The 71,072-nt window shown below is 48.1% G+C and overlaps 1 protein-coding gene and 1 long non-coding RNA gene across 3 annotated transcripts; both read left to right on the top strand.

Annotated features, from left to right (window-relative positions):
• The first annotated feature begins 30,037 nt into the window (after positions 1-30,037).
• On the top strand, positions 30,038-65,707 carry LOC309797803 (BCL-6 corepressor-like). The gene is given in 20 exon segments (XM_082646212.1): positions 30,038-30,186; positions 42,487-42,620; positions 43,941-44,019; positions 44,967-45,026; positions 45,028-45,597; positions 45,600-47,150; positions 47,152-47,172; positions 47,176-47,793; positions 48,432-48,485; positions 48,952-49,138; positions 54,508-54,753; positions 55,194-55,436; positions 56,018-56,199; positions 56,544-56,681; positions 61,569-61,735; positions 62,886-62,968; positions 62,971-63,012; positions 63,441-63,518; positions 63,677-63,833; positions 65,258-65,707. Coding segments are annotated over 20 exon segments (5,016 nt in total). The 5' UTR covers positions 30,038-30,072; the 3' UTR covers positions 65,550-65,707.
• LOC309797804 lies at positions 39,239-40,638 on the top strand. 2 transcript variants are annotated; one of them, XR_014292797.1, is made up of 3 exons: positions 39,239-39,459; positions 39,875-40,009; positions 40,283-40,638. It is a non-coding gene; the product is annotated as an uncharacterized lncRNA (long non-coding RNA). The 2 variants fall into 2 exon arrangements; XR_014292798.1 differs by having other exon boundaries at positions 39,242-39,408.
• Positions 65,708-71,072: the final 5,365 nt, after the last annotated feature.

Genomic DNA, 71,072 nt, shown 5'->3' with positions numbered 1-71,072 from the left:
TCTCCACTTTCTTGTTTGACTTACATTAATGGACTACTAACTCATCCTTCTATATCCGGGACTGCCGTCACCCTTCTCCAAAAATCTAGTCACAGTATTTCCAGAGTGATCTTTCTGAAAATGAAACCAATTTTTCTTATAAAAATACCTGATTGTGTTATGAAACTTTTCTCTCTTCTAAGTTACCAGTTAAAATCCTTCAATGGATTCCCATCTTTCTTGGAGTAAAATCTCACATCCAAACTCTCTTTGTCCTTTTGGGCTGCTGTAAGATTATACTGCAGGCTGGGTGGCTCATAAACAACAGGATTTTTTTTCTCACAGTTCTGGAGGCTGCAAGTTCAAGAATAGGGTGCCAGTATGGTCAGATGAGGGCCCTCTTCTGAGTCACAGACTTCTCATTGTAACCTCACATGGCAGAAGAGCTTAGGGAGCTCTGTGGGGTCTCTTTTATAAGAGCACTAATACCTTTATCATTTCCCAAAGGCCCCACCTACTACTACTATGACCTCCGGAAATTAAGATTTCAACGTATAAATTTGGAGGGGAACACAAAGACTAGACCATAGCACTTAGTATACATACATGGACCATTCATGGTCTGGCTTCTACCACCCTCTCCATTGTCTTCTTTTCTTACACTCCAGTGAGCATTTCTTTTTTTTTTTTTTCTGCGGTACGCGGGCCTCTCACTGCTGTGGCCTCTCCCGTTGCGGAGCACAGGCTCCGGACGCGCAGGCTCAGTGTCCATGGCTCACGGGCCCAGCCGCTCCGCGGCATGTGGGATCTTCCCGGACCAGGGCACGAACCTGTGTCCCCAGCATCGGCAGGCGGACTCTCAACCACCGCGCCACCAGGGAGGCCCCAGTGACATTTCTTATACTGATTATGAATGGAACTCCTTTCTGGACTGATCCTTAACCATTCATTTTCTGGCAAACATGAATTTATCTTCTCTTTTCCTCAAAAATTCACCCTTCCTTCATGTTACATATCCATTTCAATTGCCTTCTACAGGAAGCCCTGCTGATATCCCCCATATACTACTGTCCACAGCATGAATTAAGGTCTTACCGTGTGTTCCTACATCACTCTGTAATAATTTTTACGGTAACTATGGATTTTCTTATTTGAGTGTCACAATACATTGACTTCTAGGTGGCACGATAATGATTTTAGTAACAGTAACACTGGTGCCTAGTTTAACCCATGGCATACTTTAGGTGTTCAATAAATGCTTGTTGAATGAGTGAATGAATGAATGAATGGATGGTCAGTTTGAAATCTTAATCATGTTACTTTTCAAAAATCTGTTAAAAAGATACCCACAGTTTTCCAGAAGATTAGGGACTTAGGATCTTCAACTTGATTTAATAGAGGAAATTTTTACTCATACATCATGCTTAAATACCTCAAAGTAAAACCATTAACCCAGGAATTTAAGGTTACCCATTTGGACTTGCAAGCCAATAATTAATATCTCCTGCCCCGACTGTATTAGATGGTTTCAATGCTCCACTCATATCTCCCCAGCGCTCATCATTCCAGTATATGCTGATAGACTCATGCTACCACCTGCAATTATCCACCTTAGGGCAGGCCAGAAATGTACAGGAGTTAATGTATCTGGGTGTAGCTTTCAACCAAGGACAGAGGGGACTGGAAGATAAGTACTTCAAGTTTCTCACCAATTCTTGGGATAACTCTGAGACATGTTCTATAGAGTTTCACAGAACTCCCCTGAAGTACTGGCAGCAGTTCCCTGCAGGAGTAATTTATTCAGTAATGCACCTCTGTTGGCTTCCTTCCATGCCTCCATTCTCAATTCCCACTCCACTTCTGAGTTTTCTGGAAGCACCTCCCACATGAACAGTTTGCATTCAAATTATTGCCTCAGGTTCTGCTTCTAGGGGAATTCAATTTATAGCCTCCTAACAATCCAGTGCTCCTTACAGAGCCATCACTGGTACAAGTACCAAGGCATGGCACATTATGTATCACTCCTCCTAAATCCTAATATTTTTAAACAGATAGGAAAGAGCATGACCTCAAAGAGAAAAATCATTTATATGAGAATGGCCAATGGATAAAGGGAAGGAGAGACAGTGCCATTTGTTTTCCATTAATGATAGTGTGAAATTTATGGGCAGATGGTCTAACAGGTGTGACTGTAATTTGAGGAGCCTGTCCCTTGGTTACAGAAGACTGCTATTGTAATTATTATGGAAGCACAACCTCATGACTTTATTGCTTCACTTGATGTAGCCTTTTCCTTTACCCTTAAATCTTTCTACATCGCTGAATTGCAGCCAATAGATTTATTTTCTCCCTATGGCTCCATCACAAAAAAAGACACACATGTGCACACACACACAGAGTTTTGTGTATGCCAGTGCTAGAAAAGACAAGCTCATGGTGCATGTATGCAATGGATATTGTACATTACAGGTCTCTGTGAAATAGTCTTCTGCAGGTTCCTATGTTTATTTTATGAATAATTAACTTTAGTAAAGTTAATTTCCTGGAGATCTTGATGAAGGCTGAAGAAAGGAAGTGAATTTTAAAGAAAAAGACTTAGAAACTTGCCCTTTTTGCCCTCTCTTTGTGTCTTTTTTTTTATTAGTTTCTTCTTTATAACAAAGTGAATCAGTCATACATATACATCTGTTCCCACATCCCTTCCCTCTTGCGTCTCCCTCCCTCCCACCCTCCCTATCCCATCCCTCCAGGCGGTCACAAAGCACCGAGCTGATCTCCCTGTGCTCTGCGGCTGCTTCCCACTATCTATCTACCTTACATTTGGTAGTGTATATATGTCCATGCCTCTCTTTCGCTTTGTCACAGCTTACCCCTCCCCCTCCCCATATCCTCAAGTCCATTCTCAGTAGGTTTGTGTCTTTATTCCTGTTTTACCCCTAGGTTCTTCATGACATTTTTTTTTCTTAAATTCCATATATATGTGTTAGCATACGGTATTTGTCTTTCTCTTTCTGATTTACTTCACTATGTATGACAGACTCTAGGTCTCTCCACCTCATTACAGATAGCTCAGTTTCGTTTCTTTTTATGGCTGAGTAATATTCCATTGTATATATGTACCACATCTTCTTTATCCATTCATCCGATGATGGACACTTAGGTTGTTTCCATCTCCGGGCTATTGTGAATAGAGCTGCAATGAACATTTTGGTACATGTCTCTTTTTGAATAATGGTTTTCTCAGGGTATATGCCCAGTAGTGGGATTGCTGGGTCATATGGTAGTTCTATTTTTAGTTTTTTAAGGAACCTCCATACTGTTCTCCATAGAGGCTGTACCAATTCACATTCCCACCAGCAGTGCAAGAGTGTTCCCTTTTCTCCACACCCTCTCCAGCACTTATTGTTTCTAGATTTCTTGATGATGGCCATTCTGACTGGTGTGAGATGATATCTCATTGTAGTTTTGATTTGCATTTCTCTAATGATTAATGATGTTGAGCATTCTTTCATGTGTTTGTTGGCTGTCTGTATATCTTCTTTGGAGAAATGCCTATTTAAGTCTTCTGCCCATTTTTGGATTGGGTTGTTTGTTTTTTTGCTATTGAGCTGCATGAGCTGCTTATAAATTTTGGAGATTAATCCTCTGTCAGTTGCTTCATTTGCAAATATTTTCTCCCATTCTGAGGGTTCTCTTTTGGTCTTGTTTATGGTTTCCTTTGCTGTGCAAAAGCTTTGAAGTTTCATTAGGTCCCATTTGTTTATTTTTGTTTTCATTTCCATTTCTCTAGGAGGTGGGTCCAAAAGGATCTGGCTGTGATTTATGTCATAGGGTGTTCTGCCTATGTTTTCCTCTAAGAGTTTGATAGTTTCTGGCCTTACATTTAGGTCTTTAATCCATTTTGAGCTTATTTTTGTGTATGGTGTTAGGGAGTGATCGAATCTCATACTTTTACATGTCCCTGTTCAGTTTTCCCAGCACCACTTATTGAAGAGGCTGTCCTTTCTCCACTGTACATTCCTGCGTCCTTTATCAAAGATAAGGTGACCATATGTGCGTGGGTTTATCTCTGGGCTTTCTATCCTGTTCCATTGATCTATCTTTCTGTTTTTGTGCCAGTACAATACTGTCTTGATTACTGTAGCTTTGTAGTATAATCTGAAGTCACGGAGCCTGATTCCTCCAGCTCTGTTTTACGTTCTCAAGATTGCTTTGGCTATTCGGGGTCTTTTGTTTTTCCAAACAAATTTTGAAATTTTTTGTTCTAGTTCTGTGAAAAATGCCAGTGGTAGTTTGATAGGGATTGCATTGAATCTGTAGATTGCTTTGGGTAGTAGAGTCATTTTCACAATATTGATTCTTCCAATCCAGGAGCATGGTATATCTCTCCATCTGTTTGTATCATCTTTAATTTCTTTCATCAGTGTCTTATAATTTTCTGCATACAGGTCTTTTGTCTCCTTAGGTAGGTTTATTCCTAGATATTTTATTCTTTTTGTTGCAATTGTAAATGGGAGTGTTTTCTTGATTTCACTTTCAGATTTTTCATCATTAGTGTACAGGAATGCCAGAGATTTCTGTGCATTAATTTTGTATCCTGCTACTTTACCAAATTCATTGATTAGCTCTAGTAATTTTCTGGTAGCCTCTTTAGGATTCTCTATGTATAGCATCATGTCATCTGCAAACAGTGACAGCTTTACCTCTTCTTTTCCAATTTAGATTCCTTTTATTTCCTTTTCTTCTCTGATTGCTGTGGCTAAAACTTCCAAAACTAAGTTGAATAAGAGTGGTGAGAGTGGGCAGCCTTGTCTTGTTCCTGATCTTAGTGGAAATGGTTTCAGTTTTTCACCATTGAGGACGAGGTTGGCTGTGGGTTTGTCATATATGGCCTTTATTATGTTGAGGAAAGTTCCCTCTATGCCTACTTTCTGCAGGGTTTTTATCATAAATCGTTGTTGAATTTTGTCAAAAGCTTTCTCTGCATCTATTGAGATGATCATATGGTTTTTCTCCTTCCATTTGTTAATATGGTGTATCACGTTGATTGATTTGCGTATATTGAAGAATCCTTGCATCCCTGGAATAAACCCCACTTGATCATGGTGTATGATCCTTTTAATGTGCTGTTGGATTCTGTTTGCTAGTATTTTGTTGAGGATTTTTGCATCTATGTTCATCAGTGATATTGGCCTGTAGTTTTCTTTCTTTATGACATCCTTGTCTGGTTTTGGTATCAAGGTGATGGTGGCCTCGTAGAATGAGTTTGGGAGTGCTCCTCCCTCTGCTATATTTTGGAAGAGTTTGAGAAGAATAGGTGTTAGCTCTTCTCTAAATGTTTGATAGAATTCGCCTGTGAAGCCATCTGGTCCTGGGCTTTTGTTTGTTGGAAGATTTTTAATCACAGTTTCAATTTCAGTGCTTGTGATTGTTCTATTCATATTTTCTATTTCTTCCTGATTCAGTCTTGGCAGGTTGTGCATTTCTAAGAATTTGTCCATTTCTTCCATTTTATTAGCATAGAGTTGCTTGTAGTAATCTCTCATGACCTTTTGTATTTCTGCAGTGTCAGTGGTTACTTTTCCTTTTTTATTTCTAATTCTATTGATTTGAGTCTTCTCCCTTTTTTTCTTGATGAGTCTGGCTAATGGTTTATCAATTTTGTTTATCTTCTCAAAGAACCAGCTTTTAGTTTTATTGATCTTTGCTATCATTTCCTTCATTTCTTTTTCATTTATTTCTGATCTGATCTTTATGATTTCTTTCCTTCTGCTAACTTTGGGGGTTGTTTATTCTTCTTTCTCTAATTGCTTTAGGTGCAGGGTCAGGTTGTTTACTCGAGATGTTTCCTGTTTCTTAAGGTGGTATTGTATTGCTATAAACTTCCCCCTTAGAACTGCTTTTGCTGCGTCCCATAGGTTTTGGGTCGTCGTGTCTCCATTGTCATTTGTTTCTAGGTATTTTTTAATTTCCTCTTTGATTTCTTCAGTGATCACTTCGTTATTGAGTAGTGTATTGTTTAGCCTCCATGTGTTTGTATTTTTTACAGATCTTTTCCTGTAATTGTTGTCTAGTCTCATAGCATTGTGGTCGGAAAAGATACCTGATACAATTTCAATTTTCTTAAATTTACCAGGGCTTGATTTGCGACCCAAGATATGATCTATCCTGGAGAATGTTCCATGAGCACTTGAGAAAAATGTGTATTCTGTTGTTTTTGGATGGAATGTCCTATAAATATCAATTAAGTCCATCTTGTTTAATGTATCATTTAAAGCTTGTGTTTCCTTATTTATTTTCATTTTGGATGATCTGTCCATTGGTGAAAGTGGGGTGTTAAAGTCCCCTACTATGAGTGTGTTACTGTCAATTTCCCCTTTTATGGCTGTTAGTATTTGCCTTATGTATTGAGGTGCTCCTATGTTGGGTGCATAAATATTTACAATTGTTATATCTTCTTCTTCTTGGTTCAATCCCTTTATCATTATGTAGTGTCCTTCTTTGTCTCTTCTAATAGTCTTTATTTTAAAGTCTATTTTGTCTGATATAAGAATTGCTACTCCAGCTTTCTTTTGATTTCCATTTGCATGGAATATCTTTTTCCATCCCCTTACTTTCAATCTGTATGTGTCTCTAGGTCTGAAGTGGGTCTCTTGTAGACAGCATATATATGGGTCTTGTTTTTGTATCCATTCAGCCAATCTGTGTCTTTTGGTGAGAGCATTTAGTCCATTTTCATTCAAGGTAATTATTGATATGTATGTTCCTATTCCCATTTCCTTAATTGCTTTGGATTCGTTATTGTAGGTATATTCCTTCTGTTGTGTTTCTTGCCTAGAGAAGTTCCTTTAGCATTTGTTGTAAAGCTGGTTTGGTGGTGCTGAACTCTCTCAGCTTTTGCTTGTCTGTAAAGGTTTTAATTTCTCCATCAAATCTGATTGCGATCCTTGCTGGGTAGAGTAATCTTGGTTGCAGGTTTCTCTCCTTCATCACTTTAATTATGTCCTGCCACTCCCTTCTGGCTTGTAGAGTTTCTGCTGAGAGATCAGCTGTTAACCTGATGGGGATTCCCTTGTGTGTTATTTGTTGTTTTTCCCTTGCTGCTTTTAATATGATTTCTTTGTGTTTAATTTTTGACAGTTTGATTAATATGTGTCTTGGCGTATTTCTCCTTGGATTTATTCTGTATGGGACTCTCTGTGCCCCCTGGACTTGATGAACTATTTCCTTTCCCATATTAGGGAAGTTTTCAACTATAATCTCTTCAAATATTTTCTCAGTCCCTTTCTTTTTCTCTTCTTCTTCTGGAACCCCTATAATTCGAATGTTGGTGCGTTTAATGTTGTCCCAGAGGTCTCTGAGACTGTCCTCTGTTCTTTTCATTCGTTTTTCTTTATTTTGCTCTGCATCAGTTATTTCCACTATTTTATCTTCCACCTCACTTATCCGTTCTTCTGCCTCAGTTATTCTGCTATTGATCCCATCTAGAGTATTTTTCATTTCATTTACTGTGTTTTTAATCGATGCTTGATTCATCTTTAGTTCTTCTAGGTCCTTGTTAACTTTTTCTTTCATTTTGTCTATTCTATTTCCAAGATTTTGGATCTTGGAAATAGAATCTTGGATCAGCTTTACTATCATTATTCTGAATTCTTTTTCAGGTAGACTGCCTATTACCTCTTCATTTGTTAGGTCTGGTAGGTTTTTATCTTACTCCTTCACCTGCTGTGTGTTTTTCTGTTTTCTCATTTTGCTTATCTTACTGTGTTTGGGGTCTCCTTTTTGCAGGCTGCAGATTTGTCGTTCCCGTTGTTTTTGGTGTCTGTCCCCAGTGGCTAAGGTTGTTTCAGTAGGTTGTGTAGGCTTCCTGGTGGGGGGGACTAGTGCCTGTGTTCTGGTGGTTGAGGCTCGATCTTGTCTTTCTGGTGGACAGGTCCACGTCTGGTGGTGTGTTTTGGGGTGCCTGTGGCCTTATTATGTTTTTAGGCAGCCTCTCTGCTAATGGGTGGGGTTGTGTTCCTGTCTTGCTAGTTGCTTGGCATAGGGTGACCAGCACTGTAGCCTGCTGGTCGTTGACTGAAGCTGGGTGCTGGTGTTGAGATGGAGATCTCTGGGAGATTTTCGCCGCTTGATATTATGTGGAGCTGGGAGGTCTCTTGTGGACCCGTGTCCTGAAGTTGGCTCTCCCACTTCACAGGCACAGCACTGACTCCTGGCTGCAGCACCAAGAGCTTTTCATAATGTAGAGAACATATCATGGGGAGCACAAAGACAGTTGTTAAGCTACTCCACTGTATGATAAAATTCTTGAATTATTACATTGTAAACCGGTCCGGGGAGGAAGGCGCCATCCGGGAGCGCGTAAGGGCTGCGCGGCGCAGGCGGCGGGCAGGGCCGAGCGGTGGCGGCGGCGCTGTCCTAGGAGAGGTACTGGAGCCAGGGGACGCTGAGGCGGCGACAGTGGCGGCGGGGGCGCGGGGCCCTCTCTTTGTGTCTTAATGAACAAAGGATAACTGGGCCTTTTTTGAAGTCTTTGCTTGAGTTGAATACACAAAATGCAACCTGTACTCTTATAATATGTTCAGTTTATCAGTACACAAACTTATAAACCGTGAATTTCCCTAAAGTTATTATGCCATTTAGGAGATGTTTGCTTGGACGTTTACTTAAAACCAAACAATTGAGGTCTATATGTCCAAATAACTTCCTTCTCTCTTGCTGTCTCCATTTCAGTTTCCTGAGTTTCTGGGAAGGCCTGGTTTCCCCAAAGGAACGATTTCTGGTAGAAGTCTGAAGGTCTGACCCAAGAAAAATAATCCAGTATAGCCAATGAATTGAGGACAAGAAGTTTTCCAATCAGGTAGGAACATTTAATCTCATACATTACAATCACCTTAAGTAAGGTGTGCTGATAGCTGGATATGATTTAACTTCTTGGAAAAAGATGCATATATAACCTACCCCACAAGGAAGCTGTTCTCAATTCCTTTAGTGGTTGTGGTGTTTATCAGAGAGTGCCTTGGGGGAAGATGAATACAATAACAGTATGATGCTTTTCTTTTCATTTTTAGCTCATTGTTGCCACGTACACTTGGTGATCTTGGTGCCTGTGGTTTAATCCCAGGAGGTTAGACATGTGGAACAGCACATTAACCCTTTTCAGTATTTTCTCCCAAGACAAATCATTTTTATAGGTTGTCTCCATGGTCTTCTAGTTGCTTATCAAAATTAAGCATCAAGTCTTCTAAGTGAGCAATAGCCCCAGTCAGTGTGAAGAAATCAGCTTGGTTCTTATTGGGGCACAAATTCTTGGTCTTGGCACAAAGTGAGTTCACATAGGGAGTTAGAAGGAGAAGAATGGGGCATGCGAAAGGGGAGTTCTCTGTTCTCATTTACCTATGCATGTTGAAACTCCACTAACAGTTTTATTTTCATTAGCAATTTGTGATAAAAACTTAGGGTAAAGGGAATAATGAAGCCGTCCCATTATATGGCAGGACAAAAGATAGTAGTGACATCAAAATCAGGGCCTATCCATCTCATTTGCAGTTATATACTCAGTGTTTAGCATAGCATTTGACCCCTCATCAGTATTCAATAAGAAGATGCGTGTTGAATGACTTAGGGATGAATTAATGAATGAAAAAAGTTAATATGGTAGAAAATGTGTTTTATCCTTGTATTTTCGTGTGTTGACTTCTGTATTTCAAGACCCAGCACTGTAACTGACACATAGAATATAAGCAGTAAAATTTGCTGAAAGAATGAATGAGTCCCCACAATTCTAAGAAGAATTTTAAGACCAACACAGACCCCATATCTGCCAAGGTCTATGACAGAAGTATCCAGAGAAGAAAGCCTGATCTCAGCTAGTGGTAGAGCTGACAGAATTTATCTAGTTTTAATAATTTACAGGTCATCCCATTACATCTAGGCATAGTACCTACGTGAGTCATACAATTAAATGTTGACTGAAAAAAAATGCACAACCTAAAAGTTGAGAATTCTGCTTTATTTGGAGGACATACTGAGGACTTAAATCAGGAGACAGCCTCTCAGATAGCTCTGAGGGACTGTTCTGAAGAGGTAAGGGAGGGCACAGGATATTTAGGGGTTTTTGCAAAAAAAACCCCAGGTAGTTGGAACATCAAAAGATTACTGTTAATTAAAGAAACTAGACATCTTAAGTTAATAAATTTAGTACTTTTCTATATATGGTGAGATGCAAGAATCTGGTCTCATGGAAATCATTCCCTTGATATGCACTTTAATTATCTAGGGCCAGTATCCTGTTTTCTCCATCCTGAATCCCCTCAGGGTGCAGCATTGGGGGTGGCTTCAGTGGCTGATGGCTTGATGGCTATAACATCCCTTGTTACTGATACCGCAGGCTACATTCTTTGTCCACATAAATGACTTGAATATGGATAGTAAATCTGTGGATTTGCAAAACGTAATTCTTGGAGCATTTTTAGAAGGACAAAGTTAAGGGCAATTTCAGAATCACTAGCAGCTAAAATTGCTATTTATACTTTTCCACCGGTAGGTAGTAATCTGCTGTTGCTATCTTCAGTATTCCCAAGGGATAACAAAAGCCATTTAATTGAAGAAAGAAATGTAAACTTTAGCACAATGCAACTTCCACAAAACTAAACACACAAACACACACCCAACTCTCGCAGATATGAAGTAATAACCTAAAATAGGATCCTGGAACTAATTGCAAAAAAAGAGCAAATGTACTCATATTGGATTTTATTCTTTTATTAATGTTTGATATATATATATATGTATTTATTAATAAAATTCAGAGTTGCTATATGGAGAAATAGCTTTGTATGAATATTGTCTTTGTATGTGTTTATCAATAATGTATGAGATTGCCTCCTATGCTCCTTTTCCTTTATTCTCTTGCAGGCAGTAGATGTAGTTATCAGTTTTTAAAATTTCTAGGCAGCCAAAGGACTAGTATCACTTAAATAAAGAAGGTAAATTGTCCCAAAGTAGGAACAATTTCCCTTCATTATGGAACATAAAGTCCTCATATGAAGGGGGAAGAATTTCATAGCTAAAAGCTTTCAACTACAGAAGATTTATGAGTAACTATGTATGTTGTTTCAAAGTGGACTCTCTATAATTAATGTCTAGGGGTTATCTTTGGTATATAATGGATTTTGATTTTTTAAATATTATTAGATAATATACAGAAGAATATATTTAATTGTATGTAAGTTATGAGAAATAATAAAAACTCCTGCAAACACACCACCAAAACTAAGAAGTAGAATCAAAACTGCTGAGTCTTCTCTCTGTTCTCTACCCTGATCCCACCTTCCTGCTTTCACCAAAGAAATCACTCTGATCTTGGCTTTATGTTCAACATCCACATAATTTTTATCTGATTTTGCTTATTATTGAGATTTATAAAATTGGTATCATACTTTAGTCTTCTGTGCTTGCTATTTTACTCAACATTATGTTTCTAAGATTCATCCACTTTACTTTAACTAGTGTTCATTCATTTGTACTACTGTATAATATTTTATTGTATAAATACAAGAAAATGTGTTTATTATTCTATTAATGATATTTGGGTTGTTTGGGGCCTATTACGGACAGTACTTCCATGAACATTTATTTTAATGTTTCCTGGTACACATGTGCAAGATTTAACAAAAGTAAAAGAGTAGACATACTAAGAGTAGAATTGCTGAGTTGTAGGGAATTCAAATATTCAACTTTAAAAATTCATGTCAAAATGTTTTCCAAAGTTATGGAATCAATTTTCAGCCCTTTTGCTCTATAGCTTCACCAGTTAGAATGGCCATTCTAGTTTTTTGTTCCTTGTATTAGTCTGCTCAGGTTGTCCTAGCAAAATACCTCAGATTCAGTGGCTTAAAAAACAAGAGATTTATCTTCTCACAGTTCTGGAGGCTGGAAGTCCAGGCTCAAGATGTTGGCAGTTTTGGGTCCTCCTGAGGCCTCTTTCCTTGACTTGCAGATGACCACTGCTTTCTTGCTATGTCCTCACATGGCCTTTTCTCTGTGTGTATACATCCCTCTTATCTCTTTCTCTTCTTACAAGGACACCAGTCATATCAGTTAGGGCCCCACCATTATGACCTCATTTAACCATAATTATGTTTTTAAAGTCCCTGTCTCCAAACAGCCACATTGGGAAATGGGGCATCAACATACGAATTTTAGGGAACACAATTCAGTCCATAACAATTTTAATTTGTATTTCCCTAATTACTGATAGGCTGAGAATCCTTTCATCTGTTTAATTGTTGCCTATGTTTCCTATTCTGTGAAGTCCAGAGAATATCTTTTGTCCATTTTTCTACTGTTTATCTTTTTCCTACTTATTTGTATTGTTTTTTAAATACAAGCAAATAATCTTTGGTCAGCTATATATGACACAAATAAGTTATTTCATACCTTCTAACTTTTTTAATGTTGTCTTTTGATAAATAGCTGCTCTCAATTTTAATGAAATCAAATTTATCTTTTAGCTTAGTGTCTTTTTGTTCTACTTAAAATGTCCTTCCCTAGTTTAATGCTACCCAGATATAGTATATTTTCTTCTGAAAGTTCTAGTGTATCTTTGTTTTATATTCAAGCCATTAATGCACTTACAATCGACTTGTCTGTATTATCCAACTTCTTTGTTTTCTCATGAATAATTAAGTTTTCCAGGACCATTTTGGAATGAATGGATTTTTTAGGTGTGTCTGAGCTGTTCTTGACCATTCACATAAATTTCAGAATTGGCAATCCTGTAAAACCTCTATTAAGTATTTTTATTGTAATTGTATTGACTATATAAATTAAGTTGGGGGAACTTACACCATTATGATGAGTCTTTTCTATCCATAAACAAGATGTACGGGCTTCCCTGGTGGCGCAGTGGTTGAGAGTCCGCCTGCCAATACAGGGGACACAGGTTCGTGCCCCGGTCCAGGAAGATCCCACATGCCGCGGAGCGGCTGGGCCTGTGAGCCATGGCCGCTGAGCCTGCGCGTCTGGAGCCTGTGCTCCGCAATGGGAGAGGCCACAACAGTGAGAGGCCCGCGTACCGCAAAAAAACAAACAAACAAACAAACAAAAAAAAACAAGATGTACCTCTCCATTTATTTAAGACTTCTTTAATATCTTTCAATAAGGTTTTATTTTCTCCATAAATGTCTTGCACATTTTTATTTAGATTTATTCCTAGGTAGTTTTTTTTTTCAATTTTAAATACTTTTTAAGCTCTCTCTTTCTTCCTGGATTATAGAAATCCAATAGATTTTTGCATCTTGAGCTTATATCTAGCCATCTTGCTAATATTGTTTTTTAGTAAGAGAGGATTTTCTTAGCAAAGAGGAATAAATGTAAAATTAAATAAAAAGGTTATGGGTCAGCTCTGGTCAATAGAACTTTCCATGATAATGGAAATATTCTTAGTGCTGTCAAAAACGACAGCCATTAGTCACATGTGTTTTAAAATTTTTAAATGTAAGTTCAATAAAATTAAAATTTCAGTTCCTAAGTCAAACTTGCCCACATTTCAAGTATTTAATAGCCACTTGTGACTAATGGACACTATACTGGACATTGTATCTCTAGACTATTAGACTATGAAGCCATGGCGTCCTGGGATTTTATCTTTGTCAATGGCATAGTGAGATCTTTCATGTGACAGTTATTCTGTTATTAAAAAGAGAAGTTACTCAACCTAGTCATCCCTAACTTTTTGAAATAATCCAACATAGCTTTCACCATCCATGAATTTCTTGAATCATATTTATGTTTCTAAACTATTTCTTATGTCATGTGTTCACTTTGTAGCAAGTTCATTGTCCTAAAATGGCACATACCAAAGTATCAAGAGGTTCCCTTATTCCTGATAAGCTGTGATTGGATGAAGAAGACCTTGTTACCCTGCCTATCTGATTTTTATTATATTCAGATGTTAATCTGTATCAGTCTCCATATTCAAAATTCACCTTCAAAATTATATGTTATTCCCATGATGGTTGTCTTTATTTCATTTAGCTAGTATCATGACCTTATAAATGCAGTTTTGGTCATTTTCTACTAAAACCTCATATTTATCTGTGTGGAAATACATCTCCTACTTGTTTGCCCTCTTATAAACTCTTCCTGTAATTTAATCCTCATGAGCTTTATTTCCCCGAATTTTAATTACTTAATATTTTGTAAAACATTTAAGAGATCACTGGTATGCTCTTTTTTTCAATCATCTATACTTTTAAACAGTGTGTTGCAATAAGAAATAGTACTGGTAATCAGAAGACCAGAGTCCTAGTTTTACCCATAAAAATGAACTATATGTGCATTTAAATAAGTTTTATATAAGGTTATATAAGGTTTATTCTGATTCTAAAATTGTTATGATTATTTAGAAAATTATGTTTGAAATATGACATTATTCAAAACCAATAGAGGTTTGAAATTATTAAAAATCTACAAAGAATTCAACTATTTCACCTTTTTCCCTGATTTGATATTAAACTGTAATCCTTCATCTTTCACTTACAGCATGCTGTAGCTGCTGTTGACACAAAGACAAAATATAATGTCTAAATATTGTGTACTTGTTTTTTAAATGAATACTTTTGTTTAAAATTGTCTTTTACATAGATTCTTGATTCCCTTTTCACAACTTTTCCATTCCCCATGCTACTGCAATCAATCACTCATGATAGAAAATTATTCTCTTTTCTGTTTGCTAAAGCTCTTTTTAAAATACCAAGTTTCAGAGAGGCATGGACATATGTACACTACCAAACATAGGGTAGATAGATAGTGGGAAGCAGCCGCAGAGCACAGGGAGATCAGCTCGGTGCTTTGTGACCGCCTGGAGGGGTCGGATGGGGAGGGTGGGAGGGAGGGAGATGCATGAGGGAAGGGATGTGGGAACAGATGTATATGTATGACTGATTCACTTTGTTATAAAGCAGAAACTAATAAAAAGAAAAAAAAAAGAAGGCAGACAAAAAAAAAAAAAAGAATGGATATATGTATATGTGTAACTGAATCACTTTGCTGTAAACCTGAAACTAACACAACATTGTAAATCAACTATACTCCAATATAAAATAAAAATTAAATTGAAAAAATAAAAATAAAAATAAAATACCAAGTTTCAAATGATCATCAATTCAAGAAACTTTGGGAAATGAACCTCATAATTTCCAGAATGAATATTTTGTTTCACTGGCTACCAGGACACCATCCTCTCCTAGATTTCTCCCCTCTCACTCACCATTCCTTGGCAGTCTCCCTTGGTGATGCCTCCCATCCCTCAATGTCTGTTAGAATGCCCTAAGGCTCATTCCTGGCCCCCTTCACTCTCCATCTACCTTAACTACTCATGAGTTTTAATCTAGTCCCATTACTTTAATGGGAAGATGACTTATGACTCCCCAATTCATACTTCTAGCCCTAAGCACTCACCTAACCTCCAGACTCCTAATTCCAATTTCCCACTAAATATCTCCAATCTATGCATAATAGACATTTCAAACTTAGCAAATAAAACTAAATATTTTGCTTTGATCCATCCATTGCACTCCAGTTTTTCCTGGCTCCATAACTCATCCAGTTGCTCAGGCCAAAAAATGTTAGATTCATCCTTAAACTCTCACTTTCCCACAATTCCTATGTCCAGTCCATCAGAATTTCTTGCCAGTCTAACTTGAAAATACATCCTGAATCCACCTACCTCTCACCTTACTCTTGCCGTCTTTTCTTACTCCAAGCCATCATTGCTTGCCTCATCTAATGCAATAGGCAGCCTCTTCCACAACCTCCTTGCTTTCTCCCCTCTTGCCCCAATCCTTATAGTCTATAACCAATACAATAGCCGGAATAATCACAAAAAAACCATGAATCATATTACATTATTTCCCAAAACCTGTTCCCATCACTTTAGAATAAAAATTAAACTTTTTACCTGTCCCACATGCTTTATTCAGTATTTCTTCTGCCCTACTCTCCAAGCTCGTTTACTACTACTATTCTTTCACACACACATCCAGATTTTCTTTCTGCAGTGGCTTTCCCAACATCAGGGCCTTTGCACTTGCTATTCCCTAAAACCTGGAAGATTTAAAAAATCTGTAAGATTCCTCCAAGCAAGATCTTAGAAGGTATTTACATTTCATTTTGTAGAGACATTTGGTAGAAGACATTTTTGCAGAAGATAGATACATTTTACTTTGGCGGCTATTCACACATCTGGCAATTTCCAAGTTGGTTAAATAACAAATGTGAATTGATGAAGCTAAAATAAAAGAACTGTAGTTGGTGAGACCTATGTGTTTTAAACCATGAACTTTGAGGAATTGTAGACATGCAAACTACACCATGGTTTCAGTGTTAATGTGTGAGAATTAGCTAAGGTATTTTCCAAATACTCATTACTCTCTAAAGAGCTTCTGAGCAGGAAATCAGAACAGGGCCTGTGGACCTGAATTTTATCTAGTACCACAGTTGATTCTGTTGCAGATGGTTTTCAGTCAGCCCTTTGAGAGACACCAAGCTGGGGTATTTGCCCAGATATGATTACCAATGGTCATGCAAGTCACCAATGAGATACAATCGAGAATCAACAAATGACTGAAAAGAGTGACAAAAGAAGAAGAGGATCCAGTAAGGACCAGTAGAGACGCTATCCCAAGCACTCTTGGCTAGGAGTTTTACAAATCCATTCATATAAATGGATGATAGTTAACAGCCAAATGGCACTGCATATTTTTTTAAGTTGCTGAGTATTAAAGTGTATGGCTAAGCATCATAAGTTTTGTTAAATTATATTTTGGTTGCTATAAAATTAGGTGTACATTGTGTGTCATAGATGTAGGGATACAGATGTGTAAATATATGTCGTTGTTTCAGTTCTTCAGCTGATACTTCATAATGTCTTTGCAACTTCTAAATGAAGGACCTCTTCAAATATTGTTTAGAAAGAAAAGATGCCTGTTCATCCCTGTCCACCTCCCTTTCTTCATCCCCTTCCTTGTCCCTTCCCTTCTTTTTTTTTATATCTTTATTGGAGTATAACTGCTTTATAGTGTTGTGATCCCTTCCCTTCTTGAACAAATTAGTCCATTAAGTGAGGTAAAATAACCCTTTGTCAGCATGGGGGAGGTGGGCATTCAAGGAACCACATGACTTGGCATTGGGTCTCAGAGTCTGAGAAAGGGGAGAGGATGTCTGCATAAGGGAGCCTGGAGTTGACTGCTGAAGTCTGATTCGTGTGAAAGGGCATCCACATGAGGAAGTGGCCTTGGCAACCACTCTGTACAGATTGTCATAACCCGTGCCAGGTGCAGAAAATGTGTGGATGGGAAAGTGGCAGCTACAAGAATTTACTTAAATACAGGAAGATTGATCAAATAATTAAGGATATTAAGAATATGGTAATCAGTGTTATTTTAATATCTGTGGAGGGAGTTAAAATATGAAAAGGGCAAAAACTAGAATGAAAGGGTGTTGAAAGGGAATGGAGGATGTTAATGTGAACACATGATTTTCAATATAGAGACATTATAGAAATAAACATAGACTATATGTATGCATATGTTTATGAACGTGTTTGTGAATATGTGTAAATGGTTATGAATATGTGTTTTCATATGTGTGTATGTATATATGTCCATAAATCCCCTAGCTCTGCCTATTGAGAGTACCTGGGACCACTGCTTCCCAAGAGCAATGAATACACCTAGTGTCCAGATCTTGATTTCTAAATACAGCTCTCCAACTGAAGGAACTAAAGGTCTTTGGAGAAATGGCTGATTCTAGAACCACTATAGGGAAAATATAAGATGACCCTAGAACATACTATTGTTTCAAGAAGTAAGGGATCAGCCATAAAAAGAAACGACATTGAGTTATTTGTAGTGAGGTGGATGGACCTAGAGTCTGTCATACAGAGTGAAGTAAGTCAGAAAGAGAAAGACAAATTCCGTATGCTAACACATATATATGGAATCTAAAAAAAAAAATGTCATGAAGAACCTAGGGGTAAGACAGGAATAAAGACACAGACCTACTAGAGAATGGACTTGAGGATATGGGGAGGGGGAAGGATAAGCTGTGACAAAGTGAGAGAGCGGCATGGACATATATACGCTACCAAACGTAAAATAGATAGCTAGTGGGAAGCAGCCGCATAGCACAGGGAGATCAGCTTGGTGCTTTGTGACCACCTAGAGGGTTGGGGTAAGGAGGGTGGGAGGGAGGGAGACGCAAGAGGGAGGGGATATGGGGATGTATGTATATGTATAGCTGATTCACTTTGTTATAAAGCAGAAACTAATACACCATTGTAAAGCAATTATACTCCAATAAAGATGTTAAAAAAAAGAAGAAGAAGGGAGATACCAAAGAATAATTGGGAAACATCAAAGGATATGGAAGCCAAACTGAAGGGGTTTCCACTGGACAAATCTTGAACAATCTAAGCCTCAAAATAAATAATGGTAGAAACGTATTATAGTCAATTGAATAAAATAGGAGTCTATGAGTTCATACTGATTTAAATAATTAAATTGAATAAATTATGTTTGATGAGGAACAGGATATTTACATAATTACAAAGTGCCTTACCACAAAAATTATTAATAATGAAGGAGAAAAAAATAACTTTACAATGGAGAAGACTGGGTGATATACACCTTAATCAAATGAGTAAAATAATATTCCAGTAAGGTTACAAGTTAAAAGTTTGCCGAAATTGTTTGATAGGAAGCAGTGAGAAGAACAGAGCTTCACCACTGTGTTATTCCTGCCAACTACACATATCCTGAATAATCATGAGACAAATACAAACAGCTAAATCCTACAAAATAGCTGATCCATATTCTTTAAAATTTTCTAGTTTATGAAATTCAAGGGAAGCCTGAGAAAATTTTCCAGATTAAAAAACTAAAGAGACAGGACAACTAAATGCAACATGCGACACTGGGCTGATCCTTTCATTATGAAGGACATGATTGGGATAATTGACAAAACTTGAAAGGGGTCTGAGGATTAGTAGCTCTGTAGTCATGTGTCAGTGTTAATTTCCTGATTTTCATGATTATATTTGGATATATGTTTGTAGGAAATACTAGAGGATTTGGGGGAGACATTGCATTGTGTTGGCAACTACTCTCAAATGGTTTGGGAAATAAATTATTTTTATTGTCATTTCAACCTTTCTTTAATTTTCGAGATTGTTAAAAGAAGTCAAACAAAGGAGAAGACCCCTGAGTCAGGTAACCCTCCTTTTCCTGGCGACTCCCATAGTTAAAAGCTCAGTTTACAATGGTGGTCAGTTTTTCAGTCTATTTGTGCTAATTTTTGTTACTAACAACATAGCATCTTATTTTCTATTTGAGGTTTTTGGATTTTTCCTAATTATGCTTTTGCTTTTTATTCTATCAAATGTCTATGAATTTGATAAAGTCCTCGGTATTAACACAAAATCAGTAAGATTCATAAAAATAAAAATAAGTTCTTGGAGAAATTTATAAATTTCTACCTGCATTCAAATTGGAGTAAGTTGGCAAAAAATTTATAAGGGGAAAATACTATAAGGAGCACTCCCATTCAGAAACTCAAAATGGTTGCACGTGTTTATCCTGTAAGAGGTCTGTGATGAAACAGCAGGATGAAGGCTATATGTCCAAACTTAAATGCAATCTTTTAAATCACCTTTCATGTCAGGCCATGTAAGAACTGGGCAATTCAAGAAGTAAATTAGAACAATTCTTATTTTCAATAATTTCTTAGGTCAACACTTAGAATAATGAAAAACTTATCTTTAACTCCAAGAAATCTGGACAGTTATTAAAGCAAATGTGTTGTCCTACTGGCCTACACCTGGTTATAAACAGCAGTACGACTTCAGAAAACCCTGGACACTGAGTGGACTTTCTAAATATAGCTTTTTCTTTCTATAAAGGTGTTTTACAAGAATGCTATCTTTTGTGAAAATGTGGCCTTTATAAAGGGTACACTAAGGTCTGTGACTTTTAGACCTAGAAAAGATTTGAAATATTTTCTTAGCCTGGGAATCCACATTTTAGAGGCATAGAAAGAGAAACCCAATGAAATTAAATATTTTGCCCACCATCAAATGGCAAACAAGTAATAACGACAGCACCCAAGCCTCTGTCTTCTAAATCCATTGAATGCAGCATAAATAGATTGCAATAACTGCTGATTTTCATTGTCCTCAACACTACATTTCTTCTGCGCCTTATCCCTCTTCTTTTAAGAGGGATGACAACATTATCTGCAAACTTTATCTATAACTATTTTTTTTAAATTTTGCTGTTTTGTAACTCATTTTTGAAGAATGCTGTTTTTATGTTGAAAATGTGTAAGGACATTTACCTTCTTTCTTGAAACACCTTTGCCTGCATTTATCACATTTTATTTTGAACTATTGTGTAGCAATAAGTATAAAAGCGCGTCTAGTAGAGGAGATAATGTCAGAGGCAACAAGGTGTGTGTATGGGGGGGGAGTCGGGGTTAGAGTTGACATACCTTAAGGGAGATGAGGAGAGAAGGAAGAGAATAGAAATTTTATTTATTTGAAAAAATATGATGGCAAGTTAGAGAATTTTGGCTACACTTAATACAATATAGCTTTCCTTAACTTAAATTCCGGGTTAACTTCCACTGTTTACATTGCCACAGACTAGGGAATAAACAAAGCAAAAAGATTTTTGGTACCACCATTTTGTGTTAATTTCATAAAGATTTCTACGAGACTTTTAAAAAATAAATTGAAAAACGAAAGTCTTGTCTTTAGCTTATTTTCCCTGCATGCTTGCACTTTAATAAGTTGATAAATGACATTTAAACTCAATAGTTATGATTCTGTCCCACAATTTTTAAAAGCACTGGGGATTGTGTGCACGTGCATGCGCGCACCTTTACAACCAGTAAAATAAAGTTCTTGATCAAAAAATTATTATCACTTAGACTATTGAATAAAATCAGATATGATAGAGGGGCCAGCTGTTGATAGGTTTAAAAGTCACCCTAGATGATTAATTCATGCAGCAGTGTTGCACGCTTCTCTTTAGATGAAGCACTTAGAAGTATAACCAAGCTTGGCTCTAATTTCATATCTGAGACCTGTTTTATTTAGAGTTCTTTGGCAAGTGCTTGCTCTGTGTTTTTATAGTCTTTGGTTGTGCTATAAAAATGTCAAAATTATGAATTAACAGATATGCAAAAGTGAAATCCTAGAAGATAGGATAAACATGAAGTCCTCTAATTAACACTCAAATAAGTTTGGTTGACACAGAACTGGGAATCAGATAAAGACATTAATAATTCATAATGCTGAAGTTAAAATCTTCTAGTTACAGTACAAAAGAAATCCTAATTTGTACCACAAGGTAATGAATTCAGTACTTTGCATTTGTTAAATATTTGCTTATTACCCTGCACCGTGCATATAACACCGTTCCCAAATTTGGAGGGCAAACAGGAAAAACACACTCTCTACCCTCAAGTTGTTTATACTGCAGTCAGTGAAATTTCTCTACTTTGAGATCTTTTAATTCCTCAGTTCATTGTAACATCTTCTTCAGATGAATTGTTTTTTATTTGTTAAAACCAATGTTTAGCACTTTAAATAGTTTCTTCAATGTTCCTGATGGTGAAATAGAGTCATCATGCTAATTTCCAATACTAATGATAGAGTTGATAGGAGAAATGCTCAAGATTGATAGTAAAGTGATTTCGATAATCTACAAAATGTCTTGAGGTTTCCCAGATAACAACTTGTCTCCCAGACAAAAATGCACTTATTACTGATATTCCAAGCTTATAAAAATTTTTGTACTTTAATCATATAGCGATTTTACAACATCTTTTCATTCACATTTTAAGATATTTTGTTCAGTAGATTATCTCATTTTGAAACTATTGATTTATATATACATACTATGTAAATCTTAGTATATATTTCTCAATGACTAGATTAGTGCTTTCTTAACTACTTAAATTTGTTTAATTCATATTGTTGTTCTTCAGCATTTCTTTTACTCACTGGAGCCTATCCCACTGACTTCAAAAAGCCTGAAAACTCTGAAAATCCCATTTAAAGTAACTGTATGGAAAATCGTTAAAATAACATATAATAATGGTAGAGAAGAAGTGTATTTAACATTGTGCTGAGATTATTCCATTAATAAAGAGATTCATCAATAATTCTAACATTCAGACATATAATCAAAATGAAAAACAATCATAATACTGAGCAATGACATTTTCAATAAAGGGAGATATTAAATATTGTATAGGAAACGAGAATCTGCAAAGCAGATAAGTTGGCAATGATTATACATATATTTAAAATACGTTGAAACAGTCATAGACAGTTTTTCTTTTTGGATGGAAAGAGGCATATTGAAGTGTTCAAGCACTACTTCAACTGGAATAGATATTTAGACACTATACAGAAAACACATGATTGCAGAAGAGCAGATATTAGCAGGTGTGTGAATGTGTATGTCTTGGATTAATGCATTTTCTTTTATTCAAAAAGGAGGAGAATGCCAAATTTACTTTAAAGGTGGCATTGTGATATGTTAAAGTTCCATTCTTAGACTTTTGCTGCTGTTACTGTTCCTTTAGTATTCACCAAAGAGTACCGTCCTGTCACTTATCCAAGTTAGAAATCTAGAAGCAATCCTAGGATTCTCATTATAGGGTCCCCTACCTTCATGCTCCCCCCTCAAGAAGTAAGAAATTCTTGGCTCTCCTATATAGGAAAGCTCTCTCCAATGTACGCCTGCTCTGTAACTCTCCGGGTCTCGGCGCGCGGCTGGGAGAGCCGCCCCCGCCGCCCCCCATCCCCTCGGCTCAGGATCAACGGGCCGCCCGCGCCGCCGCCGCCGCCCAAGTCGGTCTCTCACTCGCCCAGGACGCGCGCCCGGGCGGGGTGTGCGCAGCCAACTCGGTCCAAGCGGGGGAGGGGAGGACATGGGGCGAGGGGGACGCCACCCAAGTGGTCTGGGGTTCGGACCCAGCTAGGCGAAACGCGCCGGGAATCGATGACGGCTGGGGAAACTAGGGCAAACCTTTCTTGGGGAATCACCCCTCCGACACCCCACCGCCCAGGCGCTGCAACGGAGGGTGAGCGGAGGGTGAGCGGAGGCTGGGGGAGCTCAAACTTGCGAGAGCTGGAGGAGGCGTCGGGCAGGCGGCTGTCGCCCGAGCGCTGCGCCTGCGGGGGGAGGGGAGGCGGCTGCTGGGAGGGAGGGCGAGCTAGAGGGCGGAGGGAGGGGGAGGAGGAAGAGGAGGGAACCAGGGAGGGGGGACGCGTTGGGATCGCGGCGCGCGGCGTCAGACGGAGCCTGGGCTCCCAGCGGCGAGGTGAGGCGGAGCTACGCTCCTTGCTGAACGCGAACCGAGCTCGGCGGCAGCGGGGAAGACGCGCCGGAGCCCAGACCGCGACCGGGAGCGGGAGCGAGGCGGCAGCGGCGGCGGAGGGGGAGCCCGCGAGCTGCCGGGCGGGGAGCCCCAGCCGCGCTGTCGCCGCGCAGGGAAGACTTGGCCAACACACTCACACACACACGTTCACACACCCAGCCCGAGCTGGCGCTCGCGGCTAATCGTCGGCTCCTGCCCGAGCGCGGGCGGCAGCAGCGGCGACGCGACAGCTGCTGAGCCCGGCCGAGCCCGGCCGAGCCCGGCCCAGCCGCCGGAGCCCGGAGGATCGCGCGGGGCTGTCGCCACCTGCCCGGAAGCTTTGAGCCCGCCCCGCCCTGCCCCGCCCCCGGCCCCACCCGGCCCAGAGCCCACCCCTCGGCGGGGCCGACCCCGAGGGCAGCCGGCTGGCAGCAGACGGCGGGGGAGGCGAGCGGGCGCGGCGCCGCGAGCGGGTTGCGGGCAGCGGGGGACGGCAAACTTTGCAGTTCGCCGCGCTTCCCCGGCCCGGCCCGGCCCCTTCTCCCATCGCCAACGTCGCCACCCCACTTTCCTCCAACCCCGCACACCTCTCCCCACCCACCCCACCTCCCGTCGCTCCTCCTCGCCGCCTCGACTCTGCTCCAGGGAAAACTTCAAAGCGCCGGATCGCAGGCTCCCCGCTTACTCCCCGGCTGGGGATTTCAGGTCAGTGCCCGGAACACCTTTTCCCGCGTAGGCCGCGCGGGCTGGCGGGCGTGCGTGCGGCGGGCTGCAGTCGGCCCCCTCCCTCGGGGCCCAGACTAGCGGCGGGTGGCTCCTCTGACTCTCTCGCGTACCCCTCGAAGCTTGTGCCTCGCGCTTCACTTTGGCTGCTTTGCTCGCTTTCGTTTTTATTTCCTAGCTGTAAGTTATTAAAAATGCAGCCAACCTAAGCGGCCCGGCGTGGGCTTCGGGGAGGGAGGGGCGCGGCGGGGGGGGGCTGCCGCCCCCCTCGGGGCTGGGAGGAGAGCAGGGAGTTCGCGGAGTGGAAGTTTGCAGGCAGTGTGTGCCTGTGTGCGCGGGAGCGCGGTCGTCGCTGAGTGCCGCGAGTCGGGCGTGGGGGGCGGGGGGGGTGAGCTGGTCTGGAAGTTGGGAAGCTCGGCTCGGCGTTAGCTCGCTAGCAGGAAAGGGAGGGCGGCGGGTTCCCGTCTGCTTTCTTTTTCGACTCGGAAAAGAACTGTAAAAACCCCCAGCCGCCGCTGCCTCGTCTCGCCTCTCCGAGGGCAGCTCGTTCTTGCTCGTGGAACGACGGCGTGTGCGTGCGCGAGGGTGTGTGTGGCGGGCGCCCCGGGCCGAGCCGAGCTCGACCTGCCGCCGCTGCCGCGCGACTCGGGAGGGGAGTCCCGGTTTTTTGGGGTTTTTTTGGCTTTTTTTGGCTTGCTCCAAAGCGTGAATCACGTGGATTAAAACAAAAATACTAGGAAATGGAGCAGAGCGAGGGGTTCCGACTCCGCCCGCCCGCCAGCCAGTCAGGTCAGACGCTTTGTTTTGTAAATGTTCTTTTAAAATTGTAATCTGCCACCCTGGTCCACCCCCACCTTCCCCGCGACGTCGTGGGGTTGGTTTTAAGTTGTGAGACCCCAGGGGTGGGGGTAGATCGTGCGGGGGCGGGGGCGGCGGCGGGCGGGGGGGCGAGACCTGGGTCCTCCTCTGGGTAGCGTGGAGTCTGGTGGAAAGCCCTGTAGGGCGTGTGCGAGTCTGCGGCCGGAGGAAGTTGGTCCCACTCGGAGGGCGTGCGGCGCAGAGGCTGGAAGAGGAACTTGCGCACCAGGGCGCGATCCTCGGCCGAGGCGGGGAGGGCGAGGCGCCGCTGCGCCGCGGGGCCCGCGCTCGGAGCAGGCGGGCGGCTGCGCTGCAGAGCCTCCGCCAACTAGGGGGCTCGGGGCGGCGGCGACGTGCTCCTGCTGTTTACCAAGCAAGCCCCGGGGCGCCGTGTGCGGAGTAGGGCGGCTCGAGGCATGCGTGGTCCCGGCGGGCTTCCCGCCGCCTGCACTCTTGAGTGGGCACGTCCCCGGGTCCCTGAGACGGCTGAGCCTGGCCGCGTGTAGGCCGAAGCCGGGGCGAGGCTTAATTTGCAGTTAATGAATCTTTTCCAGAAAGTCCGTGATCTCCAGCTAGAGGCTGTGAGTGCCCGCGCGCGAGGGCGCGCGCCGCCGGCGTCTAAAGGGTTGGGGGGTTGCGGGGATGGAAGAGCGAAGGAGGGGGGAGGGTTATGTGTATTTAAAAGCAAACCTTAAAAAAAGAAACCAGCGCGCTTCAAATAGGTATTCGTACAGCCTCTTGTGTCTAGAGTAGACAGCTCAGGGTTTTAGCTGTTTTTTTGTTTGTTTGTTTGTTTCTTTTTTGAGAGAAGGCCAGAGGAGGGGTAGTGGTATTTGCTTCTAGGGGTAGTCTCTGGAGAAAAATCCTTAAAATGACTTAGGAATAAAAACGAGGAGGAAAAGGCCCACCCCAGAAGGTGGTGGGTGGTGAACGCAGACAGACTTGGGTATTTGTAGCCATGTGACACTTGCTGTGGCACTGGAAACGGACACCGCGGGCCGAAATCAATCCTTAGGAGGTGTTGGATTCGGTTTGGCCAACAGAATTGCTTGTGTGGAAGGCATTTTAATTGTCGGCCTCCGAGACTCCTGTACGTGGGCACTTGGAAAACACATTTGCTTCTCGACCCTTCCCACTCCACCCCCGACCCGTTAATCTGGTCTGGGCTTTGCAGTGTCGGTTCCCGTGTTTATTTTGGGCATGATTTCACCACGAGGAGGAAGCGGGGAGATGGCGGTGATTAATATGCCGTCCAGGTTTAATCCGAGGCTGGCCTTTAGTGTGCGGGTTTACGCCGCCACTCACCGGGATTGCCTGGGGTAGTGGGGGGGGGCGCGGGGTTCGGGCGCCAGGCGCTCCGCGGGCAGGTCGGGGTTGGGGCTCGGACGGCCCCAGCGCTGTCCTTTGAGGCACTGTCACCAGTAGGTGACTGAGAGTTAATTAGGAAGTGTTCTCCGGATCAATGGGCCGCACAGCTCATTAGCGATTCTCTCCAGCCCTTTGCAGGGCCGGCCGGGCCTGTGCCTCCCACACAGGCCGGGACCCCGCGGCCCGGGCTGCGGAGAGCGCCTCTGGGAAGTGGGGAGGGATGGGCGGCGAGGGGCGAGCGGGAGGTGAGTGTAGCTTGGCCGGGCGGCGCGTTGCGTGCGGCGCCTCGAGGCCCGCGCAGCCCGCTCTTTCTTCCTGCTCTCGGTCGCCTCGACTGTGTCTTTAACTCGCTCCCGCTCGCGTCGCTGCCTGGCTGCTGCTCCCCGCCCAGTTTGGGATTAGACAAGATAAAAATCGGACTGCCCAGCGCGCAGAGCTGTGACTGTGCCCCGGCAGCCGGGCTGGCGGGAGCGCTGTGGGCCGGGGCCGGGGCGGACCCGCTGTGCCCTCGGGGCAGCCCGAGCCCGTAGAGTCCCACCCCGACCCTGCAGGCGCGGTCACGCTCCAGCGTTCTGTCCACCGGGAACCGTGCGGGCAGGGGGACCTGGGTAGGGTCTCCGCGCTCTCGTGGGTGTTGTTGGTGTGCCTGTGATAGATGGGTCTAGACAGGCATGCAGGCTCCCTCCCGGCTGAAGGACGGGAAGGGGGGGGGCGGGCCGCGGAGGCGGCGGCAGACCCCCGTGAGCGAGCGAGCCTTCGGGCCCAGCGACCAGGGTGGAGGGAAGGCTGCGAGGGTTTCTCTTAACCCTTTAAAGACGATAGGGAGAGTGGGGGTGGGGAGTGTAGTAGAAATTCCTGGAGGCAAAGTAGCCCCCTGGGGAGAGGAGGCGGGAGTCTGGGCTTAGGGTTTTCCTTTCTCTTCTGTGTATGCAATCTCACATCCTGGTACATTGGGCTCGATTCTTCGACGAACCAAACGCAGCTGCTAGGTGATCTAATTTGACCCGATACTTCTCAATGGGGAAGGTGTGAACACACACAGTGGGCACCCTCACTTAAGGAACTGAGTTGGGGAGATGCAGAGGTTAGACCTTACCGTTCCCAGCGGCCCAGTATGTGAAGGTCTGCTAGAGCTTTAGTCAGTGGGGCCTCTGACCGAGAGTGTTGCCTACCAAAGACCCAAGCCTGAAATGCCTGTCCAGTGCGTACAGGTATGCGTCGGAGAGAGCAAAGGGGTCCTTGAGTTGTCTATGGAAATAAAAACACTTTTAACCATGAACTTGTGGAGAGTTCAAATAAGATATGTGCAGGGAGGCAGCCTCCAAACAGGAGTTGGACAGCGATGTGTACAAGATCGATCATTTGTATACACATCCATGGGGTCAACATTGAATGGGTCTAAAAATTTAATACAACTCTGCAGGCATTGGTCTCGTTCTTTCCCTGAGGTAGACCCCTGAGGTAGGTGGGTTACCCTATAGAGAAATGAATCATTAGTCACACTCCTCTCTCCTTCCCCCTCCTCTTCCTTTTAGGGTTTGTAGTCTTAGGGGATCCTCTAGTTACATTAAACTGCAAACCCATATTGGTCTGGGAACGAGCCCCATTATAGGCAAAGCAAGAATGTAAGTCGTGGGGAGGTGTACGTGTTAGACAGGAATGCACAGATTAAGATGTGCGCCTGAATGACATGTGCTGAGACAAATCAAGACACTTGGGCTCTGGTGCCCACATGGAACAAGAGATAGAGAAGAGAGAAAGAACTGGCCGCGAGGAATGTAAACATGGGTATGCAAATACTGAGACCTAGAGCGAGATTCTAGGAGAAAATCCCAGACTTTGTTGAGCTGGAAACTGGAGCAGAATTTCTGTAAGTTCGTTCGAGAGACAAAAGCCCATTTAAAGGTGTGAAGAGGGTCACTTGGAAACACAAAAAGCATTCACATGCATACATCCATGCTTAGATACACAGGCTGAACGACAAAAACTCCTCAGTGCCTGATGAAGATTTTCCTGCCCGGTGAGACAGAGCAGGGCACGGAAGTGTGGGCCACACAACCACATTCGCACACTCATTCACTGGGAAATACTGTGTCTTCGGCTAGAGGGAAAGTGAGGGCGACGGTGCCTAGCTAAGGGTGGATGGCCCTTGGTTACTAAGATTGCTTCTGGTTATAGTTTCTTCCCATCTAGAGTGGGGAAGAGAGTATGTCTTGAGCAGGTAGGAGGATTTCTGAAAGATTTTTGAGTTCTGGACCCTGAGAGGATGGATGGTGGAGGAAAAAGAGGAGTAGCTTTGCATTCTGGGTCGGAAGCAAGGGATGTTGCGCTCCTCTAAGCCCTGTTTGCTAAGGTGGCGCAGGGCCTAGTGAACTGAGAGAGACTGAACCGAAAGAAGTGCGAAGCTCGGCCTCTGGGCGGAATCAAGGGGAGGTATGCTTACTTTCCCTCCCCCCCCCCCCAGGAGACCGTGCGGGGACGGCCAACGTAGGGAGGATTAGCAGGCTGCCTTGCCCGAGTGAACGGCCGGCAGGATTCCGTCTGTTTGCAAGGCTGGCTGCGCTGCCGGGGCCTAGATGGTGGCGCTGGCTTGAGAAGCGGCCGGGGCAGGAGTGGAAGGTCTTCTCAGGTCTTCTCAGGCCACCCCCGTGGCAGCCAAGCCGCCTGTGCCCCGAGCACTTGGCCGGGGACGTCTCCCAACCTCCAGCCCGGCCCGTCGGCTTTCGCTGGTTGCCCCCCATGTGTTCCTCCGGAAGGGATAGCTGACTTTCTGTTGGATGGGAATTAACCAACGAGCTTTTCCCGCCCCCGCAACGTTTCTGTAGCAGGCCCCCTTTCCCAGCGCAGGCTCATTTCCGCCGGCCTCTAGTCGAGGGTATTGGAATTGGGGGGGGGCGTCCCCGCACTTTGTTATTTCTTAGAACCATGTCTCCCCGGCCAGTCATCGCCCCTCGGCACCCATGGGCTCCGGCGCCCCGTGATTAGACTAGCGGGGAAGTCCGCTAGGAGAAGATCCTGACAGCATTAAATAGAATTTGATCTAAAAGACAGTTTCCAGTATAATCTCGTTATGCATCACAGACTCCCGGTGTTATTTTGTGGAAGGCGGACAATGATCTATTTACATTGACCCGGGGCTGGGCGAGCTTTTAGATGGTAATTGTCATATTGATTTGCATGCAAAAAGGAGACCTGCTAAAATTAAAGACCGGAAGCTAAATGAAACTAAATTTATTGTCTAGGTGCAAACCAGAGGAACTACTGTGGGGGAAGAGGGTGAGTGAGGTCAGGGTGCCAGGGGCAGAGCAGGTGAGAGGCCCAAGAGCTCCGGGAGGTCACAGATTTGGGAGCGATCTTTGCCCTGGTGATTGCAAAACGTGAGGAGGGGGCTTGTTTAGGGTATGGGGACCCAGCAGGGAAAAGTTATAAACAGGCATTATTGCATTGAAGGCACTGGGATCTTTTAATGCTAATAGTAACTGCGAGGGGGGAGGAGAGGTTTATAGGGTTATAGGGGTCTTCCTGCACCATTTCCGGCCCCCCCCCATTTCTATTGTTCTACCCTAGCGCTCATAACCGTGCCAAGGGCACCCAAATTCTTGCATCTGAAGAGTTAAATGTTTTTTTTAAAGACAGGCCTTAAACTTTCCCCGCCCCCCCTCCCCCCGCGTCTGGTCTTTCGAAGAGAGCGCGAGTAGGGGGCGGTTCTGCATGCCGCTGCGGGCAGGCCTGGACCTTTGGAGGCTGCGGGAGTTCCTCCCCGGACGCAGCAGCAGCCCCAGACTCGGCCGGACGCCGATCGCTTTGGGAAGCGGCTCGTTCCAGGTGGCCCAAGTGGCGGGGGCGGGGGAGGGTCTGGCGGGGCCAGGGACTCACGGTGCCCGGGGGCGGGGGTCACCTCCCTGGAGGTTGGAAGGGCCTGCACGGAGGGTGTGGAGGAGGGAAGGCGGGGGCTGGAAATCCTGTCCCAATCGGCAAGGCCGGAAGGTTTAAAAAAGAGAGAAAGCCACTGGCTGCAAGCCAGGGGCTGCCGGGCCGCCGGGGCGGGTTTGGCTGACTAGAGGGATGAGGACCCGGCTCCGCCATCGCCTCGGTCCCTCCCGCTGCGGAGGCCCTGGCCTGCCCCAGGCGCTCCTGGAGCCATTTCACGCATCCGGAGCCTCGGCCACTGGAGGAGCCACCCGCCCGGGGCCGGGAAGCCGCAGGGGCGGCTGAGTGTCCGGCGCTCCTGCCCGTTCCCCTTGCCACCGAGCTGAGCTGGAGACGGCCCTGGGTCGTGGAGCCTGTGGCGTCTGTGGCATCGGGTGTGGATGGTTCCCGGAGCTTCTGAAAGCCCGGGGCAGAGCAGGAAATTGAAGATGGGGTGGGGAGGGGATGTTGAGCGCTGACCCTGCGCTGCTGGGATGAGAAGTTGGGGAGAGGAGAGAGAACCCCAACCTCCGGCTTGTCTCGGGACTTGGCTTTTTGTGGGGACCCCCAGGAGTCCAGGAGGGTCCAGCATCTTGCAAGCCGCTTCCCCCTCAGTTGCCTCCCCAGCCCACTTTGGTCCCTGGGTTTTTCATTAAAGTCCTAGGAAAGGTAGATGTAGGCAGTCTTTCCAAAGGGCTTTTGCTCTGTCTAGATAATTTGATTGATTGCTTTATGTGGCAAAACTAGTGTGGCAAGCCTTCTTGTAGTTCCAGGTGTCAGCACTTTTTCCAGAGACCTAAGAGTAGCACCCACCTCCCACTGCCTGTTCTGGGCTCCTGGAGGAGGGGAAAGTGGAGCCTTGTTGGGAATCCCTGGCCTCACAGCAGGGTGTTCCAGTGTAGGGAGATGGGTAGGATGTTGGCAGAAATTTCGAAAGACTTCACATGGACCAAGAGATTTCTGGATGTAGGAGAAACTAGGATGCGGGCTCCTTGTGGACCGAATTTCATAGGTGTTAAGTGCTATCTTTTTACTCTGTATTGGAGTACAAGGGCTAAGGAAGCCTTCCGAACTTCTTGGGGATTCTGGATGGCACAATTTGACCGATAATTGGCTCCTCTCCGCAACTCCAGGACTGAGTTTGACCGTGGCCCATTTTTACTAGCTGTGTGACCTTGGGGACAGGTTATTTATGGCCTCTGAGCCTCAGTAAGTTTCTTCATTTGTAAAACTGGGTATAATTTTCCACCTTTAGGATCAAAGAATACTTGGCACATAGTAGGCCCGGAGGATTAGTAATTGCTTTGAATGACTGGTCAGATTCCTATAGGTTGCTTCTCCGTTCCCTGCTGCCCCTGAGATGCCCGCCGCCCCCGCCCCCCCCCCCCCCGCCGCCAAAACCTGCGTAGGCCAGTGTCTGGGGACCAACCTGCAGGTTAAGCTCCCCTCCAAGGGTATTCCTGAGGCTATTCCTCCAGGTCTGCCTCCGTGGGTTCCTCTTTCTTTCCCTTTGTTACAGTTCTTTGCATTCTGGGCTTTAAAGGAATCCATATGAAAAGGCTGGGATTTTTTTTTCTCCCCCTAAGTGGGATCATTTATATGGTTAGGAATTGATTCCAGAACCGGTATCTAGGTGCTCTTTGGCAAGTCCTCCCGTCATTCTTTTGGGGGGAGGGAACAGTAGCGGCTGGAGGGGAGAGACCTTGTGGGAAGAGGTGAAAGGGTCTGGCCCGCTGCAGAGGCCAGAGGTGCTGTGGTTTGTCTGATAGGGATTAAGTCCAGATGTTATGAGGTCTCAGTGTGGTTTTCAATAAAAGTCTGTCAGGGATTGCTTCTTTTCTATGGATATGTATTTTAAAAAATTTACTAGCATGAGAAGAAAACCAGACCTGTATGGATCCAGGCCGGTAGTAAGCTACTGTGATCAGGTTTCCTACTAGACTCCCAGAGGGGAAGTCAGCGTTTGATTGAAGCTACACTTGGTTCTTGACTCTGGGGATGCCTGCTCTGAAACAGGAGCCCTCCCTTTCTCTCCTCCCCCCCACCCCCCTTTTCCCTTCTTCCCCTAAAAGCTTTTGTGCTGAAAGAGCTTCAGTAGGCATGAGTCCCTGGTACCTCTCTAAAGAATGCCTTCCAGTCTTTGCTGACATTGTTTTGTGAACAGTGGGTTTTACCAGGCCAGCAGTTTTCCCCCGATCTTAGCTCACTATTTTAGAGGTTCGAGTGTGCCCAGGATGCGCCCAACTGCAGTGCTTTCCAGTGTGTGTAGCCAGGGCCTTGCCTGTAATCTGAAGACACCTTAACCTTTGCCCTAGGTGCCCCCCCGCGGGTGGGGGTGGTGAAGGTGGGGAGAGCAAGGACAGGGGATCTTGTTGAGGGTCTGTTTGTTTTCTCCAGCCACAGAGGCAGAGGGGTGGAGTGGGGCGAGGCCGAGAGTACGTTCCAGCCTTGGGTCTGATTTAAAACTTGGTTTAATTGGAGAAACTCTTAGGCATTTAACAGTTCTGTACAAATGCAAACTTGACATAGCTCTAGGCCTACGTCAATTAGGAAAGAATAAATGAAGTACAGAGATGTCCAAACTATGTAATTCCTAGAGTTGTCTGCCCTCCCGTAAACACATGACAAGTGCCAAGGCATTTCCAGTCAAAACACCCATGGAACCAGCAGCCTCCATCCTTTGTATTTATTATTTTATTAACAGCATTTTACAGAGCATTTAACAAGCACAGCCTGCCTGCTTTCCACCACGGCTCTCAGCAGACTGAGGGGTGGAAAACAGATGGGGGTGGCGAGGAGTGGTCTCTAGAAGAGACTTCTAAGCTGGAGAAATCTCTTCAGATGGGCAAGGAAAAGGAACATTTGGGGTTCCTTTCTCCTGGCCCCAAAGAGAAGACAAAAGTAATGCTTTGGAGGAAGAAATCCCCTCTCCCTTCTCCGGAGGAAAGTTGTGCAGATGTGGTCTGTCTAGTCTCCACTTGGATTCCAGAAGGTGTGAAGCAGGGTCTGCTTTCCCAATACTCTGCCCATCAGTTATTGGTGCTTTTCAAAGAATAAGTATTTGTCTGCTATCATTATTCTATATCCTGGTGGAAAGTTTATAAGGAAAACTAATGCCTTTCTTAAGTCATAAAATGAGCCTTGTATGATTATTTAATTAAAATCTATTTAAGGACCGATTAGGCGTGTAATTTGCGCTAATAATGACGATGATGGAAATGTTCGACTTAACCAAAAATCATAAAAGGAGACATTTTGATCAGTGGGGCGACCAGGAAGGATTCAGGGAGTTGGACGGTTTTCCGAAACACGAGGCTTTGGGCTGCAGAAAGTGCCGAGCTGCCTAGCCTCTGGGACCACGGTAGAGAGGGCTGCAGGACCCCAGGCTTGGCCGGGGCAGGCCGACCCACGCTTTGCTGAGCAGAGAAACCCACCCTGGGAGTCTGAACAACCTTTATTCCCAGCTGAGGAAATGGGGGAGGGGGCCTGAGAGGAGGAAACTCTGGGAGAGAGCTGATGAACCCCACAGAACTCTGCGCGAAATGGCTGTGTTCTCTTGCTTTAACAATCAGCAGCGACACACGCATTGCTGCCTAGGCTAGCCTTGGCTGGAGCCTGGAAGGGTGGGGGGAGGGGGGTCTCTTGTTCTGGAGAAACCTGCCAGCTGCCGGGCTTGGTGCGAAGGAGACACAATGCTGCTGTTGGTTTGACCTCTAACTGGATTGTTAGTCTGGCTTTAACTGTGTGGTGAGGGGGGAGTGTGAAGGCTGTTTCCAGCGAGTGCAAATAATGTGACAGCTGTTGATGCAGGAGCAGCGCTGTGCCTCCTCGGCGCCCACACAGTGCGCGCACCGTGCAGGCCCGCGGAGAGCTGCAGAGGTGGCCGCCCCTTGCTGGCCCGGGAGCCCTCGGATGCGCTGCGAGAGAGCCCTCCGGCGGCGGCACCCGCACCCCCGCACCCCGCGACACGCATCTTTCTGGCTCCTGGGATCGGGGTGGACGTGCGCGCTGGTTGGTGTGTTGTGGATTAGGGAACTTGTTAGGCAGAGGTGGCAGGAGAAGGCCTGCGGGGTCATGAGTGTCAACTGTCTGGAGGGGTTTGGCCGGGATCTGTTGACCTGGGGCCTCAGTGGCTTGTGACCGGGTTGTTAAGATTTGGGGAAGTAACTTTCCACCCTAAAGCAAGCCTGTTGGAAAGAATGTATTAACTGAAGGCTTTCTGGAAATTGCAGAGGCTCTGAAGGCCGTTGTTCTTCCTCTGAAATGGCCCTGTTATTCAGACAAGTTCAAGAGACAGGCGGCCGCTGTGTTCTATGCCCTCGGCCCCGTTTCCTGGATTGGAAACACAAGTGTGTAGGTTCAGGACCCGAAGGGGGGTGAATGGGGGTGGGGAGGGGTGCAAGTCGGCTTTTGATCACCCGCCTCCCTTTGCCTTCCCGGTTTTTAAGAGCGCACTTGCCTTTCAGCTGCAGGACCAGCGGTGCTGTCTTGAGGTCTGCCCACAGCGCCACCCACTCTGTGACTTAATCAACGAGATGCCCACAGCCCGGCCTTCTCTGAGTTCCTGGTCCTCTGCCAGGCACTGCGGGGAGGCGCCAGGGTGGGAGGGAGAACAGTTGGTGGGTGGCAGCAATACCCCGCTGGGCCGGTCCAAGCTGGCGGGCTCAGGATGGTCCTCAGGATGGTCCAGAAGCTGGGCCTGCCCCTGGGCTGTCCTGGGGCAAGCTGGGTGTAAGCACCACTCCCCCCAACCTCAAGGTTGAAGGCTTCCGCAGCCCTGGCCCCCGGGCTTTGGAGGATCATTTAGAGCTGACTTAATTCTATATCCTGCCCTTCTGTGTGACTTCGGCCCCTGAGTGTACAGCTTGCAGGATATCTGCAAATTACGGGTCCACCTCCGCTCCCCCCTGCCCCCACATCTACTCTCTGAGTTATAATGTGGACTTCTACATCTAGTTGGGTTCCCTAGTGGGGAGCTGGGAGATGCTTCTGGAATGATACATGAACTTTGGTGCCAGTTCTATAAATTGGTCTCTTTTTAGGACGTGTGCCATTTTCTGTAGGAATGTTGCTTGCAAAACGAGTTTCGCCTTGGAGGAAAGGCGGAAAGATAAACAAGCCTGCAACGCCAAAGCGCTGGCAGTCTTTCCCTCCTTCCAGCTCTCTTAAAGCAGCCGGGCTGCATTTCCAGGATTAGACTCGTGCTTGTGAAGAGGGACTCTAGTTGGCTTTTTTTTCCCCCGAAGCAAATGCAAATTAGAGAAAAATAATTTTCTTTCAACGATATGCAACGTATGAGTCACTTGTTATCGTGCTCCGAGGCAGGTCTCATTTGCGCGTCTGCCAGCTCACTCACATCTGCTGGGCGCTGTTTGGGGCATTTTAACCTTGGTGGTGTCGTGTCTGGTCCCACGGGTCAAGGAGGAGTAATTAAGCTCTGAACAGCTAGAAAAATTCACGGGCCCCCACGCCTACCGCAGTTTTCCCACAGCTTTGTTTGGGGTGTTCCGGGTTCCAAGATGAACAGACGTGGGGTTCCTATTGTTCCTCGTAAAGAAAGTGGGAGCCCCTGTCCTCCTCTGACCCTCATCCCCAGCCCTTCCCAGGACTCCCAGGCTGCACACAATCAGCAGGGAAGCCGGGTGCAGGTCACAGGACCCTGTGTTTTATGCATCTTTTATTCGTAAAAAGTTCCTTTGTGCTTCCTGTGTGTACTAATGATAGGTGTCGTTAATAGCTTTCTGGTCTAGCTTGTTCCTTGTGGGGGGAGGAGTTTGCAGTGAGTTCACTTTATTTCTACAAAGCCCCGATGGAGGCTGCAGTGCAGTGACACCCCCTCTAGAGTCGTGGTCTATGGATCGTTTCTTCTGGATCTGCCTCCAGGTTGTGTAGACTCCAAGTGGGAACCCGGCCTGTAGGGACCAGACTCGAGGGGGTGTGGAGGGTGGGTGGGCGGGGAGGAGAGGAGTCAGGTTGATTGATTGCTTTCAACCGAGGTTTCCTGTCCTGGGCTGCTGCCTCCTGTTGAGGGACACCAGCTTCCAAATGGGGCCCCCTCTTGCATACACGCGTGGTTGTGTGTGGCACAACCGTGAAAGAAAGTGAAAGGAACAAAAAGCCGAGGCCTGGCGTCGGGAGGGGGGGTTGGCGGGGGGAAGGGGAAGTGTCTGAGGTTGGTCCAAGAGCTGACGGGGGGCCACGGCTCTGTTTTTGGGAAAGGGGGTGTGTGGCGGGCAGCCCCGGTTTGGCAGCGGCTCTCCCGGTCGATCCTTGCTGGTGCCCCCCTCCCCAAGCCCCCGAGCCCCCTTTTACAGTTGGCTACACCTGGCTTGCATCTTTGAATCGGGGAAGGTGGGGGAGGCTTCCACGGAGAGAACACTCCAGACTGGCCGAAGGGAGCGCAGGACGATGGGCCGGAGCGGTCTCCAGTCAGTGCCCACTCCCCTGGGGCGCGCCGCCGCACATCCTGGGTTCTCCGTGCGCCCACCCAAAGTTGCTTTTTGTCAGAGATTCAGCGGCAGGCGCCTGGGAAGGGGGAGCCCAGAGGAGCGCGCGGGCGGGGTGAGCTGGGGTCGGGGGCTGGCCGAGAGAGCCGGGGGTCCTGGAAGGTCGGGCGGGGGGTGCGTGTGGGGGGGGCGGCCCCGCGCGGGGACCTGGCGTAGGAGAGGCGCGGAGCCTGCGGCAGCGCGGGTGTGTGTGGTGGGAGAGAAATCCCTTTGCTGCCAACCGATCCGTGCTCGGGGCTGAGGCGGGGGAGGGGGCGCCCCTCCCCCACTCGCCGCCGCCGCTGCCGCTGCGGGCCAAGTTCACTCCCGACTGACCCGAGTGGCTCGCGGCGCTATCCTGGCGCCCTGGGAGGAGGCAGGGAAGGTTCTGGTTGCTCAAAAGGTCAGGGCCAGCCGCGTGAGTTTCCCGTCCCCCACCCCGTCACACCCGCACTCCTGCTCCGCAGCTCTGTTACTAATGCAAAACTTGGGTCGTGAGTGGGGACGCCTCTGGGGGCGGTGACAGCCATGACTTGGAGTGTGCCAAGAGACAGCGCCTGGGCAGGCTGGATCACTCCTTCCACCCCTCACTCCCCCCCAGCACCCATGCCCGGCTGCAGGACCCGTCGGGCGACCTCCTTCAGCCACACCCCAGGAAGCCTGCGACCCTCGCCCCGACCTGGGGGCATCCTTGGGGTTCCCTTCTCCCCACTGCTACACATACTGGGGAAACATCCCAGGAGGACTTGCCCCAACACTGCACACCCTGGACCGCTTTTTCTCATCTCCCACCTCCTCGCGGCCCCCAGTGCTAAAATAGGAACTTCTTCTTCCCTCCCTTCCTTGACACAAGTAGAGAAGTGTCTGTGTGTGACTCAGTCTGCGCTTGGAGCAGTCCCAGGAAGGGCTCCCACGCCATGAGCTTTGGGCTTCCATGAAAGCCACACACTCTGCAGAAGGTCACCCCTCCCTGGCCCCCTCTGTGTCCCTGCCTCAGCCTTCCCTCTGCCGCAAGGAAACTATGTAGCCATTCTGGGGTTTGTTTGTTACGTAGAATGTTTAGTGGAGTCAGATGCTGTTTAATGGGTTAGATGTGGCCTGCACCAGCTATTGCCAGGCAGAACTCAAGTCCATAGTGCAGTTTAATCCTCTGGAAAACACGGTGCCAAATATTTACAGATGAGGGGGCCAGAGTTGAAGAGGTCCGGCCACCTGCCCAGAGACACGCCGTGGATGAGAGTGGGAGCTGGGAGGCTGTGGTGACTGCGCGCGCGTCCTCCACAGAGAACCAGCCATGCCGGTGCAGCGAGAGACACCCCTTCCCCGAAGAGGTCCCCAGCCTACGGAGGACCGTGGCACATGGCATGCTGGCTGGGAGCCCTGCCGTCTGCCCGGCCTTCTGAGCCGGAAGCTCCCCAAAACCCGTCCAGGTCTTCTTGGTCACTAACTGGATAAGTGCCTGAGGCGGCATGGGGTGCCTAGAGAGTGAGGCCCTAGGAAGGGGCACCGTTCGTATTGGAGTGGGGTTGGGATGGTTTGGTGGCACTGCTTCCCATTCCGTCGCTGTCACTTGACAAGCGTGCTGTGCAGACTTGAACCAACCCATCAGCGCCTCAAGGGCGGAGGCAGTGGAAAGTGGCCCGGTGCCAGGAGGAGCTGGGGTGGAGAGAAAGGAGAGGTGGCAGGAGTGGCCTGGTGCTGCCTTCCTCCCTGCGCTCACGCCAGCCTCTCACGGCCACTGCTCCTTCCTTTGCAGCCTGTTTGTTGCCTGCCAAGGGAAGTCGCCTTTAAAGAAAAAAAACAAAACAAACGTTCTCTTCTTCTCCTCATTCCATAATGGTGTCTTCATGGCAGGAATCGGCAGAACGGTGGTGGGTGCAGCTGGGGACCCGTGTGCCCCCTCGTGTCTTTTCACAGAGGGCCAAAGTGCCCTCGCTCAGGGATGCCGAGGTTGGGGGGACAGCTCCTAATCTTGGTCCCTCTGACCTCTTTCTGCCAATCAGGCTCTTCTCCCCAGCGTCCAGGCCAAGCTCGGATGCTAATCATAACTCTTGGCTCCCGGACCAGATGACTGCCCAAGTCTGTCGAGGGAGACTCAAGCTCTCCTGTGCTTGCCCCTAGGGCCAGACCGAAAGCCGGAGACCACGCGGCAAGTCTGCGTTTTGCAAGCCGGGTCTCTCCCAGAACTGGGTGTTCAGCGGGCAGCCACCACAATTCCTGGTCTGTTCTTCAGAAACCAGACGCTCTTCCGTCTCCCCGGCTGACCCCTTCTCTTGGCCACCTTCCCTCTTCATCCCTGTCCCACATCCTTGCCCCCTTCTCTCCACTGCTGGAAAAAAGGGTTAAAACCCAGAGCCAGGGTATAGCTTAGCAGCTCCCACTGGAAACAGGTTGGTGCTTGTAAAGTGCTTTTCATGACTGACTTCACACATCTTGGCACTCCAGAAGCATCACCCACCTGTGGAAGAAAAGGGGGGGGTCGTTGAGAAATAAGGGCAGATGAGCCTCTTATATACAGCAGCAAAGCGCCTGCTCTGTCTGTCATCTAAATCACGTCATTTGCACCCTGCAGCATGACCCACAGCCAAGGGTCAGGGAAGTCACTTTTGAAGAACTTTTCCTTGGAGGTTAAAAAAAAAAGAAGAAGAAGAAAGTAAGAAAGACCCCCAACTATTTCAATAGCCGCTTCTAGAAGAGGAATGGGGTGAGCGTGGCGGTGTCTCTGACCCTATCTCTGTGTCCCTTGCGCCCACGATCCCCTTAGTTAGTTTAGTTCTACATCCCAGAGAGATGGGGGGTGGGCCCGTTCTTCAGTGATGGTGGGGTGTACGCAGTATGGCCTTTGCCCAGGATGAGGGTGTTCCTGCCCAGGATTTGGGCTGTCACTCTGGAGAAGGGCCTCACGCCAGGCAGGGCCCCCGGCTCCTTGGCCCTTTCCGCTCAGGTCCATCTTTGGCCCGGAACCTGAAGAGTTAAAAGTCTTTAGCTCGTTGCAATGAAATTATGGCTGGCAGTGGCGCCGCTGTTTGTTCAACAGACCTCCACTTTTAAACAGTTCACAAAAAGTTCATGGGGCAGCTAAAGTTTATAAGTGTGTGTGTGTGTGTGTGGGGGGGTAGTCAGCAGGATCCAGTACTGAGCCTTGCCCCTCCTCCTCTTGTTTCTTCACGGCCAGCCCCCCGCCCCGCCCCGCCTCCACTCCCGTGACACCGGACCACGCGCGGGGCCTCAACCCTCCATCTGACCCTGTGCACGTAAGAACACTTCATCCTGACACTGGGTGTTATTTATCTGTGCGACGTTAATATTGAAAACCCCACCAGTCAAGACCTGGAAGGGCGGGGAGAGGCTTTGAAAGCACCCCATGGTCCCAGGTGTCTCTAAAGTGCATTCCCCTCTCATGCTAAGTCCAGGCCGCCCTTTCTAAAGAAAAGCCCTTTCAAGGGAAAGGGGCTGCTGGCCCTTTTTGAGGGGAGGGGAGAGGGTTCAGTAGGATGATTGTGGCAGGGGCCTTTCTGTTTCCTCAGTCAGGTGCTCAGAGGTCCTTGTCCCAAGGTGACAACTGAAGGAGACATGTAAGAGGCAGCTTGTGTAAGTTTTGAAGACTGGAGCACCAGAAGAAGATTGGGGCTTCGAGGGCACACACGCTTCGTCCCTCATCCTTTTCTTAAGGGTTTGATGGAGTGACCCTTTGGCTTCTGGTATAATGTCCAAATTTCATCATGACACCCAGCCAGGGGGTGGCATGGTGTGGTCCTCCCGCTGCAGCCGCGGCCAGGACACTTGCACCGAGGAATGTTGCTCCTCCACCTTGTAGATGAGGCTTCCCTGGACATCTTCCTTTTGGTCTTCCTTTTGTAGAAGGGGCTGCAGGGGTTAGGGAGGGGACACTTTGTTGACGTGCCTTCTGGTCGGCCCCGCACTAGTGGTGGCCTGCCCCCAACTTGATTTGTATGTTCGAAACACGGAAGAACAGCCCGTGAGCCCCCCACAGAACCTTCCTTGATGCCCAAGTCCATCTGAGTCCACCTTTTCGGGGCACTGTGGCCAGCCACTGGAAATGCCCCAGTCTGTCTAAAGAAAGGGACGCTTCCTAAAGAAATAGCTTCTCTAGAATCCCACCAGGCCGGACACAACTGGGAGATCCCTGCCTCTCCTCCAGCTTCATCGTTGAGCTCTAACTACGTGCCGTGTGTCTGCGGCGTGGGGCTCTTGATGAACAGATGGTGTTCTCTTCTGTATAGGGGCCGATGGGGGATGCTGGTGGACAAAAGCCTGTGTTAGGACAAAGAAATGCAGAGGGCTAGCCTGGCTGGCTTTGGGATTCAGGTCTCCCATGTGCTCCCCGACCCCACCCCTAGTCACTCTCGGAAAAAGAGTCCCCAGTCCTTGGTGGCTCCCACCCAACAGACCTGGCAGTCAGCTCCGTGTGCTAAAGTGTAAAAGCAAGCATTTGCGTATTTTTTCCTGCTAACAAAGGAAATGTGTCGACTTGGGGAACATTTGGGCTTTCGGGAGCTGTGTGGGTGGGTGTGTGAGGGAGGAGAAAGAAAAGTTGCCCCCATGAGCTGCACACCAGTGATTTCACACTCAGGTTTGGGTCCTGTGTAAAAAGGCCGTGGCTGGGGGGGGCCCTCCCCCGCCACCCCGCCCCGGACAAGGGAGTCTGTGAGCAGGGGAATTGCCTAGGGCCATCGGTCCCAGGCATTAAAGGCTCCCCTACTTATTAACCCAGCATTTAACAGCAGGATATGGAGCTGAAGCGCAGTCAAAAGAAACGGCTCAACCTCCAAAGAGCAATTAAAATCCTGCACGAGGATAAATCACGCGCCGTGATAATCCTGTGAATAAAATGCAGCTTGTCCTGACCCTTCACTCATGCAGCAAACTAGAATGTGGTGTGGGTGGGGCTGGTGGGCCGGGAAGTTAAGGAGGGGGCGGGGCTCTCCCCTGTGCCTCAGCAGCCTCCCCCCTCCTCCCGCTAGACGGAAAACACGGGTGGCTTCTGCTTGCTCCCCGTGGGCCGGAATCTTGCAGCCCCAGCCCGGCAGCCTGGGCTGCTACGATTTCTGCACTCGCTCCTGATTGCTGGTCCCCAGCGAGCAGGCGTCATTGAATTACTCAGCCCCCTCCCTCTGCAGCTCCCAGGCCAAACCACCCAGGTTTGGGGCTTAATCTAATCTAGGGCTCGGGTGGGGTGGCTCGCCAGCCCACTGACTCTTTTTACCCCTCCATCTGTAAGTCACACGCACCGCAGCCGTGGAAGTGAGTCGTAGTTTGGGCCGCCACACCGGACTGTTGTGCCTTTTATCCCACACCCCACCCCTGTCCTGTCCCCAATCCTTTCAGCCACAAGAAGAGTCAATGTGGGGCTCCCTGGAATCTAGCACCGTCCACTTTCGATCCAAGTGTGTTCTCCAAAAGGCTGGGAAAGGGGAAGGGAGAAGGGAGAAGGGCAGGTTAAGGGTGTCATGTGCTGTACCTTGAATGGTGTGGCCTGTGGCTCTTGAACTCTCTGCATCCCCAGCGCCTCCTGCCAGGGAAGTTCCACCTCCCTCCTTGAACCTCTGGCTCAGGTGTGTTCCTTTGCTTCTGGCCATCTGTAGAACGTGGAGCAGGGTCTGCCTTCCCAAGTGCATTCTGTATGAAGTGCCTAGAAGGAGGGTTTCTCTTGTTCCCTCTTTGGCTCCTTTTTTATTCAACCTCCTGGGCTTCTTTTTGTTTTAAACAGACTAGACGCTTGAAGAAAAGCTGCCATCCAAGAAGACGACATGCTTTCAGCACCCCCCCCCCCACCCAGTGTGGGAATGTTCACAGCTGGAAGAACAGCGAGAGGGTCCGCATGTGTGGGATCAGCGACGACAGGTAAATGCGCGTGTCCGGCTGAGGCCTGGGGAGAGCGTGGGTCCTTCCTCAGGGCTCCTGAGCAGAGCCCCCCCTTCATGTCCTCACAGCCAGAGTGGGCCCTAAGGGGGTAGGGGGAGATCTCCTGCCTAGCTGGTGGCCCTTGATTTACAGTTTTAACAGGCAACCTGGCTCAGCGAAGCATTGCCGCCCTTTAAGAGGTCAGCCCCTAAAGCGGCCTTTCAGTGCACTTTCGTCCTTAATTTATTATTTCATATTTACGAAGGAGAATTAATCCCAGTCTATATGCTGCTTTAACTCTAAATGTCAGGAGTGTGGGCCCAGGTGGATCGGCCTTCGATGTGCTTTTAAAACAAATAGTTTGCTCAGTAATAAATGGGACGATAGCCACCCTTCACACCATTGAAGCCCAGGGTTTCTCTGCATCCTCCGCCACCTGTTAAGCGAGGCCACTGGCTCCTGGTTTCAGTCACCCGGCAGCTCTGTTATGCTTCCTCATCAGTAATTTTGGAGTGCGGGGTAGAGGCAGCTAAGCAGTAGATAATTGAAGCTGCTCTTCCGGGTAATGATGAAACTTCTCTCTGCCGCTTGTCAGTGATTTTATCCTGGGGATTTGGAAGTTGGCACCAAGCACTTTCTTTATCGATGCTCTCTGATAACAAGTTCCAGGGGCAGCCGCAAGCAGCCTGGCACAGATGTGCGGCTTCCCCTGGAGCAGCTGACATTTGTATGATATTAGTGTGTTATCCCCCCATCATTTTGATAGAGGCAGTCAAATATGGCTTCATTATCACCATGGAAACCAGTTTCATAGGACATGGTACCTAACTTGGTTTGGGGAAAAGTTTTGAAAGCCTGTCCTCACCGGTAACACAGAAGTGATTGATGTAGCCAGCTCGCAGACTCCAGCCTTGAGGTCCCCACTTTGGCTTTGGACATTGTATTACTTCATTCCTGTCCTCAGGTAGAGCTTATAAGGGTCTGCTAGGACAGCAGAGCCCGGACTGTCCTGCCCGGCCTCTCTGGAGGAAAAATTGTGAGGGTGACGTGGTTGTGCAGAATTTCTGCCTTACCCACCTCGAGGACATAGCATCTGTGATTTCACATCCCTGTTGCCCTGCCTTTCCTTTGTTTTTCCCAGTCCCGTTGAATCACCATTCGGGGACAACTTTCAATATGGGCCATTGGGGAGGATTTTTTTTTTTTTTAAGGGCAGTTGGAAAAACGGAGTTATTAGAAACTGGTCTATTCTGGGGCAATCTATGAAAGATGGATTAAGTGAGGAATGCTTTCATGAAGTTGGTGTGTCCTTCTAAATAGGAAAATTCCTGTAAACGAAGGTGACACTTCAAAGGCCGTACTGGAACTAAGGGAAGAAAACCCCTTGAATCACAACGTGGTAAGAGATTAATGGCTTCTGTTGATGTGCTGAGTATCAGTGATCTGTAGTCAATCGTGCATTCATTTGCATACCATTAAAGGGCCTTTTGGGGGCGGGGCGGGGTGTTTCAGGGCAGGGCTGAGTAGAAAGCCTAGGCCGCAGGACGAAGCCTCACCCAATTTCTTCCTGGCTCGCTTTCTTGGCTGTGCTCGCCATTTACATCCTCGTCCCCTGGTGACTGGTGGGATACGTGCCGCCTTTTCTTCGATAAGCTACGTGCCACATCAGTGCTCCCAGCTGGATAAATGTGTAGCCTCCAAGTAGACCCTTAGGGTTTCCCTTCCCAGTAAAATATGAAACAGAGCTGTCTTCAGATACCAGGGAGAGGAAGTCAAAAGACACAACTACAGTTTGACCCGTGGCCTCTTTATTGATTTAGAAATGAGACAGCTCAAGTCCTTCATTCCTTACTGTCCCCCTGAAGATTGGTTTTTGTTATGTTAAAGAATGCCTCCCCGCTCCATCCGGGAAAAACCGCAGTGCACATCGCCCCGCCCTAACCTGACTGGGGCCTGGGGAGGGTGAGTCCGAGTTCTGTACCCCACGAGGGTGGTTCTGAGAGCAGTGGAGTTGGTATCACCTCAGTTGCAGCAAAGAATTTCTGCTGAGAAGGTGGATCTTCCAGAGTTAATAGATGACTGAATTAATGCAGGGGCCTCAAGTCTACAGGGACCAACGTTTTCCGTGCTTTGAGGACACTAGTTGGACACAGGTGAGGCGGCAGGCAGAGGAGGGTTCTGGATAAGCGGGGAGGGGGCCAAAGACCTTGTGAATCCTTTAGTTTTTAACCGTTTCGGCTCAGATGTTGAGGCTGATGTCCTATTGAGCTAGTCCGCGGTTTCTCTTTGGGATGGGCTGCTTTGAAGGCATGTCCTCGGTAATACCCATATTCTTCTTCTGCGAAGGTGGACGCGACCACGGCCCATCGGATCGATGGCCTGGCAGCGCTGAGCATGGACCGCACACACCGGCCTGATCCGGGAAGGGCTGCGTGTCCCCGGAAACATCGTCTATTCTAGCTCGTGTGGACTGGGCTCAGAGAAAGGGCAGGAGGCTGCCACAACCATAGGTGGTCTGGGGTTTTCTTCCGAAAGAAACCCAGAGATGCAGTTCAAACCGAATACACCCGAGACGGTGGAGGCCTCCGCTGTCTCCGGAAAACCCCCAAATGGCTTCAGTGCTATATACAAAACGCCACCCAGAATACAAAAAAGTGCTGTCCCCACGGCAGAAACACTGGGCTTGGACAGACCTGCCAGCGACAAACAGAGCCCGCTCAACATCAATGGTGCTAGTTACCTGCGGCTGCCCTGGGTCAATCCCTACATGGAGGGGGCCACGCCAGCCATCTACCCTTTCCTCGACTCGCCAAAGAAGTATTCCCTGAACACGTACAAGGCCTTGCTACCTCAGCAGTCCTACGGCGTGGCCCAGCCGCTGTATTCTCCGGTCTGTACCAATGGGGAGCGATTTCTCTACCTGCTGCCACCTCACCACATCAGTCCCCACATCCCATCATCCCTGGCCTCGCCCATGTGAGACTCTCGACGCCTTCGGCCTCACCAGCCATCCCGCCTCTGGTCCACTGCGCAGACAAAAGCCTGCCCTGGAAGATGGGCGTCAGTCCTGGGAACCCGGTCGATTCCCACTCGTATCCCCACATCCAGAACAGTAAGCAGCCTAGGGTGCCCTCTGCCAAGGCGGTCACCAGCGGCCTGCCGGGGGACACGGCTCTCCTGTTGCCCCCCTCGCCTCGGCCTTCACCCCGCGTCCACCTTCCCTCCCAGCCCGCTGCGGACACCTACTCCGCGTTCCATAAGCACTGTGCCAGGATCTCCACCTCGCCCTCGGTCACCCTGTCGAAGCCATACATGACGGTCAGCAGCGAGTTCCCCGCGGCCAGGCTCTGCAGCAGCAAGTATCCAAAGGCTCCAGAAGGAGCCGAAAGCACCCAGCCAGCTCCTGGGCACACCCGGAAAACAGCAGGTGAAGACAGAAAAGATGGCAGCTCACCTCCTCTCTTGGAGAAGCAGACGGTTACCAAAGGCGTCACCGATAAGCCACTAGACTTGTCCTGTAAAGTGGTGGATGTAGATGCTTCCAAAGCTGACCACATGAAAAAGGTGGCTCCCACCGTCCTGGTTCACAGCAGAGCTGGAAGCGGCCTAGTGCTCTCCGGAAGTGAGATTCCGAAAGAAACTCTGTCTCCTCCAGGAAATGGCTGTGCTATCTATAGATCTGAGATCATTAGCACGGCTCCCTCGTCCTGGGTGGTGCCCGGGCCAAGTCCTAACGAAGAGAACAATGGCAAAGGCCTGCCGCTGAAAAACAAGGCCTTGGACTGGGCCATCCCGCAGCAGCGCAGTTCTTCGTGTCCCCGCATGGGTGCCGCCGACGCCGTGGTCACTAACGTTTCGGGGTCGGTGTCGAGCGCCGGCCGCCCAGCCTCTGCGTCGCCGGCCCCAAATGCCACCGCCGAGGGCAGCGAGACCAGCAGGAGCTCCGTGGATACCACGCCATCCGTCATCCAGCACGTGGGCCAGCCCTCAACCACACCTGCCAAGCACAGCGGCGGCACCGGCAGCAAGGGCGCCAAAGCCAGCAACCCAGAGCCGAGCTTCAAAGCGAATGAGAATGGCCTCCCGCCGAGCTCAGTATTTCTCTCACCAAACGAGGCGTTCAGGTCCCCACCAATCCCCTACCCCAGGAGTTACCTGCCTTACCCAGCGCCCGAGGGCATTGCCATAAGTCCCCTCTCCTTACACGGCAAAGGCCCTGTCTACCCTCACCCGGTGTTGCCCAATGGCAGTCTCTTTCCTGGGCACCTCGCCCCAAAGCCGGGACTGCCCTACGGGCTACCCACGGGCGGGCCGGAGTTTGTGACCTACCAGGACGCGCTGGGGTTGGGCATGGTGCATCCCATGTTGATACCTCATACGCCCATCGAGATCACTAAAGAGGAGAAACCGGAGAGGAGGTACCGGTCCCACGAGAGGACCCGCTACGAGGACCCAAGCCTCTGGAACCGGTTTTCTGAGATGCTGGAAGCCGGCAGCACCAAGTTACATCCAGAAGTCCCCGCGGACATAGAACCTAAAGCCCAGCCCCAGCTGAAATCAAGGGAAGACCGTCGTCAAGAGTGACAAGCTTGTCTATGTAGACCTCCTCCGGGAAGAGCCAGATGCGAAAACCGACGCTAACGTGTCCAAACCCGGCTTCACAGCTGAGAGTGTCAGCCAGAGTGCCGAGCCCACCAAACGCCTGCCTGACCCGGCTCTACAGCCACACCGGGATTTCATTGCCCTGAGAGAGGAGTTGGGGCGCATCAGTGACTTCCACGAAGCCTATACTTTCAAACAGGTTCCGGGCCAGCCAGTCTCCGGCTTAAGCAAGGAGAATGTTCCAGCGGTAACCAACAAGGAGAACCTGGCGACGCCGGTCTCGACTCCATTCCTGGAGCCGACCCTGGGGAGCGACAGCTCTGCGGTCACTTTCGGGAAAACCCAAGAGGATCCCAAACCATTTTGCGTGGTGGACGTCACCCCCACCTACACCAAAGACGGAGCTGACGAGGCAGGATCAACCGATGGCAAAGTTCTGAAACCGAAGCCATCTAAGCTGGCAAAGAGAATCGCAAACTCCGCTGGTTACGTGGGTGACCGGTTCAAGTGTGTCGCTACCGGACTGTACGCAGACTCCAGTCAGCTCAGCCGGGAGCAGCGGGCATTGCAGGTGAGCCCCCCCACCCGAATTTCAGGAGCCTGAGCAGTTGTCAGGTTTTTGTAATGTGTGAAGAGGAGGGGGCCGGGGGTATGATAGGGCAGGACACCGGGCTGATTTGGTTAATGAAGCTTAGGATAATTTAAATGTTTGAAATGTGTCCAGTAAGGGGACGTAAGTGGATACTTGAAGTTATTCTGTAGATTTTAAGCGAACTCCACTCGAATGCTGATAACGGAAGTTTTAATTATTGCGAAGGATGTCTAAAAGACATTTACCTATCAATCGCTTTGATTTCTCTGCCGTTACTGTACGTTAACAAATATACTTAAAAGCGCTGCTTAGAATGCCTTACGTGATACTTGGTGGAGGTGTGTAGCGGCCGCATGTCTGTGAGATTCGTGCAATTTTTTTTTCCACCAAAAAAACAAACAAAACAAAAACACAAACCTTGCTTAAAGGGATAGAGTATGTATTTAACTTGCTAGTGAATGATAGATGTTGTATAGGAATTTCCTTAAGATATTTTACTTTTAATTAAAAGACAAAGCCAAATTGTTCTGCAATGTTAAGAAAAAAATTGGTTTATGCTTATAAAAATGGATGAAGTTATCTAAATGATCCATTGAGTGCCGATTTTAATTACATAGATGGAAGGATTACAAGAGGACAGTATTTTATGTCTACCCGCTGCTTACTGTGAGGTCAGTTCTTCAAATTTTTATTACTAGAATCTTACATAAACCTTTTGAGTTAAATTTCATTTCCAAATATACAAAGGGAAGTTTGTGGGCCATGGTCGTCTTTATTCACTGTGCATTTGTTTTCTGTTGTGTTTTTGTTTCGCTTTCTTTGCGTTGTGTTTTTGTTTTGTTTTATTTACCTTCGAAAGAGAATGTCTGTCTCTATGCCACAGTGTATGTATGGCTATACATACACACCACATATATCTCTACATACATATGGCTTTACGAAGAAAGAGTGTGTGACTAGTTACACATAGACACACTTACGTTTTTATCGTTCAATTTTAAAATATCTCAGTTGTATCATAAATTGTGGTTGGTTTGGGGCAAACTTTTCTTTGAAGATACTTTCCTTTAAGGTAAGGGCAGTGAAATAGCTTTGGTGGTAAGGTGTGTCTTTTTACCATCTCCGTTCTCTTTGTAGCGTGCAGTGATGCGCTTCTCCGAGTTGGAGATGAAAGTGCGAGAAGGTGGCCACCCGACGACCAAAGACTCCGAGGTGCGCAAATTCAGCCCCGCTGACTGGGAAAGGCTGAAAGGAAGTCAGGACAAAAAGCCAAAGTCGGTCGCCCTGGAGGAGGCCATTGCCGACCAGAACGACAGTGAGAGATGTAAGTGAACCCAGGCGGCTCGCGTGTGGTACCACGTCGGTGGGAACGGGGCGGTTCCGCTCCCAGTGCCGAGGGAGGTGAGAGGAAACAATACGCTTCCGACGGCCCAGCGTCTGGGTGCTGGCTGTTCGGAGAACGGGCTGCTCTGGCCACCCTTCCCAGCTGTGGATTGCAAGGCTGGTTGTCCTTTTGAGTGTTGCGGCATCTATGAGTGAAGCACCTATGAAATGCTGTTTCCTGGCACGCATCTCCTTTTTCCGGAGCAATGCTAGTCCTGTAGTTAGTAATAGTCTGATACAGTAGAGCAGAGGAATGGCGGTGCAAGACCTCCAGCGTAGCAGGTATGTGTTCTGTTTTGTAGCAGGTACGGATACGGGTTTTTGGTAGCAGTGGAATGACACTTGCAGCCAGAGCCAGACCCTCCAGAGTGACAGTCTCCTGTGGGAGGGAGTGGAGAGTACTCGGATTCTCCCTCCAAAGGCAGAGGTTTCGTTAAAGTGAGATGAGGGCTGATGAAGGCACCAGAAAGACGAGCATAATTATTTTCTGTGGCAGGCTTGTTTGCAGTCATTAGGAGTTGACAGTACGCTCCAAGGGCGTGGGATCAACGAGGGCGTTCTTCCTACCAGACGGGGTGTATTCTGTTTTGGAGGCCAAATTGGAGAGAAAGCTAGTGTTTGCCTCGAGTCACACTCTGCGGTCCCATCAGCTGCTCCCCCACTGGGGTTGACTTCGGGCTTTGCCCTCGAGACTTCTTGGGCTAATGAGATGTGTTGGCAGCAAGTGGAGGTCTTTCTCCCGCTTTCTTCAGTGTGCCTGCTTGTGGCCTGTGGCCTGCAGCCTGCTCCGGACCCCAGAAACCTCACCGGTGATGGTGAGTGAGGGCACCTAGGTGAACGTCGAGGACAGGGTGGGCGTGAAATCCTCCTGAGACAGGACAGTCGGGGGTGGTGGGCACGTTTGGGAGGCCCAGGCCCTTGGACCCAGTCGTAGGGTCAGCGTTCGCCCGCACGCTTGGGTCGTGGGTGCCTGATGCAGTTTGGGAAAATTGTGGTCAGCCACAGCGTGTGCTTCTCTCTGCTGCTTGGAGCACTGCCCTCCCCCAGCTCATCTTTGGGGTCAGACAAAGGCCTGTGGCCAGGGTTCTGGGTAAGCCACACCGGGACCGGTTTGTCCTACGTGGCTCCCGTAGAAGGGGATTTCTGGGGCTAGTCAGTGGCGGCCTTACCCGAGGGATGGGGCTCTTGATGTGCCTGGAGTAGCCGATTCCGAGCTCCTCCCCCTCGGGATTGGAATGAAAAACGGAGGGTCCAGGCCTCCCTCCTTGCCTGTGCTCACAGCTGACACGCAGCCCTTACCCTCCCGAGTGGCCTCATAACTCAGCTCTTGGGGAAGTTTCTCAGAGAGATGTGATAAAAGTGGGCAAGGCCAAGTTCACAGGGCTGCACTTTTCTGAGGAGGGGATCTGCGTGTTGTGGGTGGACGGTGAGGGAGGCTGGAGGAAGGGAGCGGGCAGTTAACCGGCCTCGAGTCTTCTCGCCCTTTTCTCTAGCAACGTGGCCAAACCCAGGGTGGCCGCTGCCCTTCACGTCTCAGTGGCCTCACCCGCCCTTCTTCCCAGAGACGTTTGTGTGCGTCCTTCCCAGTCTTTCCTGCTGAGCTTGGAGACGAGAACTCGGTGTGGCTGATGGGGAGCAGGGCCTGAGCCCCAGATGATTCCGAAAGCCCCCTCCCCCCACCGCCTGCCTCCAATCTCAGACCGACCGACGGGTCTCTTCCTGGAGCACCCGGGACATGGCCCAGTGAGCCATGAATCGCCACCATGGCAGGGCAGGAGTAGGGTTGGGGAAGGTGAGGGGCTCTGTTTGAAAGGTTGGGGCAACGGAGGTGGGTTCCCCACCCACCCTCTGTCTTGTAGAGACGTGGGGTTTGTAAATAGCTGGTCAGGAAAGGTCACCTGAAGGGGCCACTGTTCTTACTGCGGCCTCCACGTCCAAGGCCCAGCAGGTGTTCACTCCATTCAGCTGGATATGAACGGGCCTTCTTGTTCTCGGGCCATCATGTCTTGAGCTGATATGGGCTCAGGTCCTTCTCATGGGTGTCGGTGTGGCCGAGAGCCGAGCTGTGAGCACATGGGAGCTGGGGCGGGGATTTGGGGCGGGCAGGGGTCACAGAGAGGGTCCAGGATGCCTTCAAGATGCCTTCCCCCTTCTGAGGCAGCCCCTACCCATGGAGGGACCAGGAGCTTCCAAGGTGGTGGGTGCTGTTTGCGTGGCCCTGGTTGTCCTGGTGCGGGTGCATCTTGTTGCTAGGGGCTTGTTTAAAAAAGAAATTAACTTGAAAACACAGTGGCCGAGATACTCATTTATTCTTTATGATCACATGGGTGGCTGAGTGAAATTTTTATTTTGGAAGTTCACCAAATGAGTTGGGAGGTTCCTCAGACTTGGAAGTTCATCACTAGGAACCCTCAGTGGCATTTGAAGATGGGGCGGGGCAAGGAGGCATTGGTCCCTTCCTTCTCAAACTTGGAGTAACCATCTCCCTTGCCAACCACTTGGCTGGGACAGGCCTAGGACCTGCTCAGTGGCAGTGCCTGGCCAGGAGCTGGAGGAAGCCTCAGTCGAGGGGCTTCATGAAACTTCTTTGCTCAGGGAACTTCTCTTCCAGCTGAGCACCTGCACATGTGTAAACTACTTTGGAACAGAGGTCCCTGCACCCCTTGTGTAGCGGGTGTAACTTTGAACAAGGTTAGCCCTGACTGGAGGTGCTATAGTTAAGCTACAGAGAAGGGGATTCTAATCCTGGGGAGCCTTCCAGCGACTCAGAACCCTCTCACCTTGTTTAGGCCTCACTGGGCATGGCTCAACCGTGGTGAGGGTGCTTTGCTGCCACAGTGACTTGTAAATGTTGCTGTGGTGATGCTTCTGTGAGGTGATGCTATGGTGCAACCATAATGCATTTGGGATATATGTGCTGTGAGTCATAGGACCATGCTGCAGGGACCACGTTCACATCTTGCTTAGACTGGGTGACCAAGGGCACATGGCTTCCCACTTTTAGAAGGGCCAAAAGTAGCAATGATGGCAAAGCCTGATGGTTAGGATCCCCGTGTATCTATTTATCTCCCCATCTCCTTTGCCCTCAAGGGTCAGTCATCCTCCTGTGGGTCATGGTTAGAACAGTCTTTGAGAAGCTCCAAGTGACACGGAGCCTCTACCCCATAGCTGGTGGCCATGGGCATCTTGGGCAGTCGGGGTGGGTGTCCTTCAGGGTTATTAGTGGCCTGGGTAAGGTCACACTAGCGTAAGGTCTTGGGGGGCCTTAGCTGAGGGGAATTGAGATCTTTGCCCTAAAAGGCTCCGGGGTTGGGGGAAGGGTGGATGGACCTAGTTTGGAAAAAGAAACTTTCAAATTGGACATGGGGGTTCTTAAGGTAGCCCTTCCATTCCTCCATGGATGCCCTCCCACGGAGCTTTTAGGGAAGGCTGATTGGACCAGATTGGACCCGAGAAGTCCAATGGTGTAACCAGCAGGGCTCACCTCTTAAAATTTCCTACATTTCAGGCCTGAGATTCAGGCTGGTCTGAAAGTCTTGGCACCTTTTGGTTAAAGGGATTTTTCCAGCCTTTCTCTGTGCTGAGCCCGGCCCGTGATTATGAAGCCCACCCCTGGAGGGAGGCTAGCAGTAACATTCCCACTTTACAAGTGAAGGGGGCCGAGTTGTAAAGCGGCGCCATTCCTGCCCGAGTGCTTAAGAGGGTCACAGAGCAGCCGGAGTGAGAGCTGCAGCACGCCGTCTTCACCGGGCCTGCGGTAGCCTGGGCTGCATCACCCGTAAGCACAGGCCAGGAGTTTGGGGTTTCTCCTGCTGCCATGGCAGGAGACCCTCGCGGTTGGGGTGATTCCACCATTCCGGCAAGAGTAGATGGGGATCTGCCCCACCTTGGGATACCCTTGGAGAAAAGCTAAGTGTGTTCCACCATTGAGAGCACAGGTCAGGCTAGCCCAGGCCAGGGTGAGGTTCATCCCCACAACTGGCTGCCATTAAATGCTGGGAATGCCCCCAAGAGAGGCTGATCAGGGGACCAGCCAGCTGGGCAGAAGTGGGAGTGATACTTGAAGTGGTCTAGGGAGAGGAGGAATGCGAGCAGCATGTGAGGGGTGTGTCCATGATTTCATCTAGAAAAACGGGCTGTGGGAGCTTAGCTCAGGTGTTAACGAAATACCAAACTCATACACCCACCCCCACCCCCGGCCGGTGATGGACACAGGGTCATCTTCGGGGAACTCTTTAACAGCACAGTGATCATTATGGAATTATTTGTGTGTTAGAAACAATGTGACTAGCAAAGCAGTTGAACTGTTGCTTTGGCTAGAGCAAAAGTGAGGAGTGATGTTAGGCTGGGGTAATTGGAGGAAAAGCCCCAAGTGGATGCTAGATTGAGCAGAGGGGGCAGGAGCAACACAGGCGGAGCTGGGGTGTGAGCAGTTCAGCCCTGCCCGCCACATCCCCCCACCCCACCCCCATGAAGGGGGTTGGAGTCTTGTCTTTGAAATGTCCTTAGATGCTTGTTGCCTGGGAAGGAAGGCGTGGAGACGTGCCAGGTGGGTGACTGGTGTCACTGAGGGCCTTCTTCCTAGACAGGAAATAGGAGCAGCCCCTCGATGGCAGTGAAATGCTTTTCCCCCACGGGTGTGGAAAGAGGACAGACGGACTTGTAGCAATCTGGTTGAGTTCTTTGAAATTGCCCTTGACCCTTGTGTGTGCACCAGGAAGCCTTTCCTTTCCCTTTGCCAGGCTCCTCTTGCCTTGGTCTCCCCAGCTTCCCAGCCTCCCACCATTCTTTCCCTACCCTTTTTCTTCACCCTCGCCCCTGCTGACCCAAGTGAACATTGGTGCTATGTCTGTGTAGATGGCAGTTGGGGGCTATTTGGTCTCTTGATGACATCAGCCTTTTTTGTTGACTAGCAGCTGTTTCCATAGTCATTTGTAGCTCTGCCCTGATTGGTTGGCTCTTACTGTGAGGTCACTCACCCCCCCTTTAACAGTAAGCCACCTTGGAGAGTTAAGCAGTTAGGGAGTGATCTCACATGCCTATAGACGGATGGTGTAGATGCCTCACCTTGACCCTTGAAGGATGGATTGTGAGTGGGCTACGCGCCTCATTTTCTGCTTTCTTTGCTGGTTGTGTTCAGCTGTCCTTCCTTTGGGACGTCTTTCTGAGGGTTTTGTGCTTCCGGCGTGTGAGGCCCCTGGTCTCCAAAGGGGGGTGGTCTGTTGGTAGCAGATTGCCTTGGGCATGGGGGTCCTGCCTGCTCCTGGTGACCTTTGTTCCCTCCTTTCCGGGTTGTCTCCCCTCCCCTAGGGGAGTGTTATGATGGAAGCAAACCTGACCCCTTCGAAGCCCCAGAAGACAGTGATCTTCCTGAGGACATGGACACGGAGCCCCCCAGAGAGTCCCCCACCGACCAGGCGGCCCCGGACGCGTCACGCAGCCCCACCCTCAGGCTGAACAGAAAGCGCAAGGTGTCTGGCAATAGGAACCACACTGAGACCACTGTGCTCCCGGAGGACACTCTGCTGAAAGCCAAGCCGAGACGGGTCTCCAAAGGTGGGCTTGGTTTCGCTTCGGGCCCGCAGGGCACCCTATGGAAGTCCTGGAGCGGAGCAGTGGAAAGTTCCAGTCCCACCCTGGATCCCTGGGGGGAGCCACTCACACCTCCCCACCCCCCACCCCCATCCCACCCCCACCCCCCCAAAGCCAGGTGCCAGGGCTGGAGCCCAAAGGTGGCCAAAGGCAAATAGGCCCCCTCCCGAGACTTGGTGACAAGTTCCAGCCAACACAGTGACCACACCCCTCCCCTCCCCCACTCCTGTTAGTGATGTGTACGACAGTTTGTTCCCCGCCCCGGGGGGCTTCTTCATTAATTTGTAGTTATTTCTCCATTAGCTGACTGGCCTGAGAGGGAAATGACAAACAGTTCCTCTAACCGTTTAGAAGAGCCACATTATAGTGAGCTGACCAACCTGAGGTGTGCATTGAATTAACAGGGCTCCATCCCAGAAAGCAGCGCCGCTTGCTGCACCTTAGAGAACAGCGGGAGCAGCAGGTGTCGGCAGCAGAGAGCAAACCTGGCCGGCAGGGCAGGACGGAAGTGACTCAGGCGGTCCAGCCTGCGGTCACCCCCCAGGGCAATAGTATCTCCGAAGAGAAACCTGGCAGGAAAAGGGCAGAGGCCAAAAGCAACAGAAGCTGGTTGGAGGAGTCCCTTAAATGCAGTGACAATGAACAAGGTACGCACGGGGCGGGGGGCGCTCCTGGAGGGTGGATCACCCGCCCTCTGTGGGAAACGGCCCTGGAGGGGACCTGAGCGCCATCCAAGTTGACAAGAGTAGCGTGTGGCGAGCGGGGAGTTTTCTTCATGAGGTCCTTTCAGCCTGCACACTTCCTTATGGAATGGACAGTGAGGCGGGAGCTCGACTTCCTGGGCTGCTCCTCATCACCCAGCCCGCAGCTGGGCAGGAAGGGAAGTCTTGGGTGACCCCGGGCGCTTGTCAGTGCCCTCATTCCAGCCTCAGGCTGTCCCCAGTCGCCCTGTCCCGAGCACCCAGGCCCCCCACGGGTGGGGACGGGAGCGCACGAAGGGCTGGCTTCTGCCCTGTCTTGCGGCCCTTTGAAGCGACTTGCCATTTGGCGTTTCGTGGGTTAGCCTATTTGCCGGTTGAATGTGGGATAATTAAAATATTAGTGCTTTGAAAACATAATTGGTATATCTTTAAAAACTGAATCTGCTCCAACGATCAGTGCTAACAATGGGCTTTTCTTTCCTCACCGGCTACAACTGTGTAACGCCCGCTGCTTCTCCCCCTGACAGATGTGCTGTGCATGGACGGAGAAATGGATCGGCAGCCTTCGCCCCTGCCGCAGAAATACACCGACAACAGCGAGAAACCATCCGCGAAGCGACCGTGCAAAACCAAGCATTTGATCCCTCAGGAGCCCAGGCGGGGCTTGTCGCTGCCAGGGGACTCCTACGTGGACAATGCGGATGGCAAGGTACCTCTTGCCCCTGGCTCTCCCCCGCCCCCCGGGCCTGTGCAGGCACATCCCGCCTGCCTACTTCTCTGCTTCTGGGGACAAAGCTTTCCTTTTCCTGAACCCCTCCCCCAAAAATGTCACTGCCCCTTCCTAGGGGACCTGTCTCCTGGGTGGCGGTGAAGTTTCCAGCGAGTAAAAATGCAGCCCCTTCCTCGCGCCCCGCCTCCCTCAGACAGAGAGGAGGAAAAGTGCTTTCCTCCACTCAGGAGCGGCCTGAGCCCAGTTCCGACTATGATCTTTCGCCGGCCAAGCAGGACCAGAAGCCCTTGGACCGTTTGCAGCAATTGTCACCATCTTCCCAGGTCTCGCAGCTGACATGCTCAAGCTCCCCTCCAGAGACCACCCAGTCCCGCCCGATGCCACCGGAAGCGCGGAGACTTATTGTCAATAAGAACGCAGGCGAGACCCTCCTACAGCAGGCCTCCCGGCTTGGCTACGAGGTGAGCATCCTTGTGGGTGCCCCGGATTAGGATCCGCCGGCTGCTGCTCCTTGGGTGGGGGACACACTGGCTGGGGATGGGGGGCGGGTCTCAGAGCCCAGCCCCCTCCATGTGGCGGACTGGGCTGGGTGTTCCAGCAGGGTGTTTGCGTTGGCCCCGCTCACACTGCGGGCTCTTTGGTGGCTTGTTCAGTCGTGGTGTGAAAAGAAAGGCAGGCCTCTCTGATGTTCCGTTCCCGTTCAGGCAGGTAGGCTGCTTCGGCCAGTCCGGCTCACTTATCTCTGATACAAAATCTGACCTAACCCAGGGCTTGGCGACCAGGGGAATTTTAATGAGCCTTTTGGATTCTGAATAGCAAGAAGGAGAGTAGTTATTAGCTCTACTAACTTGTGCTGTTTGGGGCAGAGTGATGCCCCTGTGGGGTAGCGGGTGGGACGTGTCTGTGCAGAGTAGGGGTGGGAGTGGGGCAGACCTGAGCAGTCTCTTTCTGAGAGGGCACGGGAGCCGAGGGCTGATGGGCGGGGAGCAGGGGTTGAGCCTTGCACAGAACTCCCTGTCCACACTGCTGTATCCCAACCCAGCACGGCTGATGACAGTGACAGCCTCTATTGCTAGAGCAACATAGAAAGAGAGCTGATACCTGCCTAAGCCCGTGTGATCTGTAGTAACTCCTTTCACCCTGTTAACATCTTCACTTGGGAGTAACGAGTACTAGCCCACTCTCGGATGAGGAAACTGAGCCTCAGAGGGGTTAGCTGATCCCCGTACAGGTAGCAATCCAGCAGTGCTCCACAGCCCACCACGCTCCTCAGCAAGACTGGCTCACACTGGAATTGCCCTTTTTACAGTTCAAAACCTCTGTGAGACAGATGCCTCTCCATGCCCTGTGCAGTTCCCCCACCATACTCGTCAGTAGCAATTGTGATGTGATAGCCCACAGGGCAAAGGCATTTTTCTGTGCTGGCATCAGCCCTCTGGGAGTTGAATGGTGACAGTAAAACGCGGTTCAGCAGGCTGAGCGTGGAGGTGTGGCTGAGCACTGGGGTGGCAGGACCCAGGCTGGCCCGGAGCCCTGGCGCCCACACCCTCAGCCAGCTCTGTGCCCCTGTCCCCCGTCTCCCGTCGTGTCCCCCCACCCCGGTCCATAGTGCCGTGAGCCCTTGGAAGTGTGCCTGCCTTGGCCCTAAGGCCTGACTGTGGGTGGGAAGTTGGAAGCACTAGGGCTATGCTTAGTTTGGGGGTGTTTTGTTGTTGTTGTGGGTTGAATGTGCTGTTGTTTATATCTACACGTCTCTTGGAGACCTCTCCATTAGCTAGAGAGCACTTTCTGGTAGTTAGCGCAGTTACTTGCAGGTGAAGTCCAAGGAGCACCCAGTTGGTTTCCCAAGAGCTGAGAGCGGGCGCCTAGGAGGACAGAGCAGATGTTGCACATAGTGTTGAGCTAGACCCCCTGTGGTTGAGAAAATAGTCTCCTTGCTTCCAGCAAATGCTGGAGGTGGGGGGGAGACCCCTAACCCCAACTTTTGGGTTAGGGTTGAGAAAGTAGACTCCCGCTTCCAGCAAATGCTGGAGATGGGGGTGGCGGGGTGCTGCTGCACCCGCCGTGGAGGGCGGGGCTCCGAGCCCCACCTGTGAACTTGGCATCATTTCCAGCAGCCTCCCTTTGGGACCAGAGACGTCAAAAGACCCTCATTGGTCCTCTAAGACAGTTTGCATTTTGGTTTGGTGGCTCTGAGGCCTGGACCAAGGGGCACTTGATCCATACTTTTTTAGGCTACCTGGCCTTTGATTGCACAGGAAGCCTTGGGAATGTTTACGGTGGGATTTGTTTTTTTCTTCAAATGTAAATTTCAATATGTAGATTCCACAGATCACCAGTGTTGATGCTGAACATTGTGACAAGTAGATGAACGCTTTCAACTTTGAATCCAACTTTCTGGGATTTCTCTGGGCAGAATTTTAAATGTTGGGCTGATGGCCCAGTTGGGAGATGTGGCAGCTTCAACCTTTTAAAATTGAAGGACAGTTTGCTTAAGCAGATAAGGGTGTGGTTTGGGAGGGTTTTCCTGAAGTTTTGTCTTCAGCATTCTTGGTTATTTTCTTCTGCTTAGCCAAAGATACCATGTGCAGTATAAAGGCTGTCTGAGCTTTATGTCATGATAATCTGGTTCTGGAAGTTTAGAAACACACTCTGGCTTCAGATCCGCGTTAAATAGATCACTTGTGTGGCCAAAGACCTCAAACCATTCCCTCCTGGGAAAAAGGCTTCTATTTCTTAGGCTAAAACGCCCGTGTGCAACCACATGCTTGTGCCTTTAGCGGTGATGATTAAATTTTCTATGAATTGAGTAAGTCATGTTTTTTTAAAAAGTTAATGAGGCATTTAATTAACTAACAACGTCGGGCTTATGGCCTTTATGGTTACATTTTGCAGGTAATGGCATTCGGCTTATAGCCGCTGAACAGAGAGCTGTCCGACAAAAGCAGTTTGACTTTGCTTGGGAATGGCTGGGCTGCCCTTCGGACACTCCCGTTTATTTCTAGCGGAGAAAATAAAACCAAGGAATGTGTTGCGTCGACAGACCCGCCCCGCCTCTTCACCTTTCAGTTAGAGAAAGTGTTGGTGGCGACGGTTGCCATCCATTTAGAGGCCATCACCCTCTTAGCTAGGAGAGTGTAGTTAGCCCACTTGACCCCCAACAGAGAAGGCCTGTGGGATGCTCGTCACAGCTGGATTGCATCCCTCTAACTGGGGCCCTCTTGGGCCTTTTGAATCTTCCCAGCTGACCAGGTACCAAAGACCTGAGTTATAGGTCTAGTACTTCATGTTAATTGAACTTGGGGTTTAATATCTCTGGGCCTCAGTTTCCAAGTGTTGAATGAGGATAGTACTACCTTCCTTTCCTGCTATCTCCTGGGTTCCTGTGGGTGACAGAAGACGTCCTCATGTGGGGGAATGGGAACCACTGTGTAAATAGTGGGATCAACGTGGTTGAGTTAGGACAGCCCGTGGCAAAAAGTCTGACCTGGCCGTGGGGCTACTGCTGCCTTTGCTGCCATCTTCCAGGAGAAGAGAGTTGACTTACCCACCAGCTTGGACGGCCTTTCATTTCTAGGTACCCTTGAATCTGCCCTAGTAGTGATGAAGGTTTCCAGGCGAAGGCCATGATTGTCACAGCAAATAAACCCGCGGTTGAGTAAATTGATGTGTGCACAGCAGTTGGTGGCCTTCAGACCTGATCCCAGAGCCACGTGACAGGGCCTCTCCCTGGCTGGGGCACACAACTCATTAGCTTGCAGCCGTCCACTCAAGTCTGGCTAGTGAGGGCCTGCTAAAAGCGCAGCAGCTTCATGCGGTATCCTGGATACCAGGGCTCGGGGCAGGTGGCCTGGGAGCCCAGAGGATTGTGGGCTTTCTGGCAGGTTGGGATGTAAACGGAGAAACGCATTCGTGGGCGTGCCTTTTCTCTTCCTCCTCTTGTTTTGGAAGGGAGCTGCTGCAGTGACCCGAAGTAACAGGGCACCGATGGCCAGGTTTACCAGCATGCCCCATTGGGTTCACGTGGTAAGCAAATGGAACATTCTAGTTCGCTCCCAAGTGAGTGGTCACCTTTGATTGGCGTGTCCTCCAAAGGGCATAAAAGGTTTTACAGAACCCATCTCGCACTTATGGGCGGCTAGGATGACGCCCTTTTTGGGTTTAACAGATGAGTTACCTGAAAGATGTCACAAGGAGGCCTGTTCTGACCCCATCGCATCCCCCCTTACCCTGCAGACCATGTGTTGGGCCACATGCACGTTCTGCCTACTCCCAGCTCTCAGAACCTGCCGGCTCTCTGCTGGGCACGACTTACCCAGTATAAACAGTATAACGTGTTTTCTGGTGGCAAATGCTTTCAATGTGTCTGAAAACTTTCTTAAGGTAATAAAACATTGAATAAGTTCCTGCTCTGCTTACTGGGAGTGGTTCATATTAATATTTTAACAAGCCAAAGAAAGAAGGTTAATAACAGTGATTCTAATGCACAGTGTTGACACAGAACATCTCCGGGGTGGGGGGTGGGGCGGTGAACGTTTTATTTGATTCTTGAAATGTGGAGGTTGCAGCCTGTGGTGTATCAGGTTCCTGTCATTAACTTGGGGCAGAATCAGTCTAAAATTTTCATATTTACTCGAGAGGGTGGAGTGAGGCAAAATAGAGGGTGGGGTTATTGGAGGCATTTTGTGTCATTCCTCGAGGATGGAGGGAGAGAGCTTCTCTTTAACTCTACTTAACGTACAGACAAGAGCATCTGAGGCCCAGGTTCTGATTTGGGGTCTTAACAAGGGGCGCGAGGATGTAGCTGACCTGGGTGTCCCTGCTTCTCTAAGCTGGGGAATGTTCTCCGGCTGATTTAAGCTCTCTTTAAGTGTTGGTCATCCATACTTTGATCTAAACTTGTGTTATCGTCCACTGCCACTGACCGAACAGACCCATCAAGTGAGAATGGTCTGTGCTTGGCAATGTGTCATCTAAGATGTTAGCAGCCGTGACACCTCTGTACTGGTCACGTCGGCCCCTGGGCTGAGGGCTTTCATCGCTATCCGAATGCGTCCTATCAGCAGCCCTGTGGAAGCTTGGAGAAGTTCAAGGGTAACTTGCCCATGGCCAGGCCAGTGGTGCAGCAGAGCCTTAGACAACACTGTCTGCATCTCCAAGCCCTTCTCACGCACTCTCGCCCCCCACCAGGATGCCTGCCGCCTGCCCGCGCCATGGTGGGCTTTTGGCCCCGAGGATGTATGCCTTTGAAAGTGGGCACCGCCAAGCTATGGGGAGGTCACGCTTACAAGGTTCACTGTATCGTGGTCTGATGGTATCTCCTCTCCTCTCCTCTCCTCTCCCCGTAGGAAGTGGTCTTGTACTGCCTGGAGAACGAGATTTGTGATGTGAACCACCGCGACAACGCGGGTTACTGTGCCCTGCACGAGGCTTGTGCAAGAGGTTGGCTCAACATCGTACGACACCTCCTTGAATATGGCGCCGATGTCAACTGCAGTGCCCAGGATGGAACCGGGTCAGTGGCGGTCTTGCTCTTGGCCTGGCCCTGCTGGGGCATAGGCAGTGGTTCTCAGGGTGTGCGGGGAACCCCAGAAGGAAAGATGGAGAGTGAGTGCCATGTAAGCACACTGGTGGCGGAGTCCTCTAGAATGGAATCGGACAGATCTTTCTGGCGAATTTACATAGAACTTTAAAAGTCTGTGACGTTCTTATGGACAGAAGTCCCTGAAAATGTTGAGCCTGCATGAATAATCAGGGGTGTTCTCTTTTAAGACCCTGGACTCTTCACCAGCGTCTGTTGAATCTCAATCTTGAACATATATGTGAGTTGAAAGTTGCAGGAGTACAGACAGGTCCAGTGGCAACTGGCTTGATAGGACCTGCCGTGTCCACCCACATCCCCGGGCCTGGCCCCCACTCTGTCCTTGACCTCGGTTTATTGGCCAGAGGCCCAGGTCTGAGTCAGCCCAAGCATCTTCCTGGTTGTACCTGGGATGCCACCACGAGGCAGGGCACTGGGGCTTTCCTGACGGTCATAAAATGAGCAAAACCGTAAGGTATTTGGTGGTTCATGGTTTCCAAATAGCATCCTTTCTGGATGGGACTGTGGACAGTGTTCCTGACCCCAGCGGACACGAGCAGGAGGACTCTGTATCCTCCTGAGAACTCGCCTTGCCTGTCGACTGCTTCTGGGCGAGAGGGTTGATCACTCATCTCCAAATTGGTTTCAGGAGAGGTTCCACTTTGCCCCTAGTTTCTTTTACAAACTGCACTTTTTGGGTTTTGTTTGTAATGGTGTAACAATGGCTTGTCGTATCTGCTTCCGTGGTGCTGGGGTTCTTCCCCCCAGCCCGCCGTATGTTACCTTCTTACAGTCTGTCACTATTTAAGTTCATTGGAAACGTTTTCATCGTGGCCTGAGTTCCTCCTTGGGCCATGCATTAAGAGAGATTTGCATTGAAGAATTAGGCCTGAGATGGTCCCTTCATCTGTTCCGTAAAGGGTTATGTGTTGAAATAACAGAGTAATTTGTCGCAGCGACCGTACACTCACCTCCTCGGTGAAATAGCGCGCCTATGAGGCTTGGCCACACACGCTCGATTTTGCCCCGTGTCCTTAGAAGCAAGCGTCGCGTGCACAGGTGTAATCCCCCGCACCTCTCCTAGGCCTCTCCACGATGCCGTCAAGAATGATCATCTCGAAATTGTCCGCTTGCTCCTGTCCTACGGTGCTGATCCTACCCTGGCTACAAGAAAGTGAACCACAGCGAACTTCTGGAGAAGTTCTTAACAGGTACGGCAGAGGTCAAGACACGGTCTTGTTCAAGCATCTAGACGGTGACTTCACAGCCTTTCACCTGGGTTCCCCCACCCCCCGTTTACTCTAAGTGACCCTTTACTGGGAAAAGCGGCCCAACGTTAGTCTGTCAAAGAAGAGATACATACTTTGAGTTTTGCGAGGTGGGGGGCTGGAAAACTCTTAGCTAGCCAGGCTAGCTTTTGTTTGGCAGGCTGGGGCGGTGAGGCGGGCAGTCCCTCAGGAAGGCGGGTGGACGCGTGGGGAGGTTTCAGTCAGATACCTGGAGGCGTGTGCAGTGGGACTTATCAGGAGGTGACACCAGCCCCAGCGTGAGATGTTCCCGAACTCCAGCAGCATTTGCCTCTTACCAGCAGGCGTTATCTTGTTTCTCTTTCTCTTTCTCTCTCCCACTCTCTCTCCAGACTGTTTAAATAACCTGCAGGCTCCTGACGACGGTAGCCCCGGTTGCTCTTCGGAGTTCTCTGGCAGCTGTGTGTGTGGTGAGCAGCCTTGTTCGTTTCAGTTGGGCTTGTGGGGGTGGGGGTGGTGCTGTGAGCAGGACTTGCTTGGGAAAGAATTTTTCCAGGGTCCTTTTTGGCGAACAGCTGGAATCTTGCTCCAGCTTACTGACCTCTCTCTTGTTTGCCCCCCCGTTTAGAACCAGATGATGAAAGTGGTTACGATGTTTTAGCAAATCCCCCACGACCAGAGGACCAGGATGACAGCAACGAGGCCTATGGTGACCTATTGGAATCTGAATTTTCCCAAGACCCCCTTTTGCCGTGTTATAACGTCCAGGTGTCCGTCGCTCAGGGGTGAGCGTGGCCAGCGTGTGGTCGAGAGCCAGCCCAGCTGCTCTGTGGGGTGGCAGGAGTTAGAAATCCCCTTCAGCAGATGAGGGTGGCTGGGTTGGGGGGTGAGTGAATTCCTCACCAAGTGTCCACCGACCTCACATAATGCAGTGGAACTTTTCCAGAAAAGTTTGGGGGGTGGGAGGGCTCCCCAGCCAACTGCCCTCATTGGAACACACCCCTAGAGCCCAAAGGACACGGGAGTCAGCGACTGCAATTGCAGTTTCAGTCAGTAAACTCTTGGGGAAGGGATCCTCCCCAAACGGCTACCATAGGGGCCTTCCAAGGCGCGTGAGGTCCACGGGACGATACTGATGTGTACCCTCTTCTCGTATAAGATTAGAGAAAGCCGTATGTGGCACCTGGGATCTTATGTGTCTTCAGATTTGCTTAGATCGAGTCTTGTCCCCACGGTCGGGCCACTGTGCCCCATGACCAACCCTTCGGAGTGAACACATCAGGAGACCTTGCTCTGCTGTGTGTTGACCCCGGTGCTTAAGGAGTAGCATCCTCCTTGGACTCTGAGGCTGGGAACGTGTCTGCCTTTGTGGTGACATTCTATTCGGGATAGAGATGATAAAGCGTGGCAGGGTATCAGGAAGGATTGTACCACCTCCCTTCTCAAAATCCTCACTCCCGGCAGCAGTGAGGGGCGGGTTGGAGGTGTGGGAAAGGAAAGGAAAGCCAGGTGACCTCGAGTGTTTCTCATGCTCTCTCCGTGAGGGCCGGAGGAGAGGAGAGGTCAAAGAGGTGTTTGCCATCTCCCTTGGGTTGGCATACAGACTGGTTTTCCCTAGTGACTAGAACGGGGTGCACTTACTTGGAGAGGGGTGACCTGAGTTGTGACCAGAGCCAAGGCAGCACTGGGGTGGCCTGCAACGAGGCTCATTCAGGGGCGCTGCTCCTGCTTTTGTCTAAGTTGGCTGATCCGCCCTAGGTGGCCTCTTAACACATGCACATGAGTCCAGAGTTCCCCCGCTAGAAGTAGATCTTCCGGGCTTCCCTGGTGGCACAGTGGTTAAGAATCCGCCTGCCAGTGCAGGGGACACAGGTTCGAGCCCTGGTCTTGGAAGATCCCACATGCCACGGAGCAACTAAGCCCATGCGCCACAGCTACTGAGCCTGCGCTCTAGAGCCCGCGAGCCACAACTAGAGAAAGCCCGTGCGCAGCAACAGGCCCAACGCAGCCAAAAATAAATAAATAAATAAAATTAAAAAAGAAAAAGAAGAAGAAGTAGGCCTTCTAAGGACAGTGAGAAGTGGGGTGGGGGTGGGGTAATCAAAGTGGAAGTAGCAGGCCCTTTCCCCGCCAGGAGACGGGTAGTTCATAGTTGGGAGCGCCTCTAATTTTGCCGGAAACTCAAACCACTGTCCTTTCTCTTGTGTAGGCCTCGTAACTGGCTGTTGCTCTCAGACCTGCTCAAGAAACTGCAAATGTCCTCCTGCATATTCCGCTGCAATTTCCCAAATGTGAAAATCGTCACCATCGCGGAGGCCGAGTTCTGCCGGCAAGTGTCAGCAAGTCTCTTATTCTCTTGCCCCAAAGACCTGGAGTCCTGTAATCCAGAAAGTAAGGAGCTCTTAGATCTGGTGGAGTTCACGAACGAGCTTCAGACTCTGCTGGGCTCATCCGTGGAGTGGATCCTCCCCAGAGACCTGGACTCAGACGACGACTGGTGAGCTCGCCGGGGCCCGCCGTGTACAGTGTGTCATGGTGTTAATCCTTGTGCATATGTGTCCTAATACGACTATTTCTGTAAAGAAAGGACACTATGAGACACGACTCCAGTCGGAAGGACTTCAAAACATGTTTTTTTCTTTTTAAAATTTTAAGTCAGTTTTTATGAAGTTATTAATAAAGTTTCTTTACTTTTCAATGTACACATGCTTCGGAATATGTTTGTTTTTACTCGGAACAATTGTTTCTTTTCTTTTTTAAGGAGAAAAAAAAAAGGCAAAGGAGCTCCACACTTTGACTTAATTTCATACAAAGCTCCGACGACAGAGGCCATAACTGTTGAGAGTTGCTTTTGGGGCAAATTAAACCAGTAAAATTTTAAACTCTTCCTCCATATTAAAGGGATTGAATAAATTGGCCACTTTGGTGCACCTGTGTCCTGCGAATTGTCCAGTTGGAGATGGAGGTTTAGAAAGTGAGTTTCAGTCTTGTTTAAGTCTCTTCCCATCAGACTGGTCTCTTGATTTCCTACACACCATGTTACTTCCTGTCTACCTTGCCTTGGTGTTGTTCATGCCTGGATTGTCTCCTGTACCTGCTCAAACCTTGGTCTATTCTCGTTTGTACCATGGAATTTTGTCATGCTGGATACTGTCAGAACTAATTTTACTTAAGTTTGCGTTAAGGTGCAAAGCACATGTTTTGTATATTTTCTGTTTTTTGTGTTTGTCTATATTTTATGGTTTCGCTTCAAGAAATATTATGGGACGGGAAATAGCAAGATGTAAAGAGCAAAAAAGTCATCATTCTCTTTCAATTGTTAGAACATCTATCTGCAATCATAATTATGATGCACTGTGGTATGTGTTAAAATAGTAAATACATGTAACGTCCCGTAGGAGAAGCAAACTCAGTGGTGTTGGTGAGGGTGTGTCATGGAAGTAATCACAAAGCAGGTGACTGTTGGTTGGGGTCCTGCAACATTAGTGTGCCTTCCCTGTGTCCAGTAGTGGTCTGGAGGGGTCAGGAAGCCTGCCTTTGAATTTGAGGGAACAGAGGGTTTGAGGTCCTCTCTCTTCTCTTGCTCTAGTACACTGCATAGCAGCAGTATACTGGGTTTATAGTTGACGTTGAAATCGCTGATTGATCATTAAGATTGGGATGTATCTTTGGAAATGAAAATAGGAAGAATCGTATGCTTTTTCTTTTTTTCCCTATATCTGAAAAGGTATGTAGTACTTTGCTGAGTGGTTGGGAATAAAGTTTGCCGTATTCAGTGTATTCAGTTTTAGTATCTAAGTAGAATTAAACTGTTGCTGTAAACTGGAATAGCGCTTTGTTACTGACAAGTTTTAGAATGCATCTGTTCGTCAATTACCTGTTTGGGAAGATTGTAGTTAATGATTTTGAGAATGTGGCTATAAACTTGCAACTGACTCAAGAAAAGCAAATAAGTCAAGATTGACAAATGTATAGGCTCTTCATCTTATTGTGTGTGTGGGTTTTTTTTTTTTTCCTTTTAGTTATTTGTCAAGGTATAAAGAATTCTATCACACGTAAGACAAGTTAAGTAAACTTAACAGGGTGTGTTCTGACATGGCATGGAGCAGATCACATGGCCTAGATCTTAAAGGTGATTTTATGTTTAAACTTTCATGAAAACATATGTGATTGAAACACATTAATATATTGATACAAAGGGCAGTTAATTTTTGTCTTTTGTGTGTGTGTGTGTGGTACTGTTGTGGCCTCTCCCGTTGCGGAGCACAGGCTCTGGACGCGCAGGCTCAGCAGCCATGGCTCACGGGCCTAGCCGCTCCGCGGCATGTGGGATCTTCCCGGACCGGGGCACGAACCCATGTCCCCTGCATTGGCAGGCAGACTCTCAACCACTGCGCCACCAGGGAAGCCCTAATTTTTGTCTTTTGATACATGTGAGCGTAGCTTTCGTTTTGCTGAAAGAATATGACCAGTTTTCAGTTTGGGATTCTACCATTTAGTAAAGATAGTCCACTTAATTTTAGAAATAAGAGATTTAATATATAATACCTAATAATACTTTTATGTATGTTTTTTTACTGAAAACTTTTATTGTAATACTGTGAAGAAACTATGCCATTCTAGTCTTCAAGACTTAAATGAATCAAGTGTTTATTAGCTGTTGTAGTTTTTAAACTAATAAAAGTCAGTACATCAGCAATTTGTAAATACAGTTTTTAAAATAATGCCTTAACAACTTCACAGTGGTTATAATGACTGTATTTAGGCCTAAAGTTAGTTAATAATTTGACATGAAGGCTTTTTAATAGTTTGATGGTGCAGATCAGGGATAGGTAAACTCTGGCTGGTGGGCCAGATCCAGCCCGTCGCCTGGCTTTGTAAAGGAAGTTTTTCTGGAACAGAGTCGCACCCATTGTTTACATGGTAGTTGTGGCTCCTTTCACCCTACACCAGTGGGGCAGAGTAGTTGCAACAGAAACTGTATAGCCCACAAATCTGGAAATGTTTAAATTTAGATTTTAAAAATTGAAAAATTCTTTGAGCCTATACAGGGCAAGTCCATTGACCCCTGAGGTAGAAAACAGTCAGGAACTTGGGTGCGGAAGCCAAATGGCCTAGGTTCAAAGTCCCTTTCTCCCATTTCATAGCTAGTGACCATGGGCAAATCACTTAACCTCTATGCCTCATTATGAGGTTTAAATGCACTTATTTGTATAAATAGTGCCTGGCACATACTAAGCACTGTGTAAGTGATTGCTGTTGTTTCTGCTTGGAGCTTTAATAAGTTATTGTTAATAGAAAAATGACACTAATGATTTTCCTTTTAGAGTAACAAAGGCACTTTGAGTCTTTTACTTTTTCAGGAATGTAATAAGACTTTTTTCATTTACAGTCAGTGTTCCCTGTTACCAAAATTTACTTTATGAATATAAAGAATTCAATGTCTTCAAGACAGTACTTTTGCTTAAATGTCAAACCATTATTTCCCCAAGGCACATCAAACTGGCTCTGCATAGTCCAGGCCTCTAAAGCTTGTGTGCACACCCTAGGTAGCATGTGAGATACATTTTGTAAATATAGTTTTTAAAATAATGCTTGAGACTTCCCTGGCGGTCCAGCAGTTAACACTATGTGCTCCCAATGTAGGGGGCTTGGGTTCGATCTCTGCTCAAGGAACTAGATCCCACGTGCCTGCCATAACTAAGAGCCCACATGCCACAACTAAAAGATCCGGCATGCTGCAACTAAAGACCCGGCACAGCCAAACAAACAAACAAACAAATAAATAAATCTTTATTAAAAAAATAAGTAAAATAAAATAATGCCTTAGGAGTTAGGAAAAGAAAATATTAGAACATTTTTACCTTTGTATTATTTTAAAAAATCTGTGTAGTTTATCATGTACATAAATACTATGTATGGAACTTTGTGTATATAATTTGTTAATAAATAAGATGCATATTAAAAAGTTTTCTTATGGTTTGCCCAGTGAGGTGTTTGGAGGCCATTGGAGGACAGGATGATGAAATATAGGGCCTCAGCAAAGATAGAATTTAGAACCAATTCCCTGACTTAGAAGATAAGGAAAATAATTCATAGACTGTAATTGAGTTGTCCAACTTTATGTAAGTGTTCAGAAACAGGAAAAACAGTGGCTAGAATCTAATCACTGACCGAGCAGAATCTGGGTCACTGGACTCGTAAACCAGAAGTGACTGTTGAATTTCTCAGGTTGATGCTCCTGGCATATATGCTTGATCTGTGTGTGTGTGTAACTCTCTGACATAATAAGCCATACTCAGGCACACCCTGTTTCCTTATTCAAGCATCTTCATTTCATCCCATTAAATCTTTGAAGTATCAGACTACCAGAAGGCATGAAGAAACCTGGGCTGAGAGTCTTCATTCCAGGAGACGTGATCTTGACTGCATGGCTGGTTTGAGGCGCATCACTCTGAACTGCAACCCGCTCATTGGTGACCTGGGTGCAAGTGCTTTGGCAGAATCTCTTAGTGAGGATTTATGGCTTAGAGGGAAATTCTAAAATTGAAAATATTGAATTTTTAATATGCTTAGCTTTTGGCATGATACTATTGTGATAGGTTTTTTTAAGCCTCATTTTACTCATAGCTTTTATTTTGCTTTTACACTTTCTCTAAGAGTTGCATATATCCTTTATAGAAAATACAGAGTAACAAGAGAACAATTACCTATCATTTTAATACCCAGATATAATCACTGTTCATTTTGGTGTATATACTTTCAGTCTTTTTTTTTCTACAAATATATATGTACACTTAGGGATTACAAAAATAGAATTGTAGTATACTTGCTATTTCATATTCCTGCTTTTTTCACTTAATGATGTATCATGTATGTAGTATTGCGTCGTATTGATGTCCCATAGTTTAATCAATTCTTTGCAATTCTATTTAGACAGTTTGCTTTTCCCTGTCAGAAACAATGTGAATACGTTGTATATACATCTCTGTGTCCATCGGGATTACTTCTGTAGAATAAGGTACTACAAGTGGAATGACTAAGTGTGACATATTTTTAAGACATTTGATACACATGGCCAAATTACCACCCAGAAAGGCTATGCCAATTTGTAGTCCACCCCAACAGTAGATGTGAAGCCTGCCTCTCACAAACACTGGCCTGTAGCACTTGTAAAAAAATGTAAAACTACAAAAATGAGTACCTCTCCATTTTCTATGCAAGTGGGATTACTCCCAATTTTATAACTTTTTTCAATTAATTTAGTATGAGCATTTTAGCAAGTCAGTAAATTTGCATCTCCTACATCATTTTTTGTGATTGTTCAGTATTCCATTATATGAATATGCCACAGTGCACATAGCTTATCCATTCTTGTATATAAGCTTTGTCCAGTTTTTCAGTTACAAATAGTACTCTGATATATATCCTTACCTATATCTCTGACTGTTTCTTTTGGTTAAATTCTTAGAAGAGAGTTGTTGGATCCAAAGGGTATAGACATTATTTAAAGGCTTTTCTTACAGAATCTTGGCTTCATCTGATAGGAGAATAACCACATTTTGTTTTATTTTGTATTCATTTGATTGACTGGTGAGGTTTACTGGCTGTTTGTATTAATTTGGCTATTTGGTTAATTATACCCTGTGTCCATTCTTCTGTAGTGAGAGTTTGTAAGGGTTGTATCATATCCTGTCAGATCCGTATGTCTGACTTGCTATTTCTGTGTGTCATGGGGGTGTTGAAAGACTCCAGTTATTTTAATGTGATGGTCCACACAACACTTAAACAAAAGACTCATGATAGTTTCCTTTCATGTAATATTTTTTAATCCCTGTGCTTTAGTGATGATCCCTTTGGTTTAAATGAGTAGGTTGTTCAGCCCCAGAACTACTAGAATTCATGATCAGTTTTTCTGGCTTTTGTCTGACCTTTTACTGCGAGGGTTCTTGACCATCATACTTTCATGATAGGTTTTTAGTATGTATTCTCTATTCACACATTGTTGAAAGTTTTTATTATTT

Source organism: Mesoplodon mirus (assembly GCF_964341445.2).
Source record: "Mesoplodon mirus genome assembly, contig: HAP1_SCAFFOLD_1002, whole genome shotgun sequence".
Classification (NCBI taxonomy): domain Eukaryota; kingdom Metazoa; phylum Chordata; class Mammalia; order Artiodactyla; family Ziphiidae; genus Mesoplodon; species Mesoplodon mirus.
The sequence above is the reverse complement of the archived record's forward strand: the minus strand, read 5'-3'. Positions and strand labels throughout refer to the sequence as shown.